Source organism: Chenopodium album, chromosome 26 (genome assembly GCF_948465745.1).
Source record: "Chenopodium album chromosome 26, dcCheAlbu1.1, whole genome shotgun sequence".
Classification (NCBI taxonomy): Eukaryota; Viridiplantae; Streptophyta; class Magnoliopsida; order Caryophyllales; family Amaranthaceae; genus Chenopodium; species Chenopodium album.
Window position 1 is genome coordinate 17,071,797 of NC_137859.1, and position 72,089 is coordinate 17,143,885.

At 38.0% G+C, this 72,089-nt stretch overlaps 3 protein-coding genes across 3 annotated transcripts; 1 reads left to right on the forward strand and 2 right to left on the reverse strand.

Moving 5' to 3' along the window:
• Positions 1 to 19,679: 19,679 nt before the first annotated feature.
• LOC145616902 (uncharacterized) lies at positions 19,680 to 36,048 on the forward strand. The gene is made up of 6 exons (XM_081671619.1): positions 19,680 to 19,785; positions 19,840 to 20,504; positions 22,875 to 22,932; positions 23,020 to 23,137; positions 23,235 to 23,352; positions 35,585 to 36,048. Exons 1-6 carry the CDS (start codon positions 19,680 to 19,682, stop codon positions 35,624 to 35,626), a joined length of 1,107 nt encoding a protein of 368 aa, XP_081527745.1. The 3' UTR covers positions 35,627 to 36,048.
• Positions 36,049 to 36,619: 571 nt separating this feature from the next.
• LOC145617668 (plasma membrane-associated cation-binding protein 1-like) lies at positions 36,620 to 39,969 on the reverse strand. Its single transcript, XM_081672397.1, has 5 exons — positions 39,784 to 39,969; positions 38,384 to 38,513; positions 37,969 to 38,058; positions 37,760 to 37,844; positions 36,620 to 37,155 (listed from the first exon to the last, which is right to left on the reverse strand). The coding sequence occupies exons 2-5, from the start codon at positions 38,492 to 38,494 to the stop codon at positions 36,824 to 36,826; spliced, it is 618 nt and encodes a 205-aa protein (XP_081528523.1). The 5' UTR covers positions 38,495 to 38,513; positions 39,784 to 39,969; the 3' UTR covers positions 36,620 to 36,823.
• Positions 39,970 to 46,476: 6,507 nt separating this feature from the next.
• On the reverse strand, positions 46,477 to 52,050 carry LOC145617571 (DNA replication licensing factor MCM6-like). Its single transcript, XM_081672288.1, has 18 exons — positions 51,877 to 52,050; positions 51,633 to 51,785; positions 51,344 to 51,469; positions 50,988 to 51,150; positions 50,680 to 50,873; positions 50,385 to 50,583; positions 50,223 to 50,300; positions 49,527 to 49,756; positions 49,290 to 49,404; positions 48,876 to 48,950; positions 48,654 to 48,794; positions 48,316 to 48,519; positions 48,062 to 48,223; positions 47,918 to 47,973; positions 47,669 to 47,805; positions 47,263 to 47,385; positions 46,975 to 47,105; positions 46,477 to 46,891 (listed from the first exon to the last, which is right to left on the reverse strand). Exons 1-18 carry the CDS (start codon positions 51,948 to 51,950, stop codon positions 46,751 to 46,753), a joined length of 2,502 nt encoding a protein of 833 aa, XP_081528414.1. The 5' UTR covers positions 51,951 to 52,050; the 3' UTR covers positions 46,477 to 46,750.
• Positions 52,051 to 72,089: the final 20,039 nt, after the last annotated feature.

Genomic DNA, 72,089 nt, shown 5'->3' on the forward strand with positions numbered 1-72,089 from the left:
TTTCTCTTTTCATTCATTTTTTTTTTGAGATTATTTTTAAATCATAATTTTTTATTTTTTATTTTTGTTTTGGTCATTATCTTAGGTGCATGAGCATGGAGGAGAGAATTATTTGGCATAAAATGAGAATTAACAACAGATAAAATTAATAATAAAAAAAAAAACTTTCTTTGGCAAGAAAAAAAAGGGTGAAATGTCACAACTTGTAAATTTTTATACCAATTTGTCGCAATTTGTTAACTTTAATACTAATATGTCGCCGGTAGCTAACTTTTACACCAATATGTCACAACTTGCTAACTTTAATACTCCCTCCGTCCCTAAATTACAATTCTCCTTTCTATTTTTGGTATTCTAAAATTACATTCCTCCTTTCTATCTTTGGTAAGTTATTTTTTAGTAAATCAACTCTCTTTTTTTGTTTTATATTTAATGTTTTCTCACTCATCCTTACCTAATCTCACTCATAATCCTGGTGCCAAATTACAATGAATACGATTGGTTAAAAATTTTCAATTAGGAGCATGTGATTGGTCCTTTTTTTTTTTTTTTTTTGCAAAGGATTGATGACATGTATTCTATCTTTGTACTTCCCATTGCATTATCTAATTATTGTTATTTGTCTTATTCTTCTCTCCTTAATTCCCGTGTAAATTTCCAAAGAGGAATGTAATTTAGGGACGGAGGGAGTACCACACTAGTAGAAAAATTCAAAAAAACACCGGTCAATGTGGCTTAAAAAATGGGCGGTTCAAACCAAACCCACATTGCCACCGGTTCAATCCAAACCCGTGGCAATAATCCAAAGGCCACCGGTTTTGAACCGGTGGCAATAATCAATAATATTTTTTTTAAAAAAAAAGAGTCGCGCCTATCCTATTCCCTCCCTCTATTCTTCCTTCTCTTTCCTCTTTCTTTCTCCTGTTTCATTCACGAACACGCACCAGCATCACTCCTCTAATCACCAGCATTCACAAACAACGAACCCTAGCTACCACCACAAAGTGTCAGCCACCGCCACCGCACCACCCTCCACCACCTCCGCGCACCCCCTCCACCACATGGATCGCTCCAATTTCGCGGCCCTCCACTTATCAGAAGCAGCAGCACCACCAATCAAATAGCAGCAGCAGCGACCACAGCAGCACCACCCTCGCCGCCGCGCCACTGTGCCACGCCGCCGCTCCACCACCGACCATCTCTCCTCCTTTTCCACCTCCACCTAGGGTTAGTTTTAATTTATTTTGCATGTTAAACAATGTATAATTGACAAATTAAATTTAAGTTTTGAATGTAGTTTACCCTAATTTTTCTGAATTTTAGGTTGTTTTATTAAGAAAATTTAAGTAAATTAGAGATTAGCTAATAACCTTGTTACTTATTTGAATTTTCATAAGTTTTAGTGGGTAATTTTTATTAAATTAGAGATTATTAGTAACCTTGTTACTTATTTAGGTGAATTTTGGTAGTATGTTTTAATGTGTAATTATTAATTGGTATGTTTTAATGTGTAATTTTAGGTTGTTTTGTAGTTCTTGACAAAATTACTAACTTTTTTGTTATTGTTTTATTTTTTATTTTTGTAGATTGATATGTAGTGAAGCACAAGTTTATTAGCTACTCAAGTGGGAAGTTCGAGACATTACATCTATTGTACTTGCTATATTGGTATGAACTATAAACTTTATGGAACTATATTTCTTTCTATTTATCCATTTGATAAAAGTTTGTTCATGATATTACAAGTTGTGTTTTGTTTAATTATAAATAATTACAACAATATGTTGAATGTTTGCATCATCATATGCCTAGATACCCGTTCAAGGCTTTCTCATTAGGAGAAAGTCTTGAATAGTCCCCGGTTGGGACTATTCTTGAATGTTTACTCTCACTTAGGTGGTGAATGTATGTCTTTTTTTTCGATTTTAAGGAACATCTTGGCTTTCCATTTCTTCACCATGTTCTCTGGGTACATATGTGGGTAAGTAATTATCTACATCGTGTACTTGGAGAACTGGGGGGAAGTGCTGCCGGATTTTCCTTAAAATTGGAAAGTTGACATACATTCACTAGTGCGAGTAGACATTCAAAGATGGGTTAGGTTGGAGTGATAAGGACACTTTGGAAACATGCATTTTTTCACTATATGAATGGTTTATTCACGGTGTGTACTTGAAGTTGATTTACGTAAAATATGTAGCAATTGTACATTATTCATAATATGTTGTTATACATGTTTAGAGACACTTTACTAAATGGAGAAGGCTCGTGGTTGGATGTATGGTAGACGTGATACATTGGAATTTTGGAATGGGGTTCAAGAGTTTTGCAAGACGGCTTTATCTTATCAGCGCAAAATGGGTGAGGACGACCTATATTGTCCTTGTGTTGATTGTAATAATGTGAAGGTGGTCAATAGTGTTGAGATCATTAGAGATCATGTACTTTGTCGTGGGTTTAGACTTAAATACCATGTGTGGATTTGGCATGGTGAAAGTGGAGAGTATAGTGGGGATCTTGATGGGAATGATGTGCATGACAGAAGCAATGAGATTCATGTGGACGAGGAATGTGAGAATGATGAATATGTTTTTGAGGATGGTGAGGATGGAGCTGAGGATGATCCAGTAGATGAGGTCGAGGATGAAGACGTGGATGAGATGTTGCATAATGTCGAAGGTGATGTGTTTGAATTACTTTCGGAGGCTTCCAAAAAGCCTTTGTACCTTGGGTGCAAAAAATACTCCAAACTTTCTGCCGTGCTAACACTTTTTAACATTAAGTCGAAGCATGGGTGGACGGACGTCAGTTTTACTTCTTTGTTGACCGCATTAAGTGATATGTTGCCTGATGGGAATGAAATTCCTAAGTCTTACTATTATGCAAAGAAGCTGATGTGTCCATTTGGTTTGGAGTATAAGAAGATACATGCATGTCCTAATGATTGTATTTTGTATCGTAATGAGTATGAACAATTGGAGGAGTGTCCACGATGCAAGCAGTCGCGCTACAAGCGCATGAGTTGCAATCCTGGTACGACGGGACCTCCTGCTAAGGTGTTATGGTATCTTCCTATTATTCCAAGGTTTAAGCGTCTATTCTCAACACCAAAAGACGCTAAAAACTTGAGGTGGCATGCCGAGGGAAGACAGAAAAACAGAATGCTGAAGCATCCGGCTGACTCCCCGCAATGGAAGAACATTGATTTGAAGTTTCCGGAGTTTGGTAATGAAGTCGGAAATTTAAGACTTGGGTTGTGCACAGACGGGATGAATCCATTTGGCACTCTTAGTACCCAACACAGTACTTGGCCGGTTCTTTTAGTGATCTACAATTTGCCTCCTTGGTTATGTATGAAACGGAAGTATATAATGCTTTCATTGCTAATAACGAGGCCTAGGCAACCTGGAAATGACGTAGATGTTTACCTTGCGCCACTAATTGACGATTTGAGGAAGATGTGGGACGAAGGGGTTTCTTGTTTTGATGCTCATAAGAACGAGATGTTTACATTGCGTGCAGCCCTTATGTGGATCATGAATGACTTTCTTGCATATGGCAACCTATGTAGGTACAAGGTTAAAGGGAAAAAAGCATGCCCCATATGTATTGATGACACATCAAGCATATACCTTAAGAATTCTCACAAAGATGTGTACTTAAGGACTCGAAAGTTCCTTAGGCGTGATCACCCGTACCGTAGACAGAAAAACGCTTTCGATGGGACAGTGGAAGAGGAGATTGCGCCTAGGCCATTGACCGGTGTTGAGGTTTATGCTCGAGTTAAGGGTATACGAACGGTGTTTGGAAAATATGAAAAAGCTCCGGTCTCAACAGCTCTTTTTAAAAAAGAATCAATCTTGTGGAAGCTTCCGTACTGGAAAGAACATGATGTTAGGCACTGCCTTGATGTGATGCATATAGAGAAGAATGTGTGTGATGCTCTTGTGGGAACGCTTTTTAATATTTCAGGCAAAACAAAGGATAGAAAGGGTGTACGGTTAGATTTACAAGAGATGGGGATTCGTCTGGAATTGTGGCCTCAGGACAAGGTTAGAAAGGGGAAGGATAGAAAGGGAAAGGAACCGGAACAGGAAAATGTAAATGTTTCGAAAAAAGGAAAGGGGAAGAGCAAGGGAAAGGGAAAGGCCGCGGATGCTTCAAAGAGTAGAGATGAGGGTCAAGGCAAGGTTGAGAAGAAGTATTTACCACCGGCTTGCTACACATTGTCAAGGGTAGAAAAGCGGATGTTTTGTGCATGTCTTTACGGCATTAAGGTTCCCTCCGGGTACGCATCTAACATGAAAAGATTTGTATCCTTAAGTGGAGAAATGAAGCTGACAAGTATGAAATCCCATGATTGTCACATGTTGATGCAAGTATTTCTACCGATTGCAATACGTGGTATTTTACCGAAGCACGTGAGGGAAGCTATTACAAGCCTATGTTCGTTTTTCAATACAATATGCAGCAAAGTGCTTGATCCTTGTACACTTGATGCTTTGCAAACGGATATGGTTGTGACTTTGTGCAAATTTGAGATGTATTTCCCACCCTCATTTTTTGACATAATGGTGCACCTCATTCTTCATTTGGTGCGTGAGATTAAGTTGTGCGGTCCAGTTTTCCTAAGGTGGTGCTATCCTTTTGAAAGACGCATGGGCACATTGCAAGATAAAGTAAGGAATCCTGCTCATCCGGAAGGAAGCATGATTCAAGGGACCGTGAGTGAGGAGATTGGTAATTTTGTGGCCGACTATTTAGCCGTTGCTGAACCTATTGGTCTTCCTACTTCTCGACATGAAGGGAGACTGGATGGTCATGGCACAATTGGGTCAAAACGAATGTCACCTGATCGAGATCAGTTCTTACAAGCACACCTTTATGTGTTGCACCATGTTGCAGATGTTCACCCATATTTAGATGAGCACATGGCTAGTTTGCGTGATGAATTTCCATCGAAAGGTGAAAGGGCACTAATGCAGTTGCATAATAAGAGGTTTGTGAGTTGGTTTAGTGAACGAGTGATGAGTCGTTTGGATGATAGTGTCACTGATACAGTAAGGTGGCTTGCTTATGGTCCTATGGATGATGTTCACTCATTTGAGGGATATGACATCAATGGGTACACTTTTTGGACAGAGGGTCGAGATTTGAAATCTTCTTCGACCCAAAACAGTGGAGTAACGCTTGTGGCATCGTCAAGGGAGTTTGCAAGTGCAGAGGATAATCCACCTGTCGATGCAAAATTGTCATACTACGGTCGAATTCAAGAAATATGGGAGCTTGATTATTGTAACTTCACGGTTGCACTTTTCAAGTGTAAGTGGGTTGATAATATCAGGAGTAATGTCAAGTATGATGAATTTACTCTTGTAGATCTTGGCCACTTGAATGATAGTGCGGAACCGTTCATCCTAGCATCTCAAGCTAAGCAAGTGTTCTTTGTAACTGACCCAGTCGATTCAAAATGGTCCATTGTGCTAGCTGGGAAAAGAAGAATCCTAGGCATTGGAGATGTTGAGGATGAGGAAGAATACGATGCGTTTGATGATTCAGCACCTTTCGCTGTTCCTAGACCTATTGCATCAAATGACATAGACGACCAAACAAGTTATATGCGGTCAAACCACAACGAAGGAATGTTAGAATGAGGTACTACAACAGTTAATTTGAGATTGTAAGCATTTAAAAGTATTATTTAATCATAAGTTAGGTAATTTTATTAATAGTTTTGGGAAAAATGAATGAAAGTGTTAACTTAGTTGCTAAATTTTTACAAGTTCTTGTTAATGAATGAAGTATATATATCTCAAAATATGTTAAATATGATAGAATTTAATACTTTAAGTGTCAACGGTACTAGAAAATAACAAGTTACGTAATTTATAGAGTCAATTTGATGAAAATAGAATAAACATGATCTATATGTGAACTTACTTGCCTATTTTATATGCTAACATGTAGTGTGACCTATATGTCAACATTTTTATCTTTTATGGACCTAATATCGTTTTATGTTTGTAATGACAGGTTTTTATAACTCATGGAGGACGATCATGACCCACTAGTAGAGGATTTGGAGGATGATGACGATGTCTATGATGGTGAGGATGAGGACAAGGACGAGCCATATGATGTCAACAAGGAGACTGATTTGGGTGAGCCAGAAGATCAGGAACAAGATGCTTTTGAGTGCAGGCTTGTAGAATTTGAATTGTCAGCTGAACGTGCGCCTCCTATTGATTCTACAATTGTTGAGGTCGTTGGTGAGAACACTACTCCCCAAACTGAAAGCCAAAGACAGGAGCAATTGAACACAGGTGGTGGAGGGGGGTTAAAGGCTCCTGCTAAGAGAAAGGGTAGGGGTCCGACAACAAGTTTTAAGAAGCTAACCGGTCCCATGGTCCTGGAGTATGACAAAAGAGGACGACCTACTGGCAAATGGCTTCGGAATTATGCAAACCAAGTTGGCATGTGTTCTCGCAAAATCTCCATTACACTTGGTTGGCGGCAAGTACCTCCAGGCTTGATTCAAACATTTTGGGATGATACCAGGGCAAGTGTTTTGTTTAAATGCACATTCACACAATTACAAATACTTTCACTTAATGGTTGTTAGTGAATTTCAAATAATAATTGCTTGTATTTGTGATTGCAGAAGCTGTTTAATATTCCAAATGATCCAGAGAAGAGAAGGGTGTTTGATTCTTTAATAGCGGAGAGATTCAGAGGCTTCAAGACCCATTTGACCAATGGATGGATCTATAAGAAGAAGAAACACAAGAAGAAAGCTTCCAAGGGGAAGGGTGGTGAAGGTGGAAATGAGGAAGTTGTTGAGGAACAAGAACCACTGTGGAAAATATGGCCAAGCGTGACGGAGGACGAGTGGAAAGAATTTGTTTTTCAAAAAAGTCGACCCAAAGCAATTGTAAGAACTAGTAAATCTAATGAGAATTGTATAATATTTTGATCTTTTTGCAGTAATGATGCTAACATTTGTATTTATGTAGGAACTTCGAGAGAAAAACATGGCAAATGCATTGCAGAAGGAGTACCTCCATCGTGCGGGGGCCAAGACATTTGGTGAATGGAGGCCTACTTGGTTGAAGGAGGGTATATACCCTACTTTGCTGCCTGGGTCATCCAAAGAACCCTCCAACTCCACGATCACTACGTTGGTTAGTCGTGCTGACGATTTCATTTGTTCTCTACATTCCTTTGATAAGGAAATCGGAAAATGGGTCATCAAGGAACCGGAAAAAAAAGTGGTCGATAAACTTGTAAGCTATTTGAAACTTTTGCATAACTTTACCATATAAAAACATTATATGTATTCATGTTGACATTTTTTCTTATGCTACAGCTTGAGTACACTACAGAAGTTGTTGAAGGCAAGCTGGTCCCGACTATAGAGAAAGACCAGTTCACCTTGGCTTTGGGAAAGCCCTACCATCCAGGCCGGGTAGTAGGTATAGGAGGGACGTTGCTAGGATGGGAAAAAGTGATGGGTTCAGAATACACAAAATTGGGAAGATGTCGGGCAAGTGTTAACTCACCGGAGGACTTGGATGCCTAGGTGGCATCTATCAAGGAACAAGTACGCAATGAGTTAGTAGGTGAATTCAATGCTTGGGCGAAGCAAATGAACTTACCCTTGCCGTTCCCCTCGACTACACCGGTCGACTCAAGTAGCCACCCAAAAGGACAAGGAGAAGATGAGAGAGATGGAGAAGATGAGATACATGAGGTAGTTTTCAATCTATTAGTTTTGGCATAGTGAGTTATGTGAGATCTAATGTGACATTTTTGAATAACTATTGCAGGTTGTTACTCCCACACATGCGGACTCGAGGGAGCTTGATAATCCAACACCCCATGAATTTCCAAATTTAGAGGTGAATTTAGGATAATCTATTAGTTTTAACATAGTGAATTTCGTTACATGATCAATTGTGTAGGAAAATACCATTTTTTTGATAATTTCTGCTTTTACAAGTGAATTTCGTTAATGATGTAGGTAGAAACCGAGTTTACACTTCTAGCCCCGGGGCTATCAAATAGTGAAGAGTTGCAGTTGGTGGCGCATGATAGTGCACAAGCGACGACCGGTGATACGGTCCATTTCCAATCGCTTAGGCCACAACATTACGCGGTCGGGATCAATTCTTACGTTGTTGGGTTCGAAAATATCCCACTACCGGTGCCTATAGTGGATGATGGGATTACTCTTCTTTGGCAAGCAAAAGGTAGCTATGTGCAATGGCCTCGTGCTTGGGTAAGGTTGATCAACGAGGTAATAATTTTTTTTATGTGCTAAATAACAAATCTGCATGCGCATTTTATATTTTTCTGTTTTAAAAAAAAAAAAAAAAAAAAATGTGTCTGGCAGGTCTGCCTGGGCTGCAGCAGCCTCGGCAGGTGCTGCCTGGGTGGCCTGCTGCAGCCTCGGCAGGGTCTGCCTGGGCCGCTGCAGCCTCGGCTGCTGCGTACGTACTAGTTTAACCCCCGGCCTAGAATTTTTGATCCTCAATTTACTTTATTTGATTAGATTTCGAAAAAAGGCCAAACATCAAAGAGAAGGAAGGTGGAGAAACCCAAAAGCGTTGATCAACCTACAAAGAAGATGAGTGAACAAGGGTCGAAGAGTGAACAAGTGTCGAAAAAGAATGCTTCGAAAGGTTCAGCCATGCAACCTACCCCACTTGTTGGAGACACTATCCTTCAATCGCTCACTAAGGATTTAACTTTTCTACACAATCGTGTTAGTCATTTGCCTAGTGACGATCCCATTGAATTTGCACTACCTAAGGCAATGTTCCACTATGATGAGGATGTAAGTGCATGGTTAAACAAACAAGATGTGAAGGAATTTTTAAGAGGTTCAAGCCTTAACATTTCTCTCATTCAAATATTCATGAGGTACGGGCACATGCCACTAAAATTAAATATGTTAATTCATATTAGTGTTGCTTATCCTTGATATGTTAATCAATTTTTCATTGTCCATGCACGCAGAGCACTACGGGAGCACTTAAGTGACACTAATTCCCCTGGTAAAGTTGGGTGGTTATGCCCCGAACAGACATCCGAGACTAGAATCTTACACAACTCCCCTGAGGTGATGTATTATGTTAATCATAGTATTAGGGAATCAATGCGTGCGGGAGACGAGTTCATATTCGCCCCATGTTATGAGGAGTACGTTTAACCATGTGTAATTCAATTCTTTCTACATTTGAAATATATTTTGTACCCTAATTATTGATTCGTTTGTGTATTGTGAATTTATGTAGGTTTCATTGGTTCCTCATGGTGATTTGTCCTGCTAATAACACAATCTTTCACCTTGATTCAGCTCGATCAACAAAAGAAGTACCTCGTGATGTTTGTACTACAAAAGTAAATATAGCTACCTAGTGGTGATTATCTTAAGCTAACTCATTTAGTAGTCAAACTAATCAAATTTGAATTTACTTTCCTATAGTATTATGAAGAAAATACATGGTCGTGCTCCACAGGGTCCTACATGGAAATCACCTACGGTAATACCACATCATATTGTGATTATCTTAATAAACATTGCTAAAACAATTGTGGATTTTATGTGATGTTTGATTCATTTGATTTGTTCCTATGCTAGTGCCCACAACAAGATAATGGAGTTGATTGTGGATTATACGTGATGAGATTCATGCTTGACATAGCGACTCATTGTACCAACACCATACATCTTGATGAGGTACGACCTAAAACCTAGTAAAATGCGCTTTTTTATGTGATTTCAAGGCTTAGCATAAAAATCTAAGTATAATTGACATGTTACGAGAAAGAACTAGCTCATTAGTTAACAAATGTAGAAAAAGGGCAAATTATTTAGGCCATTTAGTATGAAAATGCGTCCTTAAACCTTGTAAGTTGCTCTTTTTATGTGATTTCAAAGCTTAGCCGCCAAAAAATAAGTATACTTGACATGTTATGAGAAATAACTAGCTCATTAGTTAAAAAATGTAGAAAATGGGCAAAGTAGAAGTCATTTAGGCCTTATTTAGGCCATTTCGGATGAAAATGCGTCCTAAAACTTTGTAAGTTGCTCTTTTATGTGATTTCAAAGCTTAGACACCAAAAACTAAGTATAATTGACATGTTATGAGAAAGAACTAGCTCATTAGTTAAAAAATGTAGAAAATGGGCAAAGTAGAAGTCATGTAGGCCTTTTTTAGGCCATTTAGGATGAAAATGCGTCCTAAAACTTTGTAAGTTGCTTTTTTTATGTGATTTCAAAGCTTAGCCACCAAAAAATAAGTATAATTGACATGTTATGCGAAATAACTAGCTCATTAGTTACAAATGTAGAAAATGGGCAAGGTAGAAATCATTTAGGCCTTATTTAGGCCTTATTTAGGCCATTTAGGATGAAAATGCGTCCTAAAACTTTGTAAGTTGCTCTTTTTCTGTGATTTCAAAGCTTATCCACCTAAAACTAAGTATAATTGACATGTTATGAGAAAGAACTAGCTCATTAGTTAAAAAATGTAGAAAATGGGCAAAGTAGAAGTCATTTAGGCCTTATTTAGGCCATTTAGGATGAAAATGGGTCCTTAAAATTAGTTAGTTGCTCTTTTTAGGTGATTTCAAGGCTTAGCCACCTAAAACTAAGTATAATTGACATGTTATGAGAAAGAACTAGCTCATTAGTTAAAAAATGTAGAAAATGGGCAAGGTAGAAGTCATTTAAGCCTTATTTAGGCCATTTAGTATGAAAATGCGTCTTAAAACTTAGTAAGTTACTCTTTTTCTGTGATTTCAAAACTTAGCCACCTAAAACTAAGTATAATTGACATGTTATGAGAAAGAACTAGCTCATTAGTTAAAAAATGTAGAAAATGGGCAAAGTAGAAGTCATTTAGGCTTTATTTAGGCCATTTAGGATGAAAATGGGTCCTTAAAATTAGTTAGTTGCTCTTTTTAGGTGATTTCAAGGCTTAGCCAGCTAAACCTAAGTATAATTGACATGTTATGAGAAACAAATAGCTCATTAGTTAAAAAATGTAGAAAATGGGCAAAGTAGAAGTCATTTAGGCCTTGTTTAGGCTATTTAGGATGAAAATACGTTCTAAAACTTTGTAAGTTGCTTTTTTATGTGATTTCAAATCTTAGCCACCAAAAACTAAGTATAATTGACATGTTATGAGAAATAACTATCTCATTAGTTAAAAAATGTAGAAAATGGGCAAGGTAGAAGTCATTTAGGCCTTATTTAGGCCATTTAAGATGAAAATGCGTCCTAAAACTTTGTAAGTTGCTTTTTTATGTGATTCCAAAGCTTAGCGACCAAAGACTAAGTATAATTGACATGTTATGAGAAATAACTAGCTCATTAGTTAAAAAATGTAGAAAATGGGCAAGGTAGAAGTCATTTAGGCCTTATTTAGGCCATTTAGGATGAAAATGCGTCCTAAAACTTTGTAAGTTGCTTTTTTATGTGATTTCAAAGCTTAGCGACCAAAAAATAAGTATAATTGACATGTTATGAGAAATAACTAGCTCATTAGTTAAAACATGTAGAAAATGGGCAAGGTAGAAGTCATTTAGGCCTTATTTAGGCCATTTAGTATGAAAATGCGTCCTAAAACTTAGTAAGTTGCTCTTTTTATGTGATTTCAAAGCTTAGCCACCTAAAACTAAGTATAATTGACATGTTATGAGAAATAACTAGCTCAATAGTCCAGGAGAAAGAAAAAGATGACAGCAGTAGTGCATTGTTTGAGGGTTTGGAGGCACTATCCGCTTGGCAGTCCATTTTTGGTCAAGACAACCAATGTAGCTACAAGCGACTTCTTCCAGACCCAAAAGAAGTTGTCACCAAAGCAAAGAAAGGGCTAATTAACAAAAAGGGAAGAAATGCATAAGAAAAGGCAGGCCCCTTACTCCTAATATAATAAGGGTGCTGGGGAAGGTTGGAACAACGGCATGTATAAATGTAAATTTAGTAAGATCCTCATTCTCCCCATTCTCTCTCTCTCTAGAACCTTAGATTTATATGCTTTCCCCAGAGCTGTTATGTTCATATGCTTGCCATGAGAAGGGACTTGTTGCTTGAGCGGGGTGGCGTGCCTTATGTTACGGGAACCCGACTTAATGAGAAGTGAAAGATAAAAGACTAAGTCGGTTAGCGGAGTGAAGCTCTAAGGCTGAAGCTGAAGAATCGCCCCTCTATTCCAAAAATTTGGATGAGGCATTCACAATCAAGGATCTGGGAAAGATGAGAGATTTTCTTGGTATAGAAGTTGCATGGCACACAACTCCGGCGAATAAACCTTCCCAGAGGTAGAAATGTAGAAAATGGGCAAAGTAGAAGTCATTTAGGCCTTGTTTAGGGCATTTAGTATGAAAATACGTCCTAAAACTTTGTAAGTTGCTCTTTGTAGTTTTAAAATGTAGAAAATGGGCAAAGTAGAAGTCATTTAGGCCTTGTTTAGGGCATTTAGTATGAAAATACGTCCTAAAACTTTGTAAGTTGCTCTTTTTCTGTGATTTCAAAGATTAGCCACCTAAAACTAAGTATAATTGACATGTTATGAGAAAGAACTAGCTCATTAGTTAAAAAATGTAGAAAATGGGCAAGGTAGAAGTCATTTAGGCCTTATTTAGGCCATTTAGGATGAAAATGGGTCCTTAAAATTAGTTAGTTGCTCTTTTTAGGTGATTTCAAGGCTTAGCCACCTAAAACTAAGTATAATTGACATGTTATGAGAAAGAACTAGCTCATTAGTTAAAAAATGTAGAAAATGGGCAAGGTAGAAGTCATTTAGGCCTTATTTAGGCCATTTAGTATGAAAATGCGTCTTAAAACTTAGTAAGTTACTCTTTTTCTTTGATTTCAAAACTTAGCCACCTAAAACTAAGTATAATTGACATGTTATGAGAAAGAACTAGCTCATTAGTTAAAAAGTGTAGAAAATGGGCAAAGTAGAAGTCATTTAGGCCTTATTTAGGCCATTTAGGATGAAAATGGGTCCTTAAAATTAGTTAGTTGCTCTTTTTAGGTGATTTCAAGGCTTAGCCAGCTAAACCTAAGTATAATTGACATGTTATGAGAAACAAATAGCTCATTAGTTAAAAAATGTAGAAAATGGGCAAAGTAGAAGTCATTTAGGCCTTGTTTAGGCTATTTAGGATGAAAATACGTTCTAAAACTTTGTAAGTTGCTTTTTTATGTGATTTCAAATCTTAGCCACCAAAAATTAAGTATAATTGACATGTTATGAGAAATAACTATCTCATTAGTTAAAAAATGTAGAAAATGGGCAAGGTAGAAGTCATTTAGGCCTTATTTAGGCCATTTAAGATGAAAATGCGTCCTAAAACTTTGTAAGTTGCTTTTTTATGTGATTCCAAAGCTTAGCGACCAAAGACTAAGTATAATTGACATGTTATGAGAAATAACTAGCTCATTAGTTAAAAAATGTAGAAAATGGGCAAGGTAGAAGTCATTTAGGCCTTATTTAGGCCATTTAGGATGAAAATGCGTCCTAAAACTTTGTAAGTTGCTTTTTTATGTGATTTCAAAGCTTAGCGACCAAAAAATAAGTATAATTGACATGTTATGAGAAATAACTAGCTCATTAGTTAAAACATGTAGAAAATGGGCAAGGTAGAAGTCATTTAGGCCTTATTTAGGCCATTTAGTATGAAAATGCGTCCTAAAACTTAGTAAGTTGCTCTTTTTATGTGATTTCAAAGATTAGCCACCTAAAACTAAGTATAATTGACATGTTATGAGAAAGAACTAGCTCATTAGTTAAAAAATGTAGAAAATGGGCAAGGTAGAAGTCATTTAGGCCTTATTTAGGCCATTTAGGATGAAAATGGGTCCTTAAAATTAGTTAGTTGCTCTTTTTAGGTGATTTCAAGGCTTAGCCACCTAAAACTAAGTATAATTGACATGTTATGAGAAAGAACTAGCTCATTAGTTAAAAAATGTAGAAAATGGGCAAGGTAGAAGTCATTTAGGCCTTATTTAGGCCATTTAGTATGAAAATGCGTCTTAAAACTTAGTAAGTTACTCTTTTTCTTTGATTTCAAAACTTAGCCACCTAAAACTAAGTATAATTGACATGTTATGAGAAAGAACTAGCTCATTAGTTAAAAAGTGTAGAAAATGGGCAAAGTAGAAGTCATTTAGGCCTTATTTAGGCCATTTAGGATGAAAATGGGTCCTTAAAATTAGTTAGTTGCTCTTTTTAGGTGATTTCAAGGCTTAGCCAGCTAAACCTAAGTATAATTGACATGTTATGAGAAACAAATAGCTCATTAGTTAAAAAATGTAGAAAATGGGCAAAGTAGAAGTCATTTAGGCCTTGTTTAGGCTATTTAGGATGAAAATACGTTCTAAAACTTTGTAAGTTGCTTTTTTATGTGATTTCAAATCTTAGCCACCAAAAATTAAGTATAATTGACATGTTATGAGAAATAACTATCTCATTAGTTAAAAAATGTAGAAAATGGGCAAGGTAGAAGTCATTTAGGCCTTATTTAGGCCATTTAAGATGAAAATGCGTCCTAAAACTTTGTAAGTTGCTTTTTTATGTGATTCCAAAGCTTAGCGACCAAAGACTAAGTATAATTGACATGTTATGAGAAATAACTAGCTCATTAGTTAAAAAATGTAGAAAATGGGCAAGGTAGAAGTCATTTAGGCCTTATTTAGGCCATTTAGGATGAAAATGCGTCCTAAAACTTTGTAAGTTGCTTTTTTATGTGATTTCAAAGCTTAGCGACCAAAAAATAAGTATAATTGACATGTTATGAGAAATAACTAGCTCATTAGTTAAAACATGTAGAAAATGGGCAAGGTAGAAGTCATTTAGGCCTTATTTAGGCCATTTAGTATGAAAATGCGTCCTAAAACTTAGTAAGTTGCTCTTTTTATGTGATTTCAAAGCTTAGCCACCTAAAACTAAGTATAATTGACATGTTATGAGAAATAACTAGCTCAATAGTCCAGGAGAAAGAAAAAGATGACAGCAGTAGTGCATTGTTTGAGGGTTTGGAGGCACTATCCGCTTGGCAGTCCATTTTTGGTCAAGACAACCAATGTAGCTACAAGCGACTTCTTCCAGACCCAAAAGAAGTTGTCACCAAAGCAAAGAAAGGGCTACTTAACAAAAAGGGAAGAAATGCATAAGAAAAGGCAGGCCCCTTACTCCTAATATAATAAGGGTGCTGGGGAAGGTTGGAACAACGGCATGTATAAATGTAAATTTAGTAAGATCCTCATTCTCCCCATTCTCTCTCTCTCTAGAACCTTAGATTTATATGCTTTCCCCAGAGCTGTTATGTTCATATGCTTGCCATGAGAAGGGACTTGTTGCTTGAGCGGGGTGGCGTGCCTTATGTTACGGGAACCCGACTTAATGAGAAGTGAAAGATAAAAGACTAAGTCGGTTAGCGGAGTGAAGCTCTAAGGCTGAAGCTGAAGAATCGCCCCTCTATTCCAAAAATTTGGATGAGGCATTCACAATCAAGGATCTGGGAAAGATGAGAGATTTTCTTGGTATAGAAGTTGCATGGCACACAACTCCGGCGAATAAACCTTCCCAGAGGTAGAAATGTAGAAAATGGGCAAAGTAGAAGTCATTTAGGCCTTGTTTAGGGCATTTAGTATGAAAATACGTCCTAAAACTTTGTAAGTTGCTCTTTGTAGTTTTAAAATGTAGAAAATGGGCAAAGTAGAAGTCATTTAGGCCTTGTTTAGGGCATTTAGTATGAAAATACGTCCTAAAACTTTGTAAGTTGCTCTTTTTCTGTGATTTCAAAGATTAGCCACCTAAAACTAAGTATAATTGACATGTTATGAGAAAGAACTAGCTCATTAGTTAAAAAATGTAGAAAATGGGCAAGGTAGAAGTCATTTAGGCCTTATTTAGGCCATTTAGGATGAAAATGGGTCCTTAAAATTAGTTAGTTGCTCTTTTTAGGTGATTTCAAGGCTTAGCCACCTAAAACTAAGTATAATTGACATGTTATGAGAAAGAACTAGCTCATTAGTTAAAAAATGTAGAAAATGGGCAAGGTAGAAGTCATTTAGGCCTTATTTAGGCCATTTAGTATGAAAATGCGTCTTAAAACTTAGTAAGTTACTCTTTTTCTTTGATTTCAAAACTTAGCCACCTAAAACTAAGTATAATTGACATGTTATGAGAAAGAACTAGCTCATTAGTTAAAAAGTGTAGAAAATGGGCAAAGTAGAAGTCATTTAGGCCTTATTTAGGCCATTTAGGATGAAAATGGGTCCTTAAAATTAGTTAGTTGCTCTTTTTAGGTGATTTCAAGGCTTAGCCACCTAAAACTAAGTATAATTGACATGTTATGAGAAAGAACTAGCTCATTAGTTAAAAAATGTAGAAAATGGGCAAAGTAGAAGTCATTTAGGACTTATTTAGGCCATTTAGTATGAAAATGCGTCCTAAAACTTAGTAATTTGCTCTTTTTATGTGATTTAATTTTTTGCATATTTATTTACACATGTTTAACTTAACTAATTAATTCTAACATAATGTATATATATTCCAAGTGTTGCAAGGTGCAAAAGGGAGATCCGTTAACAAGCAAGGACCTTAATGAAGTACGAGACATGTTGGCATCTTTCATCACTTTCAATTTGTAAATGTTACATCATTTTAAATTTAAACTTTGTTGATTAACCTTTAGACTACTTTATTTATTGTTTGTACAGTTAGTATTGTTAATTTGTACTTATGTATATGATACTTTATTTATTGTATTGCATTTGGTTTTTAATTATTAATGTCTAAATATATATTTATAATTCTTGTTATATATAATTATATTACAGCAGAATTTATAGCAGGAATAATTGCAAGAATATTGCAGGAATAATTGCAGGAAAAAAAAAAATTCCTATAATTGCCACCGGTTAACCGGTGGCAAATGTCTGTCATCCACCCAAAAAAAAAGCGCGCGATTTAATTGCCACCGGTTTAACCGGTGGCCATAATAATTATTACCACCGGTTAACCGGTGGCCTTTCTTGTGGGTATTGCCACCCCCCAAATGACCACCGGTTCAAAACCGGTGGCATAGGGGGGTTTTGAACCGGTGGCTAACTTGTTTTTTCGCCTAGTGCCAATATGTCGCCGGCGATAACTTTTATACCAATATGTCACAAGGGTGCTAACTTTTATACCAATTTGGCTAATTAGCCTTTTAGTGAATGTCTAAATTTGGCCCGTTTACCCTTATCGAATAAATAAGAGACGGAAGGAGTATTGTTTATTATGAACATCAATTTGTATTTTTCCCATTACATATCAAACTTACTAACTTGAATTTTCTCAATCTTAGAGCACTCACACCAATGAGGAGAAAAGTGTACATGAGAAGAAATAATGGTGTAAAAAATACAAATAACCTACACTAATGAGAAGAAATAATTCTCGTCATGGGGAGAAAAAATTTTGCGCATAGGAGAAATGTGGGTGAACAGTGGCATGGTGGGCCCCACAATAACACTGATATACATTTTTTTTTTCAACATTGTATCTTTTTAGTATAAATAATTATTAAAAAAATTATAGTGAAAATAAAAAGGTGGTGTACTGGTGTGTATTGTGGTGGGGTATAGAAAATAGTAGGAGAGATAGTGGTGATGAGTTTTTTTTAAGCATTAATGTTACGGTCTCCGTTTCATATTATTTGCAACGATTTGACATAAGGTAAAGAGGAAAAATGTCTAATCGTTACAAATATTATGAAACGAAGGTAGTATTAAAATGAAGGACAAGACTACTCATGAAAGGCATCTTGAAAATCACAAGCCTAGTGACTCACAAGGTCCTTATGCTTTGTGGATGCCATCTAAATTGATGCACCCGGGTGAGAGGAGCAACGACAAAAAACAACAAAAGGAAAAGGTCATGTCTCCCCCTGGCCTAAGAGTGGTCAACTATGATTTTTGGCCTGGTAAGTCCAGCCCTAACCGGAACACGGACTTGAGTACAAAGGATGAGAGTGATGAGCCAGCGGAAGGTTTTACCCCCACTAACCTTGTGGAAGTGGAATCCGTAGGCTCAAATGAAGATGACCCCATGGCTCTTGAATCCGATGTAGTACAAGTCATCCCCACACTCACACACTCTACTTTTGTTTTCTCCGCCACAAATAGGAAGTATGGAAGGCCTCATAAGTCAAGAATGAAGAATAGGAAAGGTAAATTCTTTTTCAGGTACTGGCATTGCAGGTCCAAGAAGCGCAAAGGAGCAAGCCTTGGGCATCCGAAGACTATGATCTGTGATGAATCTCTGGAACCCTCACACTTGCATTGTTTAACATGTTTTGATGATTGTACCCCCATCCCTTGTTTATATCCTTGTATTAGTTCTGTTAAGAGAGTTAAACTCTCTCCTAATCCTTATCTGTACGCCTTTGGTAGTCCTGAGTCTGTTGGGAGCTAGTCTCCTTTTTCTCCGCTATAAAAAAAAAAGGTAGTATTAAAATAAGGAAAATTTCACATTTGCTACTAGGGAAAGCACCCTATTTCACATTTGCTACCCCTTTAATTTTTTATTTTATATTACTACCACACAAACACCAAAATTTTAGATATCACTACCATTTAACTGATGCCGTTACTATTTCCGTTAGTGGAGCCCAACCACCATCCAACCACCTCACCGCCACCGCTCCTTCTTCAACCACCGTCATTGCCACCATCCAACCTCCATTTCCCATCAACGCCGGCGCCCAAAGAAGCCCACGGCAGCCGCGAATTCCACCAGCAGCCCACCTCCTTCCCAAACGCCACCAACACCTCCTCACCTTCACATAACCACCACCAAGAGCGCACCCATTCTTCCACCACCAAGGCTGTCGAAAACGACCCTTTTTCCAGCCCAGACGACCAAGGCTGCCGAAAATGGCCCCGATCTCAGCCCCCTCCCCTCGAAAACCCAATCCAAACCCCGATTCCAGCCCCCTCCCCTTCAAAACTGCCCCTTCCCCTTGAAAACTCGACCCTAGACCCATTCCGACAGGTCTGGGTTTGGTGGTTCCGGTGGGTGGTGGTCTGGGCTCGTGGGTTTGAGTGGGTTTGTGGGTGGTGGTGGTCTAGGCGGTGGGTTTGTGGGTGGGTTCGTGGGAAAGCACGTGGGTGGTGGTGGTCTGGGTTTGGGGGTTAGGGTGGTGTCGTGGTGGTGGTATGGTGCGTCGCCGGGTTTAGGGGTTACAGTGGTGTCGGTGGTGGTGGTTTCGGGCAGGGAAATAAGGGTTAGGGTTGTCGGTTTTGGGTGGGGAAGGGGGGGTTCGATTCCGACGCCGGCCGCCGCATCTTTGGGCGTTGGCCGCCGGCAGGGGGAGGGGGGAGGGTGGCTGACGGGGAGGGCTAGGGTTTTTGGGTGGCTGACTTTTTTTTTTTGTTTTTTTTTAATTTTTTTTTAATTTATTTTTAAAATTTTTAAAATTTTTTAAATTTTTTTTAAAATAAACTTAACGGAAATCCTAACGGATTCCGTTAAGTGGTAGTGATTACAATAGTTAGCGTGTTTGTGTGGTAGTAATATAAAATAAAAAATTAAAGGGGTAGCAAATGTGAAATAGGGTGCTTTCTCTGGTAGCAAATGTGAAATTTTCCTTAAAATAATTACTCTTGAGGATAAATGGGTGAGAAGAGAGAGAAATTGACTAGGGAGAAAATTTCTTCTCATTGGTGTGAATACTCTCACAGGCTAACCACATACTCCGTCTCAGAGACTCACAGTATCAGTTAGCCGAAGCACACGATATTGTTTTAGTATTTCCATCTCTTGGACTCTTGAGACTTCACTCACTCTTGGTACTTGTTTATCCGGTGCCAACCAACAATAGCGCCAATTACCTCAACATTTTCAAATTTGAAACCATTTCACTCCTCAAAAACTCAAACACACACCTTTGAAACTTTGAGTTTGATGGCCTCACTCCCAGTGGACGATAGAGACCTCGACGACGCCGCATTGTGGGCAGTCATCGACTCCGCTGCCGCGGCTTCTTACTCTTCCTCCTCTCCCACCACCACCGCCTCCACCGTATTCCGTAAACCATCATCAACCCTAAATCACACTCCCAATTTCAAATCTCCTCCCAAGCCTCGATTCGTCAGCAACCCTAATTCTCCTCCATCTATTTCCAAATCTCCCCCAAATTACGCCATTAATGGCTCAATTAGGGTTTCTTCCGATGATGATCATCGCCATTTTCGTCGCCCGCAAAAGATGTCGAGAATTTCCTCCCCTTGTGTTTCTGAGATTACTGAGAGTAGCCCTGATTTGATGCTTGTTAAGCATTTTCCGGTTAATCATCAGCTTTTTTCTTCGCCAAAGCAGCAGATTTCTCCGCAGGTTGAGTATAGAGTTTGCGAAGATAAAGAGAATTTTTCGCATTGTTTGAGTGGTCGTTTTCCTACTGTTTCTCTCTTTAAGGATTATCAAGATGCTGCTATGTCGGTTAGTCTATTTCATCCTTCTTTTTGCTGCTATTTTTGTGTATTTTTAATTATAATTCGAGTAATTTATCTGGTTTTTATGCATTGTTGGAATTTTGTATGAATTAGGTGATTAAGCATTTGTAAGTTATGTGTTCTTTGTTTAAATTTGAATTCTGGATATATGAGCTAGTATTTGTTCAGTTATATGGAGTTTCCAGCGGGTTTTTGATGAATTATATTTAATGGTTTTTGTGAAATTAAGACGATTGTTTATTTTCATTTGGAAGTGTGAACAAATTTTAGTATAGTAATTTTAAATTTATTTTACTGACAATGTTTTTTTGAACTGGTTGTGTGTATCAACAGATTACAAAGTACTCGGGGTTTTACTTGAGCTAATTTGGTGTATTCAATAGATTTGCAGATGGACTTTATTTTTGTGCATCATTTATGCTGTTAGAGAATTAGTGGTTTGATCAAGCTAATATAAGATATAAACACAACTGAGGCAAGCAAGTAGAATTTTAGGCTGTATGCAAAATTGTATGGAAGTGGAATGCATACTTTGAATTAAGTTGTTTGAATCCTTGCAATTTCCTCACCATGGTGGTTTTCCTATTTTCAAATTTACTCGAAAGTCAGGATGTCCCCTAAGGTTAGAGGTTGTGTTGGGTTGATGCTTCACTACAATAAGTAGATCTATTAAGTTTGCTATATCTAATAAGGGCTGCAAGGAAATTATGTTGAGGCAATGACACGATTCTGAAGGATTATATATGCAGTGATTGGTATGTCGGTTACTCTGTAGACTTGGCATATGACACCAACACAATAGCTTCACTAACTTGGACTTTCATATGACACCAAAGAGAATGTCGGTTGGACTTGAAAGTCTAAGTGAAACTATTGTGTTGGTGTCATATGCCTAGTCTACTTGTGTAAGACAATAGGTGTTGACTTTGAGGTACATATAATTATGCATGTAGATGTTAAAGCTTGTTGGAGAAGCTTTGCATTAATTTCATATATATATGTGCTGTGAGTTTATGCAAGGGTAAGAAGAAGAGGAAATTAGGAGAGCTAAAGTTGTAGGCTTGTAGTAGTGATGAAGTGATGGAGAGGCAAACACATTATTGGTGTGAGGGGTATTTTTACAATTAGTTTAAGTATCATGTTGAGAGTACTAGTGTAGACTCCTCCTAAATATACAGTGTATCTAATATTATAATTGTGGTGGTGATCATTGTACCACTGAAATTATTGCTAGTAAAGTTGTTTTTGTCCTTGGAGATTGATACCGTGATTTTTCCCGTTATTGTTGCGGAGGGGTTTTTACATAAAAATATTGTGTGTTGTTTTTGTTGTTTCATGTTTTCTTATTTTTCCCGATTGCTCTGTCCTTAACAACTTGCTACACACCTCTTAGGCATGCAGTTTTAGGACGTGATTGGTGGAGGTAAACGAGCGATTTTATCAAAATAATTTTTGCACAAGGATTAGAAAAAGGGTTAGGTATCATGTCTAAAATATTTTTGAATAAGTTGTCCGTTTACATTATACAATCTTGATTCCAAAGTGCGTCCACAAGACAGTGTTGCAAGTGAATAAAAATGGAGGAAGTAATACTTCTGTGATCTAATTGGCCACCTTGAGCAATCTTAGAGAAATATTTGGCTCTTGAGAATCATCATTTTGAATAGTTTTTGTAATATTGATTTGGTTGAGTGATGGACAACTTTGTTTTGTTTTATTAATAAATTCAGCATGATTATCTTAGTGACAAGGGCATGTTGTAACTTAGTTTAGATATGGGAAATGTTTAGCCTATAGAACTTTTGTGTATCAATCAATCAATCAATCAATCAATCAAAGCCTTAATCCCATAAGTGGGGTCGGCTGACATGAACCAAATTTGATTATTCCGAGTAGTCATTGACATAAATCTTCCTCCTCAATCCCTTACGATCCAATGCTTCATCCTCATGTGTATCTTCTTATAGAAATGTTGCCTTGAATCATTTCTATTGATGTGTGCGTTATGGTCTGTCTGTATCCTATCATAATCTAATTGTAGCTCCTGACTATCCTATTACTCTTATTCTTCTTAGAGAAATCAAGTTTATACCAACTTCAATTATACCAAAGCTAATTAAATATTGCATACACAAAAAGAGCATCTGGGTGGGTGTTGAGCATGTCATACTTTTCAACTTTTGATAATTGGTTTTGATTCATTAATAGCATGAAACACATTCCATGCTAATTTCTAACTGTTATCTCTCTTGCCCTTAAACTTTTGATCAAGGGCTCTTATAATGTAGATGAAAGGTTTTATGCTATTTTTTTTTAGTCCTCTTTATACTTCTGATCTATTTTTGGTAATGACCAGGTTCTTGAGAAGTCAGATTATACTATTATATCCGGAAGTCCTTTTATCAAAAAGTCAGGTATGGATTAAAAAGCAATTTTCTACAACCTTTTATCATCCTATTTGAGTAGTTTGTGAAAGTATGAACCTCTGATGTGATGTGTAGGTTGGAGGAAGATAGCATTTTACTTCAATGTCTCATTCGAAATAAGAGATAAGAACATTGAATTTGATGAGAATCGTAATGTTCAGCGTGCTGAATTTGTAGTTCGTGCTTATATGCAGTAAGTATACTCAAATTTCATGTGTTTGAATAGCTGCAGTGACTCATTAACATATATATTAATAGTCTATCTTACAACCAATTTTGATCTATACAAGGGGAGGTAGGTTTTCTGATGGGTGGGGTTCCTGTGAACGGCGGGAGAAGAAGTTTATGAAACCCAATAATGACATACCTAGTACTGCAGAAACTAGAGCCAAAAATAAGGCTTGCCAGGTATGCCTTCAACTCTCTTACTGTTTCTTTTTGTAATTCCAACAAATTATGACCTGTCTATAGTGCATTCGTCTTGTGTATTGAGATTGTCATCAATTGCCTTCCCTTTTCTCATTTCCCCCTCTTGTTCCTACTTTGGTTGTTTAATGGGGTGTTGACGATCTATTACATGGTTGCCTTGTTCTTTTTCACCAAATTTCATGGCTTTTAAACAGCCTCACTGGATGCATCGTTCTCACTGTATTCTCTTAGCACTTTCATTATCATACCCTGTGATTTGTGTAGCAACATAGATTTACTTCTGTATGTCAACAGTGTCACTTCCACTTCCCTGGGTCATACCCCTTGTGGCTGCTTATGCTTCACAGATAGATGGATATACATTAAGGTGGTTGAGCCCCCTATGGTTTATCCAGCAAATGTGCTGCTCTGTGGCTGTTGAATTTTTATAAAAATTGTTTTCCTCTTTTAAAGTAATGATCAATGTTGATCCTCGCATGCTATGGACCTATAGTGTTTTGAGTGTTAGTTTACACTTTACAGGCAGTCCGGGACATCAACACTGATTGAGTAGCGTACTTTTCTGGATGTCCAGTCCTTGTAAATAGAGTTCAGGTACAGGCTGTCGACTACTTGGTTTCTGATACCAATTCTTAAGATGGTGACTAAAGCTTTCACAAAATATTACTACTTCTAAGATAGGTTCTGCTCCACTTTGAAGCCTCTTTGGCTGAAGCCATTAAGGATTTCCCTGTCCTCTACCAGAGGTTCCATGTTTAATACTTCCTTCGTCATTTTTTCATTTTTTTTAAATTATTTTTAAAGTTGACACGTTCCTTATATCATGTTTGCTAACTCTAAACTTTAACGATTAATATCTCTAATTATCAACATGTAAAAGTTATAAAAAGTTGATATTGATATTACATACTACCTCTGTTAATAGTTTTGTGCAACTTTGGGGCTTGACACGGTCACCAATGCAAAATTTGATAATGGTGATTAATGTATTATAAGGGTATGTAATTAAGGTAGAGAGTGATAATAATCAAACACCCACTGCCACCACCAAACCAGCCAACAACACCCATACCACCTTCATCAACACCACCGCCGCCTTCAACGCCGGCGTCACCACCACTACTACCACCCCCACGAAACCACCACCACCACTCCCCACGAAACCCATCCACCATCACTTCCCACGAAACCACCACCACACCCCACGAAACCCACCACCAACACTCCCACGAAACCACCACCACTCCACACGAAACCCACCACCAACACTCCCACGAAACCACAACCATTTCCACAAACCCACCACCACCAACCCCACGAAACCCATCCACCACCACTTCCCACGAAACCCATCCACCACCACCAACCCCACGAAACCACCACCACTTCCGACAAAACCCACCACCACCAACCCCACGAAACCCCACAAAATCCCACCACGAAACCCCACGAAATCCCGAAGAAATCCCACCGCAAAAGCCCGACGAAATCCCAAACAAAAACCACCCCAAAATCCCAGAAATCTTAAGAAATTATTGATGTTGAAGAGAGAGAAAGAAGATCTATAAAAAATTCAAAGAGATAATTGATTGAAAGAGGAGAGAGAAAACATGGGGAAAGATGATGATGAAGATGAAGATGGTTTTGGGTTTCTTGAATTGAAGATGAAGAGTTAATAAATTAGATTGGGTTGGTTGGGGTGAGAATTGGGTGAGAATTAGTGTTTAATTAAATCTGATTATAGTTAAAAATTGTGTTTTAATTTTTTAAATGAGGGTAAAAATGACATTTGACTAGTTTTTTTTGACTAAAAGAGGAATGAAATTTTTTTGTTGCACATAATGCTTAGCGGACAAAAATGGCAAAAGTTGCACATAACTATTAACGGAGGTAGTACATTAAGACTGTTCCAATAAGATCTCACATGATTATGTTTTATCATAGCTATAAATCAATCAATCAATCAATCAATCAATCAAAGCCTTAATCCCAAAAGTGGGGTCGGCTAACATGAACCAAATTTGATTATTCCGTGTAGTCATCAACATAAATCTTTCTCCTCCATCCCTTACGATCCAAAACTTCATCCTCACGTAAATCCATGCACTTCATATCCTTCCTCACTCCTTCCAACCAAGTCATCTTTGGTCTCCCTCTTCCTCGTTTAATCCCTCCATGGTCCCACTCTTCCACTCTTCGCACCGGTGCACCCTCGGGTCTCCGTCTTACATGTCCAAACCAACGCAGACGATTTTCCCTTAATTTATCTACAATGCCCGCCACACCTACTTTCTTGCGAATAACCTCATTTCTGATTCTATCTCTTAAAGTGTTTCCACACATCCACCTTAACATGCGCATTTCCGTAACCTCCATCTTTTTAATATGCTCTTTCTTAGAAGCCCAACATTCTGTACCATAGAGCAACACTGGTCTTATGGCAGTCCTGTAGAATTTTCCCTTCAACTTTAAGGGAATGCTGCGGTCGCATAGCACTCCCGTGGCCGCTCTCCATTTAAGCCACCCTGACTTAATCCTGTGGGTCACGTCTTGATCAATGTCACCATTCTTCTGGATGATCGACCCTAGGTACTTAAAACATTCACTCATGGTCAAATCCTTTCCATCCAAACTCACCACTTCATTGCTTGTCCCCCTCTGAGTGCCAAAACGACATACCAAATATTCAGTCTTACTCCGACTTAGCTTAAACCCTCTAGATTCCAACCTTTGCCTCCATTGCTCCAACTTGACATTAACCCCATCCTTAGTCTCATCCACCAAAACGATATCATCTGCGAACAGCATACACCATGGAACCTCATCTTGAATTGGTCTAGTTAATTCGTCTAGAACCGTTGCAAAAAGAAAAGGGCTTAATGCAGACCCTTGATGCAATCCGATTGTAATAGGGAAATCTTTTGTCAACCCTCCGCATGTCCTCACATTTGTTGACACATCCCGATACATATCCTTAACTAGGTCTACATACCTTCGTGGGATACCTTTCTTCAACATTGCCCACCAAAGTATCTCTCTTGGCACCTTGTCATATGCCTTCTCTAAATCAATAAAGACCATATGAAGATCTTTCTTCTTTACCCTATAAAACTCCATCATTTGTCTTATCAAATGGATTGCCTCCATAGTAGATCTCCCAGGCATAAAACCAAATTGGTTATCTGAAATGCTTGTGCATGCCCTCAACCTTTGTTCAATCACCCTTTCCCACAACTTCATAGTATGGCTCATAAGCTTAATTCCTCGATAGTTAGAACAATCTTGAGCGTCTCCTTTGTTTTTATAAACCGGGACCAAGGTGCTCTTCCTCCAATCTTGTGGGATCCTTGTAGCCGTCCATATCTTGTTGAAAAGGTTTGTTAACCAATCAATACCAATCTTACCCAAACACCTCCACACCTCTATCGGTACCCCATCAGGGCCAACCGCCTTCTTAGGTTTCATCTTCCTCAGTGCAATCTCCACCTCTACTCTCCTAATCCTTCGCACATACTCCATGTTGATTTCTTCATCACTCATAGAGGTATCTCCTATCACAACTCCATTACTTCCATTAAATAATTCATCGAAGTACCCCTTCCACCTGTCCTTGATGCCCTCCTCTTGCACTAGGACCATTTGGTTCTTATCTTTGACACACTTCACCATGCCAATATCCTTCCTTGCCTCTTGTCTTCTCTTTGCCATCTTATAAATGATCCTTTCTCCCTCCTTGGAATCAAGCTTTTCATAAACCTCCTGATATGCCTTTTCTTTTGCTTGGCGAACAGCTGCCTTTGCCTTACTCTTAGCCTCCTTATACGCTGCAAAGGTTTCATCACTCCTACATTTTCCTAAGGCTTGATAGCATTCCCTTTTTTGCTTAATTACTGCTTTCACCTCTTCATTCCACCACGAAGTATCTCTCTGTACCGAAGTTCTTCCCCTTACTTCCCCTAAGACCTCTTTGGCCACTCTTAGGAAACAGTTCTTCATTCGTAACCAGGTCATGTCCGGATCCACCTCTCCATCCCAATCCGCTTCTTCAATTACCTTTTCTGTAAAAACCTTAGCTTTTGCATCCCTTAGGGTCCACCATCTTATCCTTGGTTCTTCTTGTCTAACTTTTTTCTTCGCCTTCTCTTTCAGACGAATAGTCATTACCAATAGCCGGTGTTGGGTGACCACACTCTCCCCTGGGATAACCTTACAGTTTATGCAACTTTGTCTATCTATGCTCCTTGTGAGCAGGAAGTCTATTTGAGTTGCATTTGCTCCATTCCGAAAAGTTATCAAGTGTGAATCCCTCTTCTTAAACCAAGTATTAGCCAAAATTAAATCATATGATTGGGCAAAATCCATAATAGCTTCACCACCGGCGTCCCTCTGCCCATACCCAAAGCCTCCATGGACACTCTCATAGCCATCTCGGCTCGCCCCAACGTGCCCATTTAGATCCCCTCCAATATATAACTTCTCTGAGTGGTGGACACCCTGCACCACCTCGTCTAGGTCCTCCCAAAATTGTCGTTTCTCTTCTGCATCTAAACCCACTTGGGGAGCATAAGCACTGATAACATTCACAATCTCCTTGCCACATAGCAACTTCAGCCTTATCAACCTATCGTTCTTCCGATAGACCTCGATCACCTCTTTTGCCAACCTCTCATCGAGAACCACACCAACTCCGTTCCTAGCTCCACCATTCCTTGTTCTGTGGCTCGTTTCTTGCCCAACATACCATACCTTATACCCCAAAACCAAGCCTCGAGCTCCTTCTCCTGTCCATCTTGTCTCTTGGAGGCACATGATGTTCACGCGTCGTCTTTTCATTACTTCTACCAATTCTGCTGATTTTCCCGTAAGAGACCCCACATTCCAAGAACCAATCCGCAAACTAAATTCTTTTCTCCCACGCTCCCTCCTGATCCCAACTCCAAGTCCTTGATTATTTGACACCACAATTGGGCAATATGGCGCGTCGCTTCTGGGCGACGACCTAGCAACCCTTACATACTTATCACTGCACCCGGGTCTGGGAAGTGCAGCGCGTCGCTCAGTAGGGAACGCCCCAATGGCACGCCCTTGCTCATTTGACACCACACTCGGGCAATGTGGCGCGTCGCTTCTGGGCGACGACCTAGCAACCCTTGCATACTTATCACTACACCCGGGTCTAGGAAGTGCAGCGCGTCGCTGAGTAGGGAACGCCCCCACGAAAATATCTGTTTGGCTCATGTCATGGGATGTGACGAAGTTTTATACTGGCTGTCACTGGCCTACCGTAACCCTCCTCCTTTATCCAGGCTTGGGACTGGCAGCGGGAAACCCACTGCTATAAATCACTAAAGGTAAATCAAAGTAAGGTTTGTGAATAGTATCAAAAGTCAAAACATATCAACTATAACAAAATTGAGGAAGTTTATAATCTTTTGCAACATAAGGTCCACATGATTGTGATGTACAAGGGAGATGCAATTAAGACAGAATTGGGATAGAAAAATGTTACTTTTACCTAGCTTGCTAATATGGACTCTTATCACCTAAAATATACTTAATGAAGATAATTTAAAGAAAAGTGATATTTTGTCAAAGTTAATTCCAAGGGCTAGGGCAGGAGGCTTGACTTGCCAACTTATTCCATTGATTCCTTAAGAATGCGTCCCTGTTTTAGACCCTTTTTAATTTCTTTGTGTTGGAGGCCGGGAGTTAGGTTGACAATGCTTTTAAACTAGGGAAGTGATTTAAATTTCTATTGTATATTGCTTTTAGAAACATCTTGCCTAAAGGTGGAAAAATACGGTTTCCCATCTATATTGCTCTATACAAGAGATTACTCTTACCTACTCAATATCAAATAGGCCATATCTGATTAACCATTAAGCTACCGGTCTACGAATCGATTTTCATCAATAATTTTCTGTTTGAGGAGCGAATCTTAACAAGTTCTTTTCCTTACCTTTTTAAAATATAGTTAAGCTAACGCTCAACGGCGTTTTTATCTTGCTTCAAACTTAGTTTAAGACAACTTGGTAAGTGACATTATTCCATTCTAGATTACCTTTTATCTAAATTAATGTTCCTTAGAAAACTAGTGAATTATTGACTTGATTCCCAGCATCTCATGGTACAAATATCATATCTAGCTTTGAATACGTGCCTTAAAAGCACTTTGAGCTATTTAACTTGTATAAAGCCTCTAAATATCCAATATAAACACTAGATAGCATCTAAAGAATTGTTCATCATTTTTATGAGTACTTGAATTTTATATTAACATTTTTTTTAAAAAAATATTTAAACAAGTGTTTGAAAAAATTACATGAAAATTTAGTTTTGAAATCTTGTAACTACTCACAATCTAAGACTTCTAAGGGAATCTTCTAGATTATTTCCATGATATTAGGAAAAGAGATTAGTTATGCGGGGTCTTGTGCTCTAAGAATATCAAATTTTGAATTTTAGTTACTAAAATGTAATGAGAGATGTTATAGGTCAACGACCTTCACAATCAATATTGTACATAAAAATGAAACGAATGGAATATATAAGTAAACACTAATTTTATGTTTTTTTTTAATGTATTTGTTATTATTATTTTTTTTTTCTATTCTATCATTGGAATATTAAAATTGCAATTTTTTCATTGGTAATGATACTTAATAGGGTCTAGTCCATAAGTGATGTTTAGTTATCAAAGTCTCCATTCTAAATCAACTTCTTGCCTCCCTACTCCCAAAAGGAAAAAAGCTTTGACAAAGCTTTTTTAGTTTATCTAGGTGTTACATATTTTAATTAATATAACAACAACAATAACAACAAAGTCTTATTCCAAAAATGATTTGGGGTTGGCTAACATGAATTGTCATTAGGAACCGTAAGATGCAAAGAAGGGGACATAACAAGATAGTTAGTTGAAAGAGTTTGAAAAAAGATGAGTAAAGTGAGAAAAAGATTGAAGAAATATTAGAGAGTTTTAAAAGAGAACCAAGAGTAAAATTCAAGAAAGTTTTAAAGGAATAGTTAAAGCATTGGATTAAAAAAAACATAAAGGTTTGAGAAAACTTTAGCAAAGGAAATCAATACATTTTATAAAACGCTAGCAGGATTAAATAATAAAAGTACTCATGTCACTCAATCCTTAAAGCACTCATGTCATTCAATACATTTTATACTCATCCAAGTTTTCTTAGGTCTTTTCCTACCTATCGCGATCTGAACGCTTTGCAATTCTTTAAGCCTCCAAACCATTTTAAGCGAATCTCCTCATCTTGTACTCAATCAATGTAACCCCTACTTTCTTCCTAATCATCTCATTCCTCAGCCGATCGTTTCGTGTATGGCCACACATCCATCGCAATATATGCATCTCCGCCACATTCATATTATGCACATAGTAATGCTTTACTACCCAACTTTCTATACCATATAACAAAGCAGGCCTTATTGCAGTTTAGTAGAATTTCCTTTTTGATCTATGGGGCACGTCAGAATCACATTAATAACTTGTCTCACTCTTCCACTTTAACCAACCTGCTCTATATCTCACTGTTTCTCACACTGCTCAACTTACATTCCAAATATTCGTCTTACTTTTGCTCTATTCAAGCCACGAGACTTCAAAGTCTGTCTCCACAATTTCAACTTACTTTCCACACCTTTTTTCGTCTCATTAATCAACACAATATCGTCAGTAAACATCATGCACCATATTGTATCATCTTGAATTGAATTCGTCAATTTAATATCCATGATTATAGCATAAAGAAAAGGACTAAGTATAGAATTTTGATGAATATATAAACAAATATTGTTATTTAAAATGTTCTTGAATTTATCTAAATTTTTATTGTATACAATCAGCTAATGACCACTTAACATTCTTAGTGAAAAAAAGAAATTATACTTAGGCCCCGTGCACTTAACCTTATTTTTGCTGAAGTATCTAAATTTTTATTGTATACAATAAGCTAATAACCACTTACCATTATTTTAACTTAAATTATTTTTACTTAATATTATTTTTGTAAGGTGAAGTGAATAGGGCCTTAAGCTATGCATTTAGTAACTCAATAGATCACACACATACAACCTTATTTGATTCTTTTGAGTTGTGCATTGCAATACAAGTACATACTAAACTATGTACTAGAGCCTTAGTTGTATTTATTTATTTATTAATTAATTAATTAATTTTTTTTTTATTATTACTAGTACTACCAAATGGAGTAATCAATAAATTTATTTTTAATTTTTGTCGAGGGATGTCTTGTTTTTCCTAGTAGTTCAAAAGCTGGGACTTAGGAAGACATGATTCTATTGCAATGAAATTATTAACAACAAGAAAAGACTAGGAGACAATGTGAATTATTATTACTAATTTAAAATTGTTGCACCATATTTTGTTCTTGGAACTATAAATTAAACAAAATTATGGCATTTCCTTATGTGGTAAGCTTATTATAGCAAAAAGGAGGAAATACAAGCTTATCACTTAGATAAATATTGCTTTGATATTCTATTGCATGTTCATCGAGTGGCAATGGGGTGGATAAGTTGCTTTAATATCCACGCAACTACAATAAAACCCAATTTCCTCACTCTTTGTACACCGCGCGAAAACCAACATTCGTGTAAGAAAGTTAGAGCCATTTGATATCCTTCTTGTGCACATGAAACATCGATATTCTTACAATGGAGGAAGGAAAGCTCACCAACCCATTGACGTTAGCTACTTAGCCATGCCCTTTACTTCTTCCTTTTTTCTTAGGGATTTCATTTGTTGGTGTTAGTGAAGTCTCCATTGAAGCAACTTGAAGAAGGTGAAAAAGAAGATGAAGGTGGGTCTGCTAGAGATCAAAGGAGGAAGAAGAAGATGAAGGTGGATAGGAATAGAAGGAAGAAGTAGATGTAAAAGATGAAGGTGGGTGAAGGAAGGATGAAGAAGGTGGGTGAAGGAAGGATGAAGAAGATGACGGTTAGTTAACGGTAGACGGCGATAAGGCAAATTACAAAAATGAAGATGACGGTTAGTTGACGGTGGACGGCGAGAAGGCAAATTACAAAAATGTCCTTCATTTTATACAGGAAATTATGCACTTACCTCTTGATTGAACATCAAATGTTTATCAAGGTGATAAACTTGGGTCTAGGGATGGCAACGGGTCGGACTCGGAGTGGATTATGCAAAATTCGAATCCGACCCAACAGGAAGTCGGAGGCTAAATCCGACTCCGACTTCGAGAATCCGACTTATTCGACCTCCGACTCCGATCCGATCTGACTTCGAGTTTTTTTCCGTTATTCAATATACTTTGAGAAATTGGGCTATTTGGGCCTTTACAACCCACACCAAATGCCACCATGACCCACACCAAAATTCACGATTTATCGAAGTCGGATAATCCGTCAGAGTCGGATATTTCTCGGAGTCGGTTTTTTTTTCTCGGATTTTTTGTAGGATCCGACTCCGACCCTCCTCCGACTCGGAGTCGGATTATTTTAACGGAGTCGAACTCGGATTACTTTTTCTCGGACTCGGAGCGGATTTTTTACCTCGGATCGGGGCGGAGTAGGGTCGGATCCGGACTAGATTGCCATCCCTACTTGGGTCGGCTTGGCAAATAGACCATATTGCTCCTCTTTTCATTTCGATAAATTACTCTTTCTTTACTTTGTCTCTCTTCATTCTATCCATTTTCTCCTGCCGTAACTGCCAACAATTATAACCAAACTTGGCCTTGTTGTCACCCCAACATCATCGTTAGCACTACTAGTGTCCTCCCCTTTTCCCACAACCTACTGTCTCACACCTTCACCCAACCTGAACTTCTGAAGAGTCGAAATTCCCCCAACCATTAGCTTATTGAAAACCGTTCTAAACTTCCTCTCTGTTTCACGGCTTAAGTGATGAGTTAAATTAGAATCTGTAGTTGTTGACCTTAGGTTTAAGACTTAAAATAGCATTGGTAAAATCCAAGCACCAGGGTCTCAACTTTGATGCCTTTAGTTTGGATAAAGTGCATGTATATTCAATCAATCGCTGTCTTATGAGGTGAGATTATCTTATCTCCTTATTGATAACCAACATCTTGCTCTCTATGCAACTTAACGTTTTTAGTAAGCAGTAACAGAAACTATGATGTTTCAAACTATATCATTTTCCATTTTTTTTTTTTTTTTTGTTAAAAAAATTCATGATCTGCAGAAAGTAAAAACTAGTTAGGAGTATTAATTGAATTAGTGATAGGAGGAGATAAGAGTTGGAGCATATAGCTAGATATTTGTTTGGACTTTGAACCATATTACAGCTTTGGAGCTGGCTTTTGGAATCTTTTGGCTCTAAATGAATGAATTACATTGAGCCATTCTTTTAAAATGTCTATGCTTAAAGGTAAAAAATATTATTTGATTACTGTCTCTGCGTAGAATTCAGACTAATGGCCATGAATGCTGGATACGCTTCAGCCCAAGTAATTCTTGGTCTATACTTCTTTGGTTTCTTTTTAATGGACATGTTTTGACTTTAGGGACTATTCACAAAAGTTACTTTTGACTCAATTTGTGATTTATATTTGAGAAATATCATAGTCAAGTAAGGCTTTGTTAGATTTGTCTCAACGAATATTTTGAAATCAACGAATATTTAGAAAATACCGAATTTTGTAATATTGGTTATTGATAATTGAAGAAATTAATATTTGAAATTATGTGTTAGCAAAAGTGTTTAAAAGAAGAGTGTCAACTCTATGTTAAGGATATGTATCCCACGAAGGTATGTAGACCTAGTTAAGGATATGTATCGGGATGTGTCAACAAATGTGAGGACATGCGGAGGGTTGACAAAAGATTTCCCTATTACAATCGGATTGCATCAAGGGTCTGCATTAAGCCCTTTTCTTTTTGCAACGGTTCTAGACGAATTAACTAGACCAATTCAAGATGAGGTTCCATGGTGTATGCTGTTCGCAGATGATATCGTTTTGGTGGATGAGACTAAGGATGGGGTTAATGTCAAGTTGGAGCAATGGAGGCAAAGGTTGGAATCTAGAGGGTTTAAGCTAAGTCGGAGTAAGACTGAATATTTGGTATGTCGTTTTGGCACTCAGAGGGGGACAAGCAATGAAGTGGTGAGTTTGGATGGAAAGGATTTGACCATGAGTGAATGTTTTAAGTACCTAGGGTCGATCATCCAGAAGAATGGTGACATTGATCAAGACGTGACCCACAGGATTAAGTCAGGGTGGCTTAAATGGAGAGCGGCCACGGGAGTGCTATGCGACCGCAGCATTCCCTTAAAGTTGAAGGGAAAATTCTACAGGACTGCCATAAGACCAGTGTTGCTCTATGGTACAGAATGTTGGGCTTCTAAGAAAGAGCATATTAAAAAGATGGAGGTTACGGAAATGCGCATGTTAAGGTGGATGTGTGGAAACACTTTAAGAGATAGAATCAGAAATGAGGTTATTCGCAAGAAAGTAGGTGTGGCGGGCATTGTAGATAAATTAAGGGAAAATCGTCTGCGTTGGTTTGGACATGTAAGACGGAGACCCGAGGGTGCACCGGTGCGAAGAGTGGAAGAGTGGGACCATGGAGGGATTAAACGAGGAAGAGGGAGACCAAAGATGACTTGGTTGGAAGGAGTGAGGAAGGATATGAAGTGCATGGATTTACGTGAGGATGAAGTTTTGGATCGTAAGGGATGGAGGAGAAAGATTTATGTTGATGACTACACGGAATAATCAAATTTGGTTCATGTTAGCCGACCCCACTTTTGGGATTAAGGCTTTGATTGATTGATTGATTGATTGATTGTCAACTCTATGTTAACATGTTTGTGGAGGATATCCCATCTTAATAATTGACATGTGTTTATTTTATAGTAGTCAACAAAGATAGTGTATGCTAAAGGATTTTTAGCTTATGCTTCATGTGAACATATGATGTTCAGGCAGTCAAACACCACTAAATTTCTATCTGTTAATATTTTTGTCTATTGAATAGATATAACATTATTTTATATTCAATGGAGAAAAGATAGAAAAGTAGGGTGGGATGGGATGGGATGGGATGGGATGGGATGGGATGAGAGATTTATATATGGTCACTTGTCCCCTATAAATGAAATGCTTTGTTGTGCTGAGTTCTGTATCTAAAAACATGCTTTAACAACATGCTTACCAAAGAGCTAATTTACTTGTTATTTCTGCAGGACCTGATAGGGATTGGGCAATATCGACCTGGTAAGCCATAGCCGTTCTCCCAATCTGTCGTAGTCCTAGCTATTGTGGAGGCATTCCTTAACCAAAAATGTTGCCCACCCCGGGGCTGAAACAGTAAAATAGTATTAAAGAAACTCTGTTGTACTGATTGAAGTGTTAAAGAAACAACCCAATCGAAAGTTCATCAGTAAGAAGCATATGGCGCCTCTTGCCTTTTGTTATAGTACAGTGGGCTTATATGTTGAACAAAACATTCCCACAATGGCTTCTTGCGGGTAGTCATCATAAATACAGTATCAGATAGTCCCTCGGAAAGCATACATAAGAGTTGCTCTGTTATTCACAGAGTAATTTTGTTAAGTCTCTTGGCTGTGAAGTAGTTTTCGAGCTGGTAGCTGAGCAGGCTTATTTTTAATTTTTTTATACATAAAATATAATTCCATGTAAAAGTGGTGTTCATATCAATTACTATGCAAGTGTTACTTATTTGCTTTCAAAAAACTCTTTTGAGCTAATATATCATATCACATCACCTCCCTTCAAATATTGGAATTTTGACAATACCACCAGCTCACATCTCTTTTTTTGTCGTGGAAAACATGGAGTCATTTTCCTCCACTTGCTTCTAACAATTGACTAAGAGTATCAATAATACAAACTAATTAATGATAGACAAAAGTACAAAACGGCCTCTCTGTAACCTGTGCGGCATTTGCAAATCGGAAATAGTTAATAGTAGCATTCAATTAATTGTTTCTGTTACTTGAACTCGGGTATTTATTGTTTGCATTTGATATAGGTATGTATTCAAGTGTTTGACTTGGTTATTACTTAGATTTTTCCATGATTTTGGCCTATAACTAAGTATTTACTTTGAGAAATTGTGACGATTAGTTTACATAACTTTGTTTATTCCACAATTCGTGGAATGTACACTGAATTATATATAAAATACTGTATTAATTACATATTCAGCATAATAAAGAAAGTAAAAGAAGTTACAATAATAAAATATCCCCTCAAAATTTTAAACAAATGATACATGTAAACCATAACAAGAACCTTTGCAATTTCACAAGTTTTAAAAGAAGCAGGGAACTAAAAAAAATGAGTATATAACAAATTACACTTTTACAATTCTTCACAAATGTACAAAAAGAAAGCAGGAGAGGAAGAGTTCATTCTTAAGCGTACGTTGTTGAATGTTGATCAATAATGCAGTTGATTGCTCAAGCTTTTTTAGGTGGTTCCTCAGCTTGTGGCTGCTCCACCTTGGGAGGGGGTGCTGTCTCAGCTGTACTCGCATCGGCTGCAACTGTGGCTGCAACTTCACTAGGCTTTTCCTCTGAGACAGTGGCTATCTCCTTCTCTGCCTCGCTTGTTTCTTTTGTGGTGGTCACTTCTTCTGCTACTGCTGCTGCTGGGGCTTCTATCTCCCTGGGTTTCTCTTCTGTGACAATGAATGTTGAGACCTTTTCGAACACGAATTTTACTGGACCTGGAGCCAGAGCTGGACCGAACTTTGAACATACTTCAAGGGCTACTTTGGAACCTGGGAAATCTGCATATACAATAACCAATCGATTAATATAGTTCAACCAATTAATCAATCAATGAAACCCTGTCGATAAAGGGTTATGAAAGGATCACATGTACTGATTGTTAGAGTATATAACATATTCCCGGGCTTCAACCATCAGCTTAAGCTTTTGGTTGAGCTAGTCCTTTAACACTGATGTCTCACTTCAATAGTAAGAACTTTCGTTCATTGTGTCATACTTGGTATTGTTTCAGAAATGATTTTCAATTTCTTCTATTGCTTTATATACGACATTACCATTAATCCTTGAAGTTTGCTTATTTGACAGTGAGCAGAATGAACATAAGCTTTGTCTTGCAGCCTTACGTGTACATTTAGTTATTAGCAAAATATTTTTGAGAGCTAATGTATAAACACTGCTCATAAATTTACTTCAGGATTAAAAGTAACTCAGCATATTGTAGTGGTTTAGTGCTCCTCAGAGAAAATTTATTATGGATCGATAAAGAGCCACGAAAAGACAGTAATGTAAATGAGATTTGATCGACCCTCTAACAAATGTTTTGTAGTATTAATTTAACATACTCTGTAAGAAAAATGTGAAGTTAGTGAAGAAACGACTTACCAATTTTATCAAGCTTTTCAAGGAAGCTCTGAACCTCAGCCGACTGTTTCTTAAGGCCAGCTTCTTTAGGATCTTTTACCAAAGTCTATATAAAAAAATTCCACAATAAATTATTGGAGTAATTAAGATGATCTGATTGCAAATAATATCCCTTAAATTCCAAATTGGAAAATTATTTTGATCATAAATTTGTTTCCTTACACACTGACCTTGATTTCAGCTGATGAAGCTTCATAAATCTCTAGTACTTTGGGCTGCAGCTCACCTTTCTTCTCCTCAAATTCCTTGGATAATTCCTCCTATAAACACGTAAAATAATTTGTAATCTCCCAACAATAGATGATTGGATGGTAACTTCATAAGTTCATAGTCTTTTAACCATATCGTTAATTTTTTTTAGTGCTGATAGAGGTAAGATGAACAATGACGCAAACATTTATTTTTAAGGGTCCTAGGTATCACCCTTTTACGCCCAACACTTGAACTAATCAAATAAACTTGGGTGTGTCCAACTATTACTACTTAACGTAGTTGACAATCAATAACCATTTTTTTTCCCTTACTTTCTAAACTCTTAGGGTGCCTTGTTGAAATAGGCATGCATGCATAAATTAAATTTGGTACCTTAGAGTCATCAAAGGACTTGCATGCTTCAACAGCAGCAGCTTTTTTGGCCACATCAACTCCAAAAACCTTCTTAATTTGTGGAAGAACCTTTGTTTTCCAATATCCCATGTTTATCCGTTAATATAACCTAAAAGTCAAATCAACATAATTACAATTAATAAGCAACAATGAAATTCTCAAAGTGAACTTTGTTACTTCTTGTGTCAATAGATCAGATGATAAAAACTTACTTCCTGTAATCTCATAATAACATTGGTAGTGTAATTTAGACGGAACTTTCTTATTCTAATACGAGTACTCGGAAAATAAAACAGATCAAAGGAATAATATACCACCATACTTTGTATATGACAAAATTACGTACTTGTTTTTTCATGTTTAACTTTAATTCTTAAATATTCTATAAGTATTAGAAAAAAGTTATATTTGTATAAATTGTGCAAATTTTGAAATGAAAAAATAAACATTTTTTCGTATAATATTTATCAATATATTATGAAAAAAAATCAAAGTTTTTAAATCATATTATTAACTTGTAAAGCTTGTCTTTAAAGTATAGTATAAAGTAGCTTATTTCTTCTTATTGATCCAACATTAAATCTTAAGAAACATATGAAATACTCCGTAAAAACATGATGTTACTTTGATTCTTATACTTATATTTTAAAACTATAAAAGTTATCTTGTATGATTATTGGAATGAAAATATAAAAAAATATAACGAATATAACTTTTCATCAGTTATTTTTAAAAGAAACCAAAGCTTATATACGTTGACAGTATAAAGTAACTTATTTTCTCCTAATATTTTAATTTCTTACAAAACGTAGTATGAAATAGCTTATTTTCTAAAGCATGATGTAACATAGTAGCTTATCTTCCTAATCAAACCTTCAACGAACTTATGATTTATGAAGTAGCTTTTTTTCTAAAATATGATGTAACATAGTAGCTTATCTTATCAAATTATCTTATTTGGTCATTTTTTGGGAGTATGTGTGAGCAACATGCTAAGTTGAAAACAAGTTTCTAACAGCAATTAACATATTAATAAAGCACGAAATACTCCTTTAATCTCTATTTTCTTTCAAAATTTCGTAGAGATTTCCTATGAATCCTTAACTAACAAAATTCCCTTTGTGATGAACAAATAATTTCCCATCCGACAAAACACGCATGCCAACAATTGTAAGTAACTTTAAAAAAACATGCAATAACTTTTTAAGAAACAATTCCTTATAACGCATTTGTCATGAGATAAACCAAATCTGACTCTATACACGACATGATATCATATATGGCTTATACCTTTGATTTGCGACACCAAATTATAATTAAAGCAAAGATATCATGAAGAACAAAACTTTTAAAAAAGAAAGATAATATAAAAGTTTTACCTGAACAAAAGATGGATGGAGGAAAAAGAGAAGGAGCTAGAGAAAACAAACACAACACTTGAGACTTAAATGATGTAACACAAATAAAACACTCTTTGATTTATCAACCTTCCTTTTATTTGGAATATGAATATCCAATCAAAATCAGAGACTTGAATGCACGACAGCAATTGGAATTAGCCAACTGCCACTAGAAATATTAAGAAACTATTGTTTTTGGAACTACCAATAATACTAAGCTATCAAACATATAGACAATTAAGCACTTAAATAACCCTAATTTTGTAATGTAATTACAAAAATAGCACAATTGTGATCAAAATCAATGACAACTGGACAGTTAGCCAACTCAACAAGCCAGCCTGCCATGTCAATGTCTATGGCTGCCCTTGCTTGTCACCTTGTACAAATGACATGTGATATTAATAATCACAACTGATTGCATGATATATTATATAACTATCAAAAAAAAAAAAAAAAAATTGTTGTACACCGATTGTAAATAAAACAAATTAAGGATAACTTTTAATTTATTTAATTTGAGTAACTTTTAACCTACTCTGAGGTAATCTTTTATCCGGATATAATTTTAATGTAAATAGGTCTAAAATAAGTTTTATAAAGAACATGATTACCTTTTTATAATGGGATTTGATTTTACAGAATGAGTTTTTTTTTAAAGAGAGCATTAAAAAAAAGGTACATCTATATACCTATACTAAAGAAGAGTTTTTTTTTTTTTGGAGGAAATTTTTCCTCCTAAACTCTACTTAACTTTTTTTTTTTTTTTTTTTAGATTTTTACAAAATTATTAATTTGTGTAGGAACTTTAATATTTAATTATTTATTGTATGCATATTTTTCTAGACACTTCTATAGTTGAATTTTAATTACTATTAATTTTACAAAAACAAACATAGCTCGGGAATTATCTAGCTTATTTATACCGTAGTGACTTTTAATCATTTAAGGTACCGTAAATATACCACCAATGTACAATAATTATTAAGAAAATTGACGCTACATATCAGTCCTAATTGTGGACATTCTTCTTCTAAAGATTCCTAGTACTGATTCATAGCGATCCAACTTTTGGGTCTTTCTTAAAATAGCTCCGAACTTATTATAAATATATAAAACAGGTTAAATTTGCCACATATTGAATATTAAGTTACTGAATATTATAGTTTTAACATAAAATGAACAAGGCCTAAAGAGTAATGTATGGTTGGTGCACCCGGGTGTACCATGCGCATGGTGCACCCGGTTAAAAAAAAGGCGGAAAGAACATTAGGTGTATGAAAAAGAACATTTAGTTTCTTGAAAAAGAACACGTTTATTTTTAACAAAGAACATGTATTACTAAATAACATAAAGACATTACACAAAGAACATAATAAAAACTTTATTAAATTTCATGAAAAATAACAAATTACCGTAAAAATTCTCTACCAAGATTTCAGTTTCCCAAAAATAGTTTTTTCTCTCTCCAAAAATTTAACTTTCCATAATTATTTTATTTTTCTCTCTCTAAATTATTTTCCACCAAAAATAATTCAAGATTTCATTTTAAAATTAAATTTCAAATTTCAAAATTTAAAATAACATAAAAGAACATAAGTTAAAGAACATGCGTTAAAGAACATAAGTTAAAGAATATACGTTAAAGAACATACGTTAAAGAATTCATTACAAAGAGCATACGAGCCATTTTTCAAAAAAAAAATAAATAAATAAATAAAATAAAAATAAAAAATACGAGCCAAATTCAAAGAACATACGAACCAAAAAGAACATATTTTGTATTATTGAAAAACATTTTATCAAACATATATATGTTTGTTAAACACAAACATGTTCTTTTGCCAAACACAAGATGTTCTTTTTCAAATACTTGTATGCATGTTCTTTTTCAAACACTAGCATGTTCTTTTTCCGACGCTAGCATGTTCTTTTTTTTTCCCCATGTTCTTTAAAATATACCTAATGTTCTTTCCGGGTGCACCATGCGCATGGTGCACCCGGGTGCACTATACTATTGAGGAATTTTAAAGGGAGGAAAGTTAGGCATTTGTAAATGCATAACATTGATTAAAATATTTTTAAAACACGTGATAGAGAGAGAAAAAATGAGAGAGATAGGAAGAGAGAGGTCTGTAGGTGGACCCCACCTATTTTTTGGTCGGATTGTATCACGTGATGGGGGACCACATGTTGATTGTTCCACTGAAAGTTTATATGGTACCATTGAATCCTCAGCGGTACTATTTATGCATAAATTTTGTACAACTGAATGCATATATAATACCATTATATGCATATATAGTATCACTGTATATTCAGTGGTACCATTTGATCATCCAATGATACCTGAATATGCATTCGTTTGTACAAATGTATAATTACATAAATATCCCTTGTTATGCATTTTTAAATGTCTAACTTTCCTCCATTTCTAGTTCCTCCTATACTATTTTCACTAAAGAGAGGGGTTGGTGTTTGAGTGGATGAGGATTAATTTTTTTTTTTCATTACAACAAATGAATACAAAACAAGTGGCACTATTTAATCGGTTAAAAATGTATTAGAACGAGACCATTTCGAGATGAACTCCCTAAAGTTAAGATTTCAATCGATAGTTGAAACCTTTTGAAGAATATCGGCCATATAATTAGAGCTGTTGACGTCAAATTTTTCCTAAGTATTATATACAAAATAATTTCGTTGCTAGCATTTCGGTTTTTCGTATGATTAGGGGAGTGCTATACATGTAGGCCATCAGTTTTCTTATCAAAATAATTAATTAATTATTTAATTAATTAAGATTATAGACGAACAGTTTCTGCTGGCTCTATGATTAGTGCCAACCTGAATGATTTTGGGGATATACTGATATGCGTCATGACTTATATATGGCTATTAATTTTTCTATTTTATTTTATTTTTATTTTTATTTATTCTGTGTGTGTTCCACCCGGTTTATCTTTTGGGCTAATCCGAATTCGTGGATCAGTTCTGGCTCTTCTAGGTGGTTATGTTCCAGTCCCCTCCCAATTATTATTGCGATATTGAACACAAGTTTTCCCTACCAAATGTACTTTCAATCACCACTACACTAACATCTAATTGGTACCTATGACTATTATTTGTATTACTTGAATTTCCACGCCAATCACGTCGATCAGACGATCACATACTCTAAGCAGGGTTATTATTGTAATTTTTCTCAAAATTAGTTGGAATTTTAGAAAGAAGTCTCCCTGTCAATGTTGTAAGAATTTGTTTAGATCAATATAATGGTTCTTTAATTTTTTTCCCCCTTCATTTGATCAAATTTTGCAGTTCATTAGCATCTAAAAAGCAAGAAAATATGTCCCACAAATTACAAGACTAAATAGGATGATAGGAAAGCTTGTTATATACACCGGGTGTACCTTACACCCCATGAGTATTTTGATTTTTTTTTTTTTCAAATCGTCAAATGAAGAGCAAAAACTAACCTTAGCTTAGTTGGGTGTACGGTCACCCGGGTGTATAAAACAAATTTTAGGATGACAGGGTCATATTACGAAATTTGCATGAAATAATGTCTTATAGCCCTGCATAAGCTCAAAGTCTCTTGTAATCGTTGGCACTTGATGGATTAGTAATACAATCATCAACTGCGAAACAAAAGCAATACTTTAAGGGCTTGTTTGACATCATTTTTGGTTTTCAGTTTTCTGTTTTTTTGAAAACCAAAAACCTAAAACATAAAACAAGAAAAAGGTGTTTTTACTAATCTGTTGTCAGTTTTCAAAATTATCATGATTTTAATAAGTTAAAATAATTTTTGATTCATTATGTGGTATATATCACATACTTCTTTGTGGCAAAAAAAAAAAAAAAAAAAAAAAAAAAATCATATACTTCTAAAAATCAAAAAACAGAAAACCACCTCAATGCCAAACGAAAGTTTTAAAATTAAAGCAATACAAAAGCAATACCCCTGCATAGGTAAATGATGTTTTTAATGGACTTCCAAAAAATGGAATTGCTCTAGATTCTAGTACCTACAACATGATAATGAAGTGCTACACTAAGAGCAACTCCAATGGTTGTAGCTAGGGACTTGCTTACAATTTCAATAATTCCCTAGCTACTAGTTTGACCATTGGAGCAAGAAAACTCAATTAGCTTGGCTAAGCAAATTAGCTTTATTAAACTTTTCAAAATAAAAGGAATATTGCACCAATTAAGCTATTTTCATGTATTTTCTATCCAACAACAACTACTAAGCTAATAGCTAGCCATTGGAGCAGATAGTAGCTAAATTGATAATTAGATTAAAAGCTTATGTGGCATGCCAAGCTAATTGTCAAATTTGCTTGTCATTGGAGTTGCTCTAAGGGCCTGTTTCGATTTACTAAAACAAAATTGAACTGACCTGAATTGATTGAGACTGAACTGAATTGAACTGAATCGGAACTGAATTGTTTATGAGAGATGGAAATTAGGAATAGAGCTGAACTGAACTGATTGAAGCTAAACTGAATTGAATTTAATTGAACTGAATTGAAATTAAGTTGAACAGAATAGGCCCTAAGGCTGGGAGAGTGGACGATGCATTCAAATTGATCACTGAGATGGTAGAAAATGGTTGTGATCCCGATGCTTTACAAGGCTGATCAAGTGGATGAGGCATGGGATGTATCAAAGATTGAAGCCAGATGAAGCTTACTCCGACAGTAGTAGTGACCTACAACGCGTTACTATCTGGCTTGAAGAAGGAAGGCAGAGTACAAGAGGCTATTATTATATTCTCAGCCATGGTAAAAATTGGATGTTAACCAATCACCGTTACTTTTACCACGCTCTTAGACTGCCTCTGCAGAAATGATGAGGTTGATAGGGCTGTGAAGAAGTTTTTTTTTTTAAATGAGACACATGAATTGTATTCCAAATGTGTTTACTTATAATACTCTCATTTATGGTTTAAAAAAAAAAAAAAAAAAACCGAGTATGTGATGCGTTTTTGTTGATCCACCATATAGGGAAGTCACTATTTGCTAACTCTGTAACATTTTCACTCTCATTCCTAGTTTAGTAAAGAGCTCACTGGCTGAGGATGCTTTGACTGTCATCAAGATCTTTTTATTTCATGGTCAGCATCGTGCAGACCGGTCATTTAGGGAATTAGGGAGGATCTTATCAGTCGGGTTCTACTTCAAACAAATATTGACAAAGCTACGGTGTTTGTTGACAGCTTGATATTTTCTGAGCTTTGACAAGATGACTCAATTTTAGTGCCACTCTTCAAGGTTTTGTCCAAACATAGAAGGGGACTTGAGGGCCTGAGGCACATGACTTCTTTTTACGGGCTAGTAGCTGTGAAATTGAAGCTATGCTGGAATTGTATTATGTGTTAATTGAAGGGCTTTTGGATTTTAAGTCTTCTTGAACTGGCCTGGGATCTCTTTGAAGAAATGAAAAAAATTGGTTGTGTCCCAGATGTGTCCACATACAATTTGTTGCTCGATGTTTTCAGTAAATCTTGGGATGTTTATAGGCTTCTTAGTATAGCATGGGAAGGCTCACTTACATTATACAAGTATCTTGTTTAAATTAGACTGTGCACTGCTACTGTATTCTGTTGTAGACATGGATTCTGGTACCGATGTATATTCCACCACCGTATATAAAAAGTTTTGCTTAATATCTATCGGCATTGTTTTTAAAACAGGCTAATAAAATTTACTGAAGTTTAGAGAGAAGTTAAAGTAGCTGCAGCTCCTTTTGCAAGTAGGGGTGTTTGATGTACTGTCTCTCTTTTGCTGATACTGCGCCACTTGAACTTCTTGCTGATTTTCCAGATTTACTGCTGCGTCCAAATAACCTATATATCACCTGCATTTTCTTCCTGTAGTATTTGAACCAGATTTTCTGAGTTTGTTAGAATATCATAGATTCGTAACGTCCACTGTAGACATGCTAGTGCTTCCATTTGAAGTGCTGAAACTGCTAACCAGAAGTTGCTCCATCCGCTGACTTTGTATTGTGTAAATTTTGGGATTCTAAAAACCATTCCATCCCTGCCCTTTTGGAGTTTTTCTTTCAACAGCCATGAACTAAATAGTTATGCTTTTTCCCCCTTGCATCTGTACAAACTAGTTCTAAAGAATCCTGCAGATTCACTTCCTGCAGATGAAGGTATTCTAAGCTCCTGTGTTCGGTGCATGGATCTAATCACGTTGAGCTAATCCTTTGATATTCCATAGACGTGTAGTGATGATTCTCTGATCTTACTACATAATCTCGTTCTAGTCTTTCGTTTATAAACGGATTTTACAAATAGATCACGTTTATTCTGGTTAAACTGAGCTGACTCAAGAAAGGAGCACAATCCTTAGGATTATTGAGTTGCAGACATTTTCCTCAGGCATTAGGAGAGAATAAATTGAGATTTAGAGTTTCTCCTGTTAGCCTTTACAGTGAATTTGTGGAAAAGCTTCCAAAAACAGGCATATATGTTCAAGGATCCTCTATGTTTTCTATCTAAATAAGAACCCCGTGTCGAATAGAAGCAGTTCTTTTTAACTCGAGAGTTTAGTTTAATTGCATAATCATGGATGATCACGCAAAGTAATATTCAATAGCCACGACAGTAGTTTAAAGGAACTTTAGTGTTCTAGATTAACAAAGCGCTGAGTAAAAATTAGAAGGAAAAAAAAATCGCATTTCAACCAAGTACATCTGACGACCCAATCATGATTTTCTACATTCCTAACCTGAAACAACCTCCTGAAATTATAGGATTTATTCAGGAGACAATCAGGGCATGTAAATTTTACATTTTACTCTACACATGGGTAATAGATGATCAATTACATATGCATGATCTTTCATCTGAAGCCCAGGCTGCTGTAAACCCTTAACTTGGAAGTAACGAGTATTAAGTTACACCCACATTGCAAAATAACAGAATAACTCACTCTATAAAATAATTAGGAGCAACAGCCAAGATCCTGTCGTCTTTAGACACTGAAGGTTGATGCCCAGGATCTTCACCTTCAGCCACTGCTTGCGTACCATCATCCACAACTATTAGATTCCCATCTTTAATCAATTTCTGCAGACGATAAATATTCAGAATATATTGTTAGTATAATCTCAACAGTCACATTCAGGTACAAGGCAAATTAACTACTTTACCTGAATGATAGCTCTGGTTATTTTAACATCTTTACGAGCTTCCTCCATAGAACTGTAACTATTTTTCTCATTTTGTTGTGCCACATACCATTGAATCAAATCTTTCTGTCTAGTCCCAAGAAGACCTTTCCCTGCGGAGTTTTTGAAACAACAAGCTTAATGAATGACAGTCAACACACAAAGGCAGGCTTCTGTAGTTTCATTAATGTCACAAGTCACAACATATATACTGCAGCTTAAAAAAATTTCCATGGAAACAGGTGTTCTAAGGCATTTCAGTAATTTCACCTTCTTGCTCAGCAGTCTCTTCAAGCTGCCTAAGCCTCATGACAAGTGCATATGTCACTCTGTCAAAATGCTCATCTGTTATCACCAAATTCTGTTCCTGAACTTTAGCTCCGTCACCATTTCCTGCAAGATTAATTAGCCTACCTGTTAATGCCTGTATTATACTCAAATCATGAGGTGATTATTTTTTAACATAGAAAGAGCACAAAAAATTTATTATCCTGTTGTCCAAAAAAACCTGAAAGGGAAAAACCTATTTTTTTGGACGTTTGCTTCCCATTTCCACCTCAATTCATTAAAAAATCAAAGTAAACAATGACAAATTGATATTTATATCATGATGAAGATTTAATATGAGGGCTGATTTGGCCAGATCAGTTGGCTGTGCTTTTATGTCCAGTCTCACCTGTATCAGCTGAAGCTGGTTCCCCTGCAGGACTAGGCTGAGGCTGCTGAGCATCACCCCCAGAAGCATCTGCTCCGTTTCCACCATCACTAATTTCTTCATTAAACTCAGACAGGTCAATTTCGCTTGATTCCACACTGCATTATACATGATCAATATGAGCTTCAATGAGAGTGTAAAATGGTCACAAAAGATCATGAAGACAAGTGCATGAAGAAAATAGAAGATGACTGCCTTTCCGTTTCTTACCTAATAACTGATGTCCTTAGAAGTCGAACCGCAATAGTGACATGGCGTGGTAGTACCTAAAAGACAAGTCCTACATATTAAGTTGAGCTCCAATAAACAACGAATACATATAAACAATTAAAGATCTTGAATTATTAAACATACCTCTAGTTCCAAGAAACTTCGTGCAATAGCTTCTGATAGCCTGATCAATGCCTCCAATTGTCTTACTGTCATTCTGTAAGCAACTCTACTACCTGGAGCAGCATCCCCTCTTCTAAGAGTGACATATGAGGCAACTAACAATTTCCTTGCTTCCAAACTTAGCTGCTCCAATATAAGAGAAAAGTGAGTGTTGTGAAACAACTGTTATACAGCTACCTAATCAAAGTTGATGCAGAAGAAGTTTGAAAGATGACCTTAGGCTTCAATGTTTTTGCATAGGCAATATAACGTTTTATCTGGGCAGTAGTAAAGGTAGGTGATAAAGCTTCTTCATGCCTTTGATGTACTCTAACAATATGGTGAGCAATGTGGTAATCAATTTGATCATCTGGATCATCTATCATAACATATACCAGATCAAACCTTGAAAGGATTGCTGGAGGTAGAGCCACATTATACTGCAGAAAAAAAGAATGTCACTTTAAATTCTGAGAACCAGCTCAAAAGTCAAAACCAAGTTACAATCTACAAAACTCAGGTAATATGCAATAAATTAATCATAGTAATGTATATTTGGTTTGAAGTACTTTACCTTTAGAGGTTTTGTTTTGTCATATCGACCCCCAGTAGGATTGGCGGCAGCTAAAATCGAAGTTCTAGCATTCAAAGTAGCCTGAATGCCTGCTTTTGTGATACTTATAGTCTGCTGCTCCATGGCTTCATGGATAGCAACCTTTAAATTGATCATGCAAAAGTTACAACAATGAATAGAATTCTAAAAGAAAATTCATGACAATTATCCAGAGTATATTACCTGGTCTCTGACGTCCATTTTGTCAAACTCGTCAATACAGCAGATACCATTATCGGCTAACATCAATGCCCCAGCCTAAAGTTTAGAGAGAAATGCTATCAAATTACTCAACCACTCTTTACCGATGAACAAGAACAGCAGATAGGTAAAACAACCACTCTAGAACATTTAAAGAGAAATTATATCCAAATTGTATCTCCCCTTCTGGATACCTATTCTCAATTCAAACATCTTCCATGATTTACTATTAAAGCAGTTCCTTTATTTACAATCAAAATGTTTATCTGAAATGATAAGTCAATAACAAGACAACAAACGTAGAAGTTACCACTTGCTTGTATTACTTTATACAGGAATTATATAGTCAGTATGAAACACGTAAGAAATCAGATCAAATATCCATTGGCAATTTACCTCAATACAGAACTCCCCAGTTTCTGGTTCTTTTGCAACAGTAGCAGTCAAACCAGCAGCAGAGGATGATTTCCCTGATGTGTAGACTGATCTGGGGACAAGACCAGCAGTATATCTGAAGATAAATATAATAGCATGATTAGTCTCTTTGGTAAAAAAGAAAATAAGGAGGATAATGATAAAACAATTCTTAAAATAAGGAACACAGAGCCAGAACAGATTAAAAGAATGACATACTTGAGAAACTGAGATTTTGCACAGCTGGGATCTCCTACAATGCAGACATTAATATCTCCTCTTAAGTTAATGCCTTCAAGTGTATGCTTATGAACACCACTTAGCAGCATAAGAAGAATTGCTCTCTTGATATCTTGGTGACCAAACACAGTTGGAGCAATGCTGTCAACCAGTTTATTAAAAAAATCAGAACTATTTCTCATTCTTTGGATTTCATTGAGTTCCTCTGCCTGTATTTGGAAAAAAATATATATCCCATTTGTATCAGAAATCTCAATATAAAATTGATGAATATAAAATCATCAAATGGGCTTGGTAAAGAATCATTTAGATGTTGGATATATGCATGATAAAGGCTATAAACACATTCTAACATGTCTTAAGAAACAAAAGAAAATCCAGGTATGTTCTTAAATAATTAGTGCACTGGAACCAGCTATTCTCTTGTAATGATGGAGGCCAAAGGAAACTTTTAAAGCAGGATTCTTTGATACTGTATCTGCTAGACACATTACGAAGGATAAAAAAAATGCATGCTTATCATTCAACTGTAAATAGAATCACATAAACATGCAACGAAAGATCCAAAACATATTTAATGGGACTATGCATCATGCAAATGGTTCAGAATGCTAAATGCAAGCAGTGCCTGACATTGGGTAGATCAAACTTCAAAAAATAGCTCAAGGAACACACCGTAAACTGTTGGCTTTCATCATCATCACCATCCTTCTTTCGGTTTCTGATGTCAACATCTCTTCTACCATCAGCAATCTAAAGTGCCAAATTCAAAGTCAGAAAAATGTGGCCATATATCTATTATCTGCAATGAACTTAACCACATGATACAAAGCACACCTGAACAGAATTAGCAATAAAGGCAAGTCGATATGAGAGATCTCTCACTCCCAAAGCTTTTAAACCCCTGACACCTTCATTTCCAGTGGCAGCAGCCTTGCGTTGAGATGATGCATCTCTACGAACCTCTGCTCTTTCCCCCGGAGATGTCAATGCCAGAATGTCCGGTATAACGACAACAGTCCCAGTGAAAATGACCCTAGCATTATTTCAAACGAGATAAGAAAAAAATGTCAATAACAGATGCACTACTTTAGAACCAATTCAATAGAACCAATGTTTCGTTATGCCTTACGTGTCACCAGCTCTAGCCTGTTCTACAATCTCATGGCGCAAGATGATATCAAGCGATCTGGGAAGAGACCCTGCAGGAATTTCTTTTGAGGTTTCCTGCATTCTAACCCTCTGCCAATCTGTAAACTTGCTGTCTTGTCTAAGTAACACCCATCTTGTTCGGTTTGCACAGGTTGCATTTATACAGATTGTAGGCTACAACAAACCTAGACCAAATTAGTTAAACTAACATCGATAAATTGAGTAATTACAAATGACATTCAAAAACAAGTAGGCAAAAGCATAACATATACAATAGCACTGACTAACCTCGGTATACTTAAATTGCTGTTCAACATTCTTAACAACAGTACCACAATCCAAGCACTTGAAAGTACCTTGGAGTAACTCAGGCCTAACCTCGCTCGTGCGAGTAACCACTCCAGTTACAGATACTAACTTTCCTATTTCAGCAGTATTTAATTCTCTCAGCCTGCGTTATCAACAAATTCAAGTATTTTAGGGTACAATGACCTAAAAACAGCTAATTTATTATACTACATATCGAAATTAAGGTCTTGAAGTATAATCGAAATTTAAAACATGGAAACAAAGAACAACAAACATATCGATTCCTATCACAATGAAAAAATTAAACATAAAAGGCGGTCAATTTAGATGATTACCGCTTAACAAGAGGAATATTGTAGAATGCAACATTGATGTCCTTGTTAGGGTTATCATCAGCAATTATATTCGGTTTCCGCTCCATCACAAACCTCTTACAAGCATTCCTCAAATAAGGCTCAAATCTACTCAACAAAAAATGAGCAAAAATTTAAAAAAAAATTAATCAACCACCAAATTCAACAAAAACAGTTAACAATCAAGCTTAATTCAGAACAAAATTGATAATCAAAAAGTGAAATTTGAACAAGTAATGGCAAAATTACACCCAGACTTCAAGTATCGTACCTCAAATACTCATCGGAAACTGCCTTCTGAAGAACATCGTCAAATCGCATGACATGAGAGAAATCAATAAACATAGTGGTTGATTCACACTCCTCCATGATTGTAACCTCGGTGTCGTAATAAGGATTCCGTGAATTCGGATCGGATCGGAAGCTAAAAAACCAACCAAATTCAGTCAAAAAAGAAATGCAGCAAAATGAAGAAATACACCATCCAATAGAAAGAAAAAAAATGAGGTATATACCTTCTAAGGAACTCGAGAAAGGCGTTTTCGACCGGAGCCGCGGTTTCGTCGATGAAGAAAGCACCGTAATCCATTGTGTAGCCGGAATTTCTTGACTTACTCTCGGACACTGTTTCTCTGTGGTCGGCCGGTTTGTAGGAGGGAAGGGTTTTAGAGTTAGGGTGTATCTGAAAATGGAGTAAGTGAAGTGTGAAAGAGTGAGGAGTTTGGCGGGAAAATTAGTGTACTTATAATGCTTTTCCCGCCAATTATACTATTGGGCCTACTAGTTTATCAAGCAAATTGCATGAGCCCAATCCCGAAGGTCGCGCAATGCCCAAGGTCTCGAAGCTAGTCTTTAGGCTTGAGAATAATATAACCTTCGTTTTTTAAAATTTTACTCCCTCTGTCTTTTAATGATCGCAATAAAGAGATTAGAAAAATTATAGAGTGGGGATTAAAGAGAGAATTAGGCTAGATCTCGTGTCATGCACGGTGTTTAGGGTAAAATTACCCCAAATATGTGGTTCAATCTCATAGCGACATGTGTCCCTATGAGAGGGCGACACGTGTCTTCCTGATAGGGTGACACGTGTCGGCTGCCCTAAGCGTATAATGGAACATCAGAAAGAGGAAAGGCCTTTATTACATCAGGCCCAAATCCCGATAAAAACCCTTGAAAGCCGCAAAACGGCGCCCCCTATGACACGTGGCGGTCTCTGATTGCGCAGCCAATAACGTCACGGAATTTTAGGGGACAAACCCTAAAGGGGCACATGCTCCCACCCCTATAAATACCCCAATCATTTATGATGGGAGGGGTGGATTGTGACATAACATTGAAAAAGAGCACTAAAAGAGCTCCAACTTCTCTCTACTTTCTCTCTCTAGCTTTCCGATTACCGATCTCTAACTTGATTGTCGGAGGCGAATATTCCGATAAAGGAATATTCGTTGTTTGCAGGTGTCCGCGTCTCGTTGCCAGGAGAACGTGACCAGTATCCGAGGAGTTCACAAAATACCCCGAAACATTTGGCGCCGTCTGTGGGGATACTCATCCGTTATGGCAACAGATGGTCAGACACCTAATACTGGTCCTCGTCCAGGCGAGGACGGATATGTAGAAGACTTACATACTACCATACATTCTAGCAATCCTTTGACCGCCTCATTTCAAGAGGCTGAGCAACCTCCTGTTACCCCAGCCACCCTAATGGCCGAGCTGACTAAGCTTCGCCAAGAGTTGGCCTCTAAACAGCCAAAGGGGGAAGGAGGTGCCTCCAAGAAAACGCACAACAAGACTAATGCAACTGATGCTGGTAATACTCCATTCCGCCGTCCGCATGGGAGGTCTCCCCGAGTTCCACGGACAAATCTTTCTAGTCTGTAGGCGAAAACACAGTCGGCTGGGGGGAGAGGCAGACAGCCAAAAAGAGCGGAGCCTGAGCCGTCACAGCGTTTCAAGGACGCAAGGGATTACATTCGGCACAAACAAAGGGAGAGGGCCGCATATTCTGACACAGCCTCTACCCCAACTATGCCGGATGAGTTCTCCAACCAACCTTTCTCCCAATACACCAACACGGCCGTCTCCAGCAGAAACCAAGCCGCTCACACTATTACTCCCATTCCAATTCAGCCATCTAAATATCAGCCCCCTCAAGTTCTCAATGGGTTGATACAGCCAACTCCCCAGATCTTCGGACAGTATGGGCCGTATAGCCAGACGTTCGGCCAGGCTCCCTACCTGGCTGGATCGACTGCGCAGCCTCGGCCCATTGACTGGCAGATGCGCTTGTTGACTCTAGGAGATAAGCCGCCTCCGTTTTCGCAAGACATACTAACATCCCCTCAACCAGCAAAAGTTAAGAGTGTACTAGTGGGTGCCTATGATGGTATGGGCAACCCGAAGGAGCATATTACCTCGTACAGGAACTTGATGTACTTGCAAAGCGTATATGACGCTACTTGGTGCAGATGCTTCCCGGCCACCCTTAAGGGAGTGGCTCAGGATTGGTTTAATAGCCTTCCGGCCGGATGCATAAATTGCTTTACCACCCTCAGTCTATTGTTCGTGGGAAATTTCTCTTACAACATCCCACCAAGAAAGACAATTCTCAATTTGGCAACAATTGTCCAAGAAAAGAATGAAGGACTACGTTCGTACGTCCAAAGGTTTAACCAAGAAAAAGCCCAAATTCATAATCTCCCAGATGAAATGGCCTACTCAGAATTTCTCCGGGGATTAAGGCATAATGGTTTCAAGTTTGATTTGGTAAGAAAAAAGATTCGGCCATACGCAGGTGTATTGCGGGAAGCCGAAGCCTACATTGAGGCCGCGGACTTCTGTTCGCTCACCAAATCAGAACAGCCGGCCAAGGGGGCTGAGAAGAAGCAACCTTCTCAGCAAGACTTGGTCGGCCGAAAGAAAGAAGGAAGCAAAAGAAAAGAAATCTGGGTAGCTGATGACAAGCAACCCAAGTCAAAGAGAAGTAAAACGTACGAGCTCCAGTATGAGTTCAACAAGGACGGCTACTCCATTTTGATGGAGATAAAAGACAAGTTTGAGTTTGAGAAGCCCAGCCCTTGAGAGGCTCGGCCCAATACAGAAACAAAAACAAGTACTGTCATTACCACAAAGATGTGGGTCATGACACGAACGATTGCATTAATCTAAAGAGGTTATTGGATAAGCTGGCCGACAAGGGTCTGTTGAATCCTTATGTGATAAAGTCCAAGTTCACCTACAAACGGACAGACAACACATCCGAGAAAATACAACAAAATGATAAGAAAAATGACAAAGAAGATGATGGGAACATCACTGACTCAGGCTTTGTGGCCGTAATATCAGGAGGCTTTGCTTCAGGCGGCCCAACCATAAAGGGAATCAAGCAAGACGCCCGAAATTTGTCAAATATGATGCAAACGGACGCCGTTAATGCCAAGCCTTTTCCTGAAGTGATCATTAGTGAAGCTGACCATGGGGAGGTCACGGCCTTGCACAATGATCCCATGGTCTTTGTCATGAAGATAGCAAATTTGAAGGTGGGACGAATATTGATTGATACGGGCAGTTCGGCCGATATCATCAACTTGTCCGCCCTAAGGAATTTAAGCTTCCCAGAAGATGCTCTCCAGGACATTACCCCACCCATTAGTAGGATTTGGGGGGAATGTCATTCATCCAATCGGACGGATAGATCTTCCCATCCTCTTTGGGCAGAAGGGAGAAGGGAGCGATATGGTCGTCCGCTTCCTAGTTGTCAAAGAGTTGACAGGGTACAATGTCATTCTTGGCCGCCCTACTCTGAATGCAACCAAGGCGGTCATTGTGCCCCACTTGATGTTGTTGAAGTTTGAAAGATCGGACGGTAAGATAGGAACAATTCAAGGAATTCAGAAAATGGCTAAGGAATGTAAGCAGTTGGCCGTGAAGCCCACAACACGCGGCCCAAGAGTGTTCGAGCCAAAAGAGGAAGGAACCTCACTCCAAGCATACCAGGTCGGCCAGAAGCGTAAGGCGGCCAAGGTAGAAGAAGCCTAGCAATTAATGACTGTCGGCCGGCCAGATGAGTTGAGACCCCAGCCGGCCGGCTGCCACCAGGATATAGTGCTTGATCCCAACCACACAGAACGGACGGTTAGTGTCGGTACTATAGCCTTGGGAACGCTTGGGGATGAGTTAGTTCATCTCTTAAGAGAATTCAAAGACGTGTTTGCATTTGAAGTTGGTGAAATGCCAGGAATAAGTCCTGACTTGGCCGTACATAAGCTGGCCGTGAATCCTCTGATAAAGCTTGTCCGCCAGAAGAAGAGGAATCATATATGGAGAAGAGAGGAATCAGGCGGCCGCGGCTGAGGTAAAAAAGCTGCTTGACGCCGGTTTCATTCAGCAATGTTTCTACCCAGATTGGGTGGCTAATGTAGTTCTTGTGAAAAAGCCGAATGGAACTTGGAGAATGTGCGTGGACTACACGGATCTGAACAAGGCGTGCCTTAAGGATAGCTTCCCCTTGCCTATGATTGACCGTTTGGTTGATTCCACGGCCGGGCACGCCCTAATGAGCTTTATGGACGCATACTCCGGATTCCATCAAATTCCCTTGTGGGAAGAAGACCAAGAAAAGACAGCGTTCGTGACCGAACAGGGGTTGTATTGTTACAAAGTTATGCCATTCGGCCTCAAGAACGCCCCTGCTACCTTTCAGAGGCTTGTTAACACGGTCTTTAGAGATCAGGTCGGCCGGAACATGGAGGCGTACATTGATGACATGATTGTCAAGTCGAAAGAGCCGGCCGATCATCTGAAGGATTTACGAGAAACATTCACCGAACTCAGGCAGCATAAGATGATGTTAAATCCAAAGAAGTGTCTTTGGTGTTGAGTCCGGTAAATTTCTCAAATTTTTGATTGATCAACGTGGAATTGAGGCCAACCCTGAAAAAATTCAAGCCGTCCTTGACATGAAGTCACCAAGAACAATTAAGGAGGTGCAAAGACTGACTGGCTGTTTAGCAGCCCTTGGAAGATTTTTGTCAAGGTCAGAGGATAAGTGCCGGTATTTTTTCCAAACCATTAAAAAGAAAGCTATGTTCGAGTGGACAGAGGAGGCTGAGGAAGCATTCGTACAATTGAAAAGTCACTTGCATACATTGCCTCGCCTCGTCAGTCCGCTCAGGAATGAGAAGTTATTCATCTACCTTGCCATCTCTGAACATTCTCTAAGTGCCGTCCTCCTTGCTGAGAGGGACGGCCACCAGGTCCCAATCTATTTTATCAGTCATGTGCTTCATAATGCTGAGCTTAAGTACCCCCCAATTGAAAATTTTGGCCTGGCCTTGTACATGGCATCGAAGAAGCTGCGGCCGTATTTTTTGGCACATTTAATTGTGGTCTATACAAACCAACCCTTGAAGAAGTCGTTTTCAACTTTAGAAGCAAGTGGTCGCATGCTCAAATGGGCTTTGGAGCTCAGAGGCTTTGACATTACGTTCGAGCCAAGAAAGGCAATCAAGGGGCAAGCTTTTGCGGATTTTTCGGCTGAAATGACACGGCCCGATCTCCAGCCAGCCGGGGACCAGGTTTGGAAAGTGTTTGTGGATGGTAGTGCAACAGCGACCGGGTGTGGTGCTGGTATTATATGTCAGTCTCCTGAAGGAGATAAGTTTGAGTATGCATTGAGATTTCAGTTCCAAGCGTCAAACAATGAAGCTGAGTACGAAGCATTGTTGGCCGGCCTAAGGATGTGTAAAGCGGTCGGGACAACCAAAGTTGAAGTATGCTCGGACTCCCGGCTAATAGTCCACCAAGTCAATGGTGGCTTCGAAGCCAGGGAGCCGGCTTTGATGAAGTGCATGCAGCTAGTGAAGGATGAGGCCGAAGGCCTAGAAAATTTCTCTCTCAGACAAGTTCCTCGTTCAGAAAATCATCAAGCGGACGCGCTCTCCAAATTGGCTTCCTCGGCATCATGTGACACTCTAAGATCAGTATTTTAGGAAGTAAAAGAGAAAAGGATTATTGATGCCGAACCCGTTCAGATAATAGATAGAAGTTCAACCTGGATGGACGGAATTATTTCCTATCTGAAGGATGGAATTCTTCCGGACGATCCCAAAGAGAGTTGGCTAATGAAGAGGAGGGCGGCCTGGTTTGAGATGAAGGATGGGGAACTATTCAAAAAAGCTTTTGTGAAGCCCTATCTTAAGTGCATAACTCCTGAAAGAGGGCATAATGTGTTGGACGACCTTCATCAGGGACACTGTGGTCCCCATATTGGAGGACGAGCCTTGGCTGAAAAGGCGGCACATCTAGGATATTACTGGCCGAGCCTAAAGACGGACGCCATGCAAATGGTGAAAAAATGTGACAAGTTCCAGAGGTTTGCAACCCTTATTCATCGTCCAGCAAATAGTCTCTCGGCCATAAGCAGTCCGCTCCCTTTTGCAAAATGAGGCATGGACATTTTAGGGCCATATACTCCAGCGTCCGGCCAGAGACGATATGTACTAGTGGCTGTAGACTACTTCACTAAATGGGTTGAAGCCGAGGCCGTCTGGGGCATTAAATGGACGGATGTGTCAACCTTCATTTGGAAAAGCATAATCACTCGGTATGGGGTGCCTCAGTCAAAGGTATTCGACAATGGACCTCAGTTTGAGACGCGCCAACTCAAGGAATGGTTGGGGGACCAAGGCATAACTCATTGTTTTGCTTCGGTTGGCCGACCACAAGCCAATGGTCAAGTTGAGGCCTATAATAAGTTGATCTCAAATGGAATCAAGCGCAAGCTTGAAAAAGCAGGCGGCCTATGGGCAGATGAGTTGGTTAATGTGCTATGGTCCATACGGACAACAGCAAAGAGTTCCACGGGAGAGACTCCATTCTTTTTGGTCTATGGAGCTGAGGCTGTCCTCCCAATTGAAATGTACGAGCCCACTTTGCAGGTAATGCTATATGATGAATCGGCCAATTGGGAGGCCATGAAGACCGCCCTAGATTTTCTTCCAAAATCTAGGGGCAACGCGGCACTTAGGCATGAAATGTATCGCTTAAGGATGACAAGGGCATATAATCGCCGAGTGTCTAAGCGTCTTCTAAAGATGGGGGATCTGGTGTTAAGAAAAATGGAAGTTGTTGGCCGTGCCAATGAGGACGGCAAGTTGACTCTAAACTGGGAGGGGCCATACCGAATAAGAGAAGAAGTCCGAGACGGCACATATCGCCTTGAAGCCATTGATGGCCGTCAGATCCCACGGACGTGGAACACTGACAATCTGAAAAAATATCATGTTTAAGTTTTTTCTCTTTAGTACTTAGCCGAAAAGCTGTATATACAGCTAGGTCTGTTGACCGAGCCATGTAATTAAAGCCATACGGCCACGACAATGTAATTTTGACAAATTAATGAAAAAGTTAAGCATTATTACCCTATTTTGTTATTTTACTTGTTTTTATTTGCATGTTACGATTTAAGTTGAAAGGCCGAGTGAAATCACTTACTAAGTTGCTCCCAACATAGCAACACGGCCTATCAAAGGCTTACTGAGTGGCCGAGGTAAAAAGGGTAGCAAGATTGCTTCCAATGAGGCAACCCGGCCACACGCACAAAAAAAAATGACTTAAGTCAGAAATCAACGACCGTTCCAATCCAGGACGGACGATTAAGGCAAGGTATCCAAAAACTTGTGTAATGCAAGTGTCCTTTATAAATGGGGCAAGGGCATACCTAGGCATCTAGCCAGAAATCTCTAAGTTGAGATAATACTTGGGATTTCTAGGGTACGTCCGAGCGATAGTTTCAACGGACGACTCGCATAAAGCCAATTGAGCGGCCAATTAAGTTGATTCGGCGTTTCACCTAGTCCAAGGGAAATCATTACTATGATTTGATTAACTTGCTAGTTGTCATACCGTTTAAGGCATAAAAACTACCAAGTTAATCAAACCCCTTAGAGTATGCACTAGGCGAACACCGAATAAAGGGGCATACCCCTAGGTTCTTACAAAAAAGCATTCAAAAAGCATAAGATTGCGAAAAATTGTTAAGTATGAAACAGGAATAAAGAACCGCTCAAAAGGCGGACAAAATTTTCATTAATAAGACCGCTCAAAAGGCGGCCGAAATGTTTACAAAACCGCTCTAACAGGCGGCTTCAAAAAGAAAAATGAAAAGTACAATAAAAGCTAAGTAAAGGAAAGCTGAAAAAGGAAAGCTTGAAAGCTGAGCAGACGGCTGGTGGAGGACTTGAGCTCTATTTAGCCGTATTGTCTTTGGCAGGCTCCTTCACATGCTCTCTCCCTTGGCCGGGTCAGGGACGGACGCTTCACCGGATGGCTTTTCAGCACCATCGTCCGCCTGTTCCTCCTCCTCATCCTCTTCTTCCTCCTCGTTCTCTCCGGACTCAAGGGAAGTGGCAATCAGCTCTGGAGGAGGTTGGCCGGCCTTCTTGGCGTCCTCCCTAAGGCAGACATAATTCAAGCGCTTAGCAAAGCGCTCTTCATAATAGGCCGCCTCACCATCGGCCACCATCAGCTCAAAGGCGTCGAAGAAGTAAGCCTTAAGCCGCTCTTCCGCATTTTTCTCAATGCGGACGACCTCTTCAGCACTGGGTGGCCGAGGAGCTTTAAGCTGCTCAGTCAAGTCCGAGACGGACTTCTTCAAGGTTTCCACCTCGGCCTTCAGCGCATCCGCCTCGTCCAGAGCAGTCTTGAGGTTGAATTGGGCCAAGGCCAACTCACTCCTTAAGCTTTCAGCAGCCTCAAAGCTCGACCTCCACTACTCCTTCTCCAGGACGGCCTCATCCCTCTCTACCCTTATGGCCTCCCTGGCCAAGGTCTCCTATTCGAGAGCCTTGCCCAGTTTGACCAAATCCTCAGTTTGCCCCGCAGCCTTGTCGGACAGCGCGGTGATTTGGGTCTCCAGATGGACCCTTTGGATGGCGGCCGTCCCAGTTACGGCGCCTCGACCTTCCTCACCTTGAGCCAGGCCTGCTTCAGCCGCTCGTTCCCTTTGTCCTTCCAATCAAGGAAGGCGTTCAGCCGGAGGAAGAGCTGCGGACAGAAGAAGGAGAGTTAGTCAAATAATAAGAAAAATATACTAAGTGTTGGGGAAAAAAGACTATGATATAAGAAGAAGTACCTCAGCGCTACATTTGAGCATGGGGCCGAGGAACCCCTCGTTGATTCCCCGCAGCTTGTCTCGCTGCGCTTGGGGAACCGCGCGAACCATGACCTCGCGCATGACCTTCCTGTCTGCACCAGTGAGTGACTGGTCGGGCAGCCTCATTTGCATCTCCTCTGAGATATCTGCGAACGACCGTGCAAAAGGTCAGCTAAAATGTACAAATAAACCAAGACGTACAAGAAGAAAGAAAAGAAAAACTAACCAGTGGAGAAGCTTGGAGGAGAGAGATTGACAGGAGGGGGCGGCGGTGGTACAGGATCCACGGACTTGGAGGCCTCGCTGTACCGGCCGAGGTTGATCTCCTTTGGACTGCGTTGGAGCAGTCTGCGACTTCGTCTTGGCCGCGGTTTTTGAAGGGGTCTTAGTAGCGACCGTCTTCCTCCTTTTCGATGCGTTCGCATCTGGAGTTGAAGAAGCCGGCTGCTTCCTTCTTGCCCTTGGAGTGGGAGTGGCCTGTCAAAAATACAAGTAAAATTGTTAGAAAAAGGGTACAAGACAAAGAATTTGTCAATGTCCGTGTGAAGTTGGGAAGGAACTCCCTTCCAATATGCCTGAACGGACGAAGAGCGTCCGCGCAAAGTCAGGAAGCATGCTCCTCCCAATACAGCAAAGCGGACAATGAGAAAAGAAACACTCAAAAAATTAAACAAGTATTTACCTCCTTAGCTTGCTCGTACATCTTTCGACGAGCCTTGTATCGAGCCAAGTCCACTTCGGACAATTCCACCTCACCCTTTTGCTCAGGGTCAAGCATAGCCGCCTCCGCTACAAAAAGAAGAAGAAAGTGTTAGAATAATTTTCTAAGTAAAGACTTATGTGCGTACAAAGAGTTTATATCTAAGCGTCCACCTTGGGGCTAGTTCTGGTATAGGTCGTACGCAGACATAAAAGTAGAATCCCTGAGCCAACTGGATAGAGGAACCCAGTGGCGAGGAACGCGTACAGTCTTGTTACCCTGCTTGACCCTATTGACTTTGAAGTACTCGAGTTGGTACTCTTGGCTGGGATGGATGGGTGGTTTGTCAGGCTTGTGATCCCCGCGTCTGAGCTGGATAGGCTCAGGACGACACCTATTCATGCGTAAGTTGAACTCCACGTCCTTGGTTTTGACGTGGTAGAAATGGTGCTTCCAGTCCCTCCATTTACTGACGCGGTCGACCACCACCATGTAGTCTTTGGTTGAACTCAAGATGAGCCAACCGTCCGTGTCCTTCTCCAGCCGTGTCAGTGAGTGCATCTCACAGAAAACGACAAAGTCCGGCTTGAAGCCTTTGCAGATGCACGTCACCAAATATCCAAAAACATTTAACCAAATGTTTGGCGTCAGTTGGAAAAGAGCATTGTCATACTCGTCCAGCAGAGTCCGAACGAAGGGGTGAAGAGGGAAGCGAAGGCCCACATCCAGGGCGGCCCTATATACGCAAAATTCCCTTTTGCGCGGCCTCTCTTCCTCCCAGGCAGCCACAGCAAGTGACTTCCTGGGGGGTTGTATCTCAAATCCCTCCCCAAGATGGAGGAATGCCTTGAATTTGTCGAACTTGTGATTCAAGTAGCTCAAGGCCGTGCTACCCACCGTACAGGCATACGGGTCTCTGAAATTGTCAATATTGGCGATGTTCTCTTCGGCCGCTGCCTCGCCTTCGGCCGTCTCACCTTCGGCCTCTTTCTCAAGTTCTTCTTCTTCCATTTGGTGAGAAGGAGCACTTCCAAATTCTGAAGACAGCACCCTATCCAGGTCTGCTGCCTCGGCAGAGCTTCGACCTCTTGAGCTGAGTACGCCTATGGAAGAAGGGATGTCTAAAGGACGCTTGCCCTTATCTCTAGCAGCGGCCGCCTCATTTCCCGAAGGAGGGGCGCTGCGAATAGGCAGAACGGACGGTTCTCTAATTGAGATTCCCTTCCTTGGCCTATCCGCTCTGCCCTGTTGGAGCAGAGGTTGAGAAGAAGTGGGGACGGACGAACCAGCAGCGTCCGCCCCAGATTGGGAAGGATGGTCATTGCGAAGTACCAGCTCGGCCTCATCCATGACCGTGCTGACATATTGTGGGAACCTAAGTTCCGGGATTGGAGCGGACGAGGCGCCTTGAGCTCTTTAGCGTTCCTCGAAAGATGAAGTAACCTCCACGGCCAAGTGATGAGAGCCAGTGGAGGCAGTTGTCTGTGTGGTGGAGGCGGTCTCCACATCAGTATTTCTTGGGTTGTTCAGGTCATAAGGGACCCTAGGGTGAACCAGACTACCGTCTGGGTTCCTGGCCGCATGAAGCTCACGCGTACGCATGGTTCTAACCATATTCGCCTGTAGGAACAGAGAAGAACAAGTGGGGGTGAGTACGTACGCACTAGAAATAGACTCACTCCAAGGAGGAGACAACTCTTCTCCGTCCACTCTAGACTCCTCAGTCCCAGGCGAACGGCCGGCCTCATAAGGAGAGTCGGATGAAGCCGAGTATGGATTCAGAATTGAAATAAAGAAAAAATACAAGTAAAAGTAAAGAAAGAAGTTGTAGGCGGCCTACCTTTGTACGTGTTGAAAACCTTGAAAATGTTCTTGGTGTTCTTGAAGATTGACCGGAAAACTCAAAAAAACGTCTGGAAAACTCAAACTTACGACGGCGTCTGGAAAACCTTCTCTCTAATATTCACAATTGAGTAAAGTGCCAAAAGGAGATTTTACCTCCCATATTTATAGAATGAATTTATGGGGGCAAAATGGTAAAACCATCTTTCCCGCCCAGACATTCAAACGGTAACGCTTTGAGAAATTACTCGAAGAAAGAGACGGATGGCGTTAGGGTTCCGTCAATTCATGTGGAGATTCAGATGGACAAGTGACGGCACGTCTAAGTTGGTTGAATCACAAATTAAAGAATTTGCACCTCAAACACTTAGTCTCCAGAATTCTCAAATATCCTAATTGGGAAATTGCGTCCGCCCAACTCCCAGACGTTTAGTCCAAAGAGAGATTTCAGACGGACGCAACCTGGTTGGAGTACCAGAGTGTACGCTTAAGTATGAGGACGCCTAGTCCAAAATATGTGGACGTTCAGGTGAGTCAGGAAATAAGCTCACCCAGAGTATGAGGACGTCTAGTCCAAAATATGTGGATGTTTAGGTGAGTCAGGAAATAAGCTCACCCCAGAGTATGAGGACGTCCAGTCCAAAATATGTGGACGTTCAGGTGAGTCAGGAAATAAGCTCACCCCAGAGTATGAGGACGTCCAGTCCCAAGTATGTGGACGTCCAGATGAGCAAGAAAACAAGCTCACTCCAGACTATGAGGACATCCAGAGCAGAATATGCAGACGTCCAAGGTAGCAAAAAGAAATCTCAGTCCAAAGTATATGGACGTCCAGAGCAGATGGGAGGTAAACCCAACCCAGAGTACATGGACGTCCAGATGGAGGATCAGAGGAGGCGGCCAGTAAGTGTACGAGCCACCCCCTCTGAGGGGCAAATGTTTAGGGTAAAATTACCCCAAATACGTGGCCCAATCTCATAGCGACACGTGGCCCAGTAAGAAGGCGACACGTGTCCCTATGAGAGGGGTGACACGTGTCCTCTTGATAGAGTGACACGTGCCGGCTGCCCTAAGCGTATAATGGAACATCAGAAAGAGGAAAGGCCTTTATTACATCAGGCCCAAATCCCGAGAAAAACCCTTGAAAGCCGCAAAACGGCGCCCCCCTATGACACGTGGCGGTCTCTGATTGCGCAGCCAATCACGTCACGGAATTCTAGGGTACAAACCCTAAAGGGGCACATGCTCCCACCCCTATAAATACCCCAATAATTTATGATGGGAGGGGTGGATTGTGACATAACATTGAAAAAGAGCACTAAAAGAGCTCTAACTTCTCTCTACTTTCTCTCTCTAGCTTTTCCGATTACCGATCTCTAACTTGATCGTCGGAGGCGAATATTTCGATAAAGGAATATTCGTTGTTTTGCAGGTGTCCGTGTCTCGTTGCTAGGAGAACGTGACCAGTATCCGAGGAGTTCACAAAATACCCCGAAACACACGGTGATCAATAGTTATATTTATACTTATAGATTATTGATTAATAAGTATTATTATAAATTAGTCGATGAATAACAAATTATGTGATAGATTGATTTGATATTTGCATATTTTAATTGAAACATCTAATATACAACTAATAAAAAGTAGACGAAAAAATAAAAGAAGCAATCTTTTTTCTTATTGTAAAATAGGTCACAAATTATTTTAAGAATATAATTTTTGTTTATAATTGCCTAATTTTTTTTAGTTGTGAAATCTTTTTATTTTAGATATAATAATTACTATATTAATATGGAATACGTATAAAAAATAATATTATATTTTTGTAAATAAGTTGTTTCCTTAATTAATTAATTTTTTTAAATAAAAAAAAGAAAAATAATGAAGGATACACCAGGTAATGACATGTGTCATTGTTGGTGTGTCTTTTAGTATATAGTATATAGTATATTGAAGATTGTTTTTATATAAGGTGATATAAAGGAAGTTTTGTAGGAAATAAACTTTTTTAAGGAACGTTTTAATCGGGGAAAAAAAAAACCTTATAAAAATTTCTTGGCAATTTAAAACTTAATTGTAATTTTTTTTTCCCTTTTTTTTTGTTGAGAACAATTAACCCTAACTTTATGACGTTGATTGGCCTTTTCCCAACGTTAACCTCCCACGTGCAAATCACGTGCTCTTTATTTTTACTATTCCCACCCCTTTTCTTTTAATTCCCATCTAATTCCTCCTTGCTCCATCTCTTTTAAACCCTTCTGTCTTTGAAATCTTCAATCAAGCAAATTAATCGTCTTCAACCTTCTCTTCCATGGGCCTGCTCCATCATCAAGGAATATGTGAAATTCAATCAATTGACACCCTACCAAATGCAGAAAATAATTAATTAATGATGCAATAAAATTCGTTTTTCAATTTTTGTAGTTTAGTGCTAATAATTTATGCAATTGCTCTACCAAGGCTAAGGATAAAGCAAAAAATGAGTGTTGCATCATCTTCTAGGAAGAGGGGGACCAATTATACAATTATACATAAACTATTGTAATTAGAGCAAATTAACAAAAGGGGGCAAAAACCCCTAATTTTTTGAAAACCTTCAAAAAGACCAATTATGCACAAGTTAGGCAAAATGATGAAAGGAGGAATTAGAAGGGAAATAGAATATTTTTCAAAAAAAAAGGGAGGGAAATAGAAGAAAGAGGATGGCAATAAGTTATGTTATTATAAAAAAAATAAAAAAAAAAATTTTTTTTTTTAAAAAAAGCACGTGAGCTGCACATGTTAGTCAGTGCCGAAAATTCAGGGTTGGATATCTTCAATAAACCAAAATTAAAATCAGGTTTTAATTAAATTGGGAAAATTTGACTTTTACCTAAAAAAAAAAAAGATTATTTTTTACCACCAAAATTTCTAAAAGTTTTATTTTACCACCAAAAAATTCTAAAAATTGTTTTTCACTACCTGCCGTTTATCTAATTGCTTTTATTAAAATGTCTTCGATTTCCATGCCAAAAACATGTTCTCTAGAGGTTTAAGAGGTTATTTTGGCCCTAAGGTTCCAATTTGAGGTCAGATTTGACAAAAAATTAAAGTAAATGCCTCGTTTTGTACGAATCACACATATCAATATTTTAAATAGGCAAAATGAGGCATTTACAATAATTTTTTGTCAACTGTGACCTCAAATCGGTTCGAAAATACCAAAAATAACCCCCAAAATCATGAAACAACATGTTTTTGGCACAAAAATTAATTTTTTTTTATTCTGTTAGATTTAATGGTTATTTTGATGGTAGGTGGTGAAAAACAATTTAAGATTTTATTTAGCGGTAAAAAATAATTTTGTTTTTTTTTTGTGGTAAAAGTCAAAATTTCCTTTAAAATGGTAAGAAATTTGGAAAAAATTGGTATTAATACTTTGGACGGTTGTTGTTTTTAAACAAGACAATCTTTTTTTTTTTTTGAAAAAAACAAGACAATCTTTTGATTAATCTTGATTATTGCAGCCTTTTGGATCTCAATTTTCAAAACAAGATTAAAAAATAATAATAATAATAATAATAATAATAATAATAATAATAATAATAATAATAATAAACCCTTACAAAAATTAATTAAATAAGAAGAAAAAAAAGCCTTAAACAAACACCACACACCAACCCCATTTCCCACAAACACCTCCTCCCCTGCCAAACACCACACACCTTCCCCCCCCAACCCCCCTCCTCGACAAATACCACAATGTGAGCCCCCTCCCCCGAGGACATGAGCCCCACCACGACGTTGGGGAAGGGGAGGGGCGGTTTTCGAGGCAGGGGAAGGAAGGGAAGTTTTTTAAGGCTGGAGAAGAGAAGGGGTGATTATTAGGGGCTGAGGAAGGGGAGGGTCGGTCGGGGTCTGGGAAGGGAAGGGGTGGGGGTTTTGGGGTGCTCGAGTGGGTTTCTTGGTGGCTGCGGGGATTAGGCTCTCAGAATGTGGGTGGGTGGTTAGGGGTGGCCAATTGAGGGTTATAAGAGAAGAAAGGGGTGGTGGGGGTTGGATCGATACCATTGAAATAGGGAAGGGGGAGGAGAGAACACAAAGGTGAAGGGAAAAAAATTTAAAGCCCCAACAAATTACAAAAGTGACACATGTCACATTGATCTCTTAAGACAAGTTACCAACAAGCCTTAACTTGATAAAGATTAACCCCTAAAAGTTGTAATATTTAGAAATAATCAAAAGGTTGTCTTTTTTAAAAGGAAAATTTGCAAATTGCAGCCATTTAAAGTTTGTATTTTGCAAATTGCAGCCATTTAAAAAAAATAAATTGCAAATTGCAGCCTAAAAGTTCGTATAAATTGTAAATTGCAGCCCGATTTAACTTTTTCATCGGTTTACATGTCGAAAAATCTTTTCTAAAGGTTTTAGAGGCCATTTTAGCTCTTAGGGGCCCGAATTGAGCTCGGAATTAGCAAAAAAATAACTTAAGTGTCTCATTTTTACAGTTTTCCATAAATCGATAAATTTTTGTTACGCAAAAACAAGGCACTAACGTTATTTTTTTTTTGCTAATTTCGAGCTCAATTCGGGCCCCTAAGAGCTAAATGACCCCTAAAACCTTAACTGGAGATTTTTCGACATGTAAACCGATGAAAAAGTTGAATCGGGCTGCAATTTACAATTTATACGAACTTTTGGGCTGCAATTTGCAATTTTTTTTAAATGGCTGCAATTTTCAAAATACGAACTTTAAATGGCTGCAATTTGCAAATTTTCCTGTTTAAAAACATCCGTTCAAAGGTTTGTATATTTAATAGCAACTTTTCTGTGAAATTTGTACAAGATTTATTTATTTTATTTTATTATTATTATTATTTTTTTTGATAAAAAGGTTGCTTTAATTTTTTTTTTTTCTAACAAAAATTTCTAATACGCATGTAAGAATATCTTGCAATTATTACTAAATGGAAGAAGTAATTTATACACTACTCCGTTTGTCCCTATTTAGTTGACATAATTTGACCTACCCAAAGTTTCAAGCATTTTTATTAGCTTTAGAATTTTACTACTCCCTTCGTTGTATAATAGTCGCAACAATTTCTTTTTACGTCTGCTTTACAATTATTGCAACATTTTCTTTTTACAATGTTTCATAATAATTGCACCACTTTCTTATTTGCTAAGTACTTACTATGTGTATTATTTTATTATTTCTCTTTCCCCACTAATCTCACTTAAACAAATATTTTTTTTTATTATTTCTCTCTTCTTCCAACCTCACTATCATCAGTTCAGTCGTTGTTTTTACTAAATCAGAACAGGCCCTTACACTACATTTTATTTTATTATTATTTCTGACTCCAACTAACAATTATATCAAAAATTCTTGGGTGGACCTTTGTGGACCTTATGGTCTCACGTGCAAATGTTAGATCCAAATAGCCCACGCAAGTTTACCAAGTCCAATTCTAACAAAACCCCTACTAATACCCAGTTTTCCCTCATTACCAAAAAAAAAAATCCTAACTATTGTACTCTCTCTCCTCTATGAAAACATCGACGAAATCAGATGCAAAATTCATCAATTGAAGAAGGAAATTGTCATGCAATTGATCTCAACAAATTAATTTATGAATCAGAATCAAATACAAATAACAATGAAGGTTTCAATTATTACTCTTTATTTTTATTTAATTTTGAAAAATTGATTATGTTGATTTTGTTCTATTCATTATATTTCTAGATATGTGCAAATTCCAATTCAAGATCTCGAATATTAAGGAACGAACAACATGAGGACGATAATTGTGAAGGAGATAAACAACACGAGGATAACTGATGTGGATCCCAACCCCTTGTTTAGTCAAGTTCTTAGAAAACCCACAATCTTGAAATAAAGATCCAACCTTGAAGGATTTCTATAAGATTGAATACAAACGAACCGATATTTCTCCTCACAAGATCACTCCTGAAACTTATGATTCGAATCCCCAAATTAATTAACCCACTCCTGGACGTCAATTATTTTGAGATTAAACTCTTAGCCTACTCCTAGACACTAAGTGTTTAATGTTCTAATCTTCAACCAACTCCTTGAATTGAAAACTAGCAAGAAAAACGTTTAAGCAAAGCTAAACAATGAAATTTTATTCAACTGAATTTTTGTGTATTTGTTGTGTCTTACAAAGCCACGAAAATTCCCTATATATAGACTAAAATCTAACTAATTCCATCCCTACAAGGATTAGGAAAAACCCCTAACCTTGCCCCCCAAGTATCCCAACTAGAATAGAAAACCAATCCTAATTGGATTAGGAAACTTCTTCTAATTAGAATATGAAAACTAATCTTAAACAAACTAAAAACTTTCCTGATATACTAGGAAGTTTATAGCTGACGAAAACAAACACGTGACTTGCAAGCAAATACACAAGAAACAAGTGCTTAAACCTAACTGATTAAACCAAGAAAAACACTCTCAAGTGAATGGTAAAAACTTTCAAGCAAAACTCTACAAAAAATTAAGTATAAAATTTCCTTCTTCCTTGATAATCAAACAAGTGACTCATCCTTGACTTTTCCCTTCAAGTTCGAACTCTTTTGGACGTAAAATCAATGTAATTGACTCTTCAAAAGAATTACCCTCTTGATTCACATCAATAACAATAATCTTCAGTTGAGTGATATTTCTACTGTAATTGATGGAAATTACTTCTCCATTGCATTTTGTTAGTTCAATTTGATTCAGGAAGACGACCTTCAACATATTGTTTTGTGGTTTTGTGAAAAGCAGAGAACAATGAGTTTTCTTTTTTTTTTTTGACACAAAACAATGAGTTCTCAAGATTGGAGAATCTTATAATTGAAAGCTTTTCAAAACTATTCCAGCCTATTAGCTCATTGGTAGAGTAGTGTGTATCTTCATTGGCACAGAAGATGTAGGTTCGAATCCTACATAGGCTAACATATAGACCTAAAGTGACCCCTTTTAGCAAATAGTTACCATTTTTCACTGTTTTTTTTCACATATTGTGACCTCTATATACGTATAGACCCTTTTTTACATATAGTGACCTTTATAGACATAGGTTGTCTGCAACCCTACTTTGGGCAGCTTGGAGATGTCGCAACACGGCTATTTTTGAAGGTAAACAACCATGTGTTGTGCTGGTTGCTGCATGCTTCACTAAGTATGTTGAAGAGTACTGTAAGTACTCAAAACGTGTTGCTGGTTGCTGCATGTTTCACTAAGTATGTTGAAGAGTACTGTAAGTACTCAAAACATGTTGCTGGGGCTGCTATGGCTGATCTAAACGTCACCCCTGCTGTTGCATCATGGTCCTGCCCACCCCAAAATTATATTAAATTGAACGTTGATGCCCATTTACCAGGTAGGATAGGCGGGGTTAAGGTGGTTCGTTGCTATAGACTATAGGGGGTGAGCTGGTTGCTTCTACTATCAAGAGAATCCACCTGATCCAAACAGAGATTGCAGAAGCTCTGTATTGTCAGGATAATAACATTTTTTTTATAATATAGTGATCTTTATTTCTACATAGTAATCTTAATTTAATAGCCATGTATTGTCAGATTTTCACCATTAATTAACATATAGTCCTTAATTTTGATTTAGTTACCTTTATATTTGAAATAGTAACCTTAATAATGATATAGTGGTCTTTGTGTAACACCTGTAGCATATAGTGACCCTTTCATCTCATAAAGTCACCCTTCTTAAAATATAGTAACTCTTTTTTTTTTTTTTGTTATACTTATCGTTTAAAAAAGCATAGTCACCCTTAGTTACATTAAATTACCATATCAAAGTTACCGTTTTTAATACATAGTGACCTTTTTTGTCATATAAATACCTTTTTAGTATATAGTTATTTATGCACTTTGATGCTAACAAACTACTACATACAATGACCCAAACACAACTCTTCAATGATAGCAAGTTAGCAACACACAATTGTTGTAGGCTATGTGGGACTTGAACCCACACCATGTACATTATTGTACATTGCTCTACCCTTTGAGCTAATAGCCTATATTTATATAAATATATATATGGACAATCCTTCTATCTGTCCCTCGGTTTGCTTAAACCAAATATTGAAATAAAAGAATATCTTGTTGACAATAACATAAATAAGAAGAATGACCATGAGTCTATGACACCCTTAAAACAAACAAAGTATCTTAGTCATGAATAACATTAATTAATGCCAAGCTGTCTAGGGTGATAGACCATATTCTTTAACTTGAAAGTATTAACTAGATTACTCTAGCTGACATGTTCAAACCTAAACCCAATAGAAGTTCAAGTTCTTTGAACAAAGGAGTATATAGACCTCACCTTATTATTTGCACAGTGGTCATCTTATATGCATCGTGACCCTTAAATAAACTAAACAACCTTATTCATATACTTAGTAACTCTTTTTGGAATCATAGTTGCTATATTATAACTAAGGATCAAATAAACACTGATTAAAAAGAGTTGCTACATCTCACAAAATTAGGAACTTAATAACATATAGTGATCCTTTTATTCACATATTGAGACTTAAAAAACTAAAATCCATTTTTGAAAATAATAACCTTTTTTGAATTTATAATTACTCTATTTATCTAGAGTGATGATTTGATTCTAAAGAGACATTTTTTAACCATAAAAATTCAAACCTGCAATATATAATTAAAGAGGATAGAAAAATAAATGGGAACAATGATTTCATTGATAATTTGTGGGTTACAACTCTCATATATCTCTTGATTCCTCTCTCCAAAGGGCTAGGGTTTTGATATTTGTTTATAGTACGGGGCCTTGTCGGCTTAATCCATACTATATACCTACCATGTTTGGTAGTAGGGAGGAGATGGGGTCTTTGTGACTTATTCCATCTGAGCCTAATTAAACCCTAGATTACGGCCCTCTTTATATAGAGTGTCGTAGAGTAAAAGATAATAATCTATGAGATTATGAAGATAAATATCTTATATTTTTTTATATTATCTCCTTATTTACATATATCTGACAC

What these genes read in the sequence shown, in the direction of transcription:
- LOC145617571 (XM_081672288.1), bottom strand. Translation starts at nt 51,950, where the DNA reads ATGGATTACGGTGCTTTCTTCATCGACGAAACCGCGGCTCCGGTCGAA. An exon ending in TTATTGCTAATTCTGTTCAG is followed by an intron (nt 50,301 to 50,384) that starts GTGTGCTTTGTA and finishes TTGGCACTTTAG; the next exon opens with ATTGCTGATGGTAGAAGAGA. An exon ending in TAACCAGAGCTATCATTCAG is followed by an intron (nt 46,892 to 46,974) that starts GTAAAGTAGTTA and finishes TATCGTCTGCAG; the next exon opens with AAATTGATTAAAGATGGGAA.
- LOC145617668 (XM_081672397.1), bottom strand. Translation starts at nt 38,494, where the DNA reads ATGGGATATTGGAAAACAAAGGTTCTTCCACAAATTAAGAAGGTTTTT. An exon ending in AGTCCTTTGATGACTCTAAG is followed by an intron (nt 38,059 to 38,383) that starts GTACCAAATTTA and finishes ACGTGTTTATAG; the next exon opens with GAGGAATTATCCAAGGAATT. An exon ending in TGAAAAGCTTGATAAAATTG is followed by an intron (nt 37,156 to 37,759) that starts GTAAGTCGTTTC and finishes TTGTATATGCAG; the next exon opens with ATTTCCCAGGTTCCAAAGTA.
- LOC145616902 (XM_081671619.1), top strand. Translation starts at nt 19,680, where the DNA reads ATGGGTGAGAAGAGAGAGAAATTGACTAGGGAGAAAATTTCTTCTCAT. An exon ending in TCCTTTTATCAAAAAGTCAG is followed by an intron (nt 22,933 to 23,019) that starts GTATGGATTAAA and finishes TGTGATGTGTAG; the next exon opens with GTTGGAGGAAGATAGCATTT. An exon ending in GTAGTTCGTGCTTATATGCA is followed by an intron (nt 23,138 to 23,234) that starts GTAAGTATACTC and finishes GATCTATACAAG; the next exon opens with GGGAGGTAGGTTTTCTGATG.